Source organism: Nicotiana tabacum, chromosome 11 (assembly GCF_000715075.1).
Source record: "Nicotiana tabacum cultivar K326 chromosome 11, ASM71507v2, whole genome shotgun sequence".
Classification (NCBI taxonomy): domain Eukaryota; kingdom Viridiplantae; phylum Streptophyta; class Magnoliopsida; order Solanales; family Solanaceae; genus Nicotiana; species Nicotiana tabacum.
In genome coordinates, this window is record NC_134090.1 from 7,167,646 (window position 1) to 7,239,734 (window position 72,089).

Below are 72,089 nucleotides of genomic sequence, written 5' to 3' on the forward strand. Positions count from 1 at the left end.
TTGTGGCATGTTTTTAAGCCACAATTCATGCATTATGGCTGTGAAACTTTATTTCAGGACTTGGGGTTGTCGACACCATTACCAAGCCGCTGAAAATTTACTGTGATAATTCTGCAGCAGTATTCTTCTCCAAGAACGATAAGTACTCCAAAGGTGCCAAACATATAAAATTAAAGTACTTTACCGTCAAGGAGGAAGTTCAGAAACAAAGAGTGTCACTTGAGCATATTAGAACTGATCTCATGATTGCAGATCCGTTGACGAAAGGTTTACAGCCGAAGATATTTAAAGAACATGTACATAGAATGGGTCTTGGCTGTATTTATGATTGATGTATTTATGATGTTTTGACACTCTGAGCTCATTTATATGTTTATGATATACATTAATGATCTCCTGTTTCTCATAATGGTGTACACATTATTGTTTGAGATATTACTGGATAAGTCTGAATGAGATATTATTGTGGACCATAATATTTTATAGCTTATGGACCTGATACGATGAGTTGCTAATGTTGTAGTATATGGAAGGGAGTATTTAGATGAATTATATATAACCGCCATAACTCACATTTAGTAGTTTATCGTATTATGGTATTTATGATGGACATTATAGAAGAGATTTGTTTATGCGCAACTAATGTTCCTATATTAAATATTAATATTATGTGATTATTGGGCCAAGTGGGAGAATGTAAGTTATTTTTCCTATGCATATGTGGCCCAATAGGTTAAGGCCCATAATTAATATTTAATTAATTATTAAATCTCATCCGTCCGATTGGTTACTTGATGGACGAACCAGATTAAGTGAGAACCTCTATAAATTGGTCCTCTCCCCACCCATTAGGGTTACCATATTTTTTTTTATTTTCTTTCTTCTATCACTAAAGTCGGCGGTAACGTAAAGCTAGGGCAAGGGGCGAGAAACCTATTTCAATCAACGCTTCCGCTTCACGATAATGGATTCCGCTTCAGGTATGTTTTCTATAACGATTATATGTAAGATTATCATGTTCAAGATCTTGGTATGAATTAAAGTTTATGATTACAATTTACACATGCCGATATCAGTCACGTCTATAATTAATTGGTATAAGTATATATGTTTTTTTCAATCATTAGAAAATAACATAAATTACGTACATTAAAACCTATATAATCTATACTATATTAAAAGCACGAAGGCCCTTAGCGAAATGTCGTTCGCCTTTTTTACCCTTAAAAAATCGACTTTACACTAGATAAAATTGTAGTTTAAGTTGTCTTCCTAATATTTAGGAATAAACATTCAATTACCATTTATGCTAATTTTCCTAAAGTTAGAACTTTAAAATCAACTAGAATTAATTTGTTAATCTTTCCTTATTAGATTGTATTACAATTTTATTTGCAATAGGAAGACGTGATTTTAATACAATAAAGACTTTTGTTTCAAAAGGAAAAATAATACTTTCTTTTTACCACGTCTAATCTCCATATCATTTGTAGGATTTTAAATTGAAACGTTAAAAAAAAAAGATTAATCAAGTACACTACTAAATTGATTAATTTCTAGAATACATAATAACTTACATATCGTTCTATCTATCTATATTAAATGCAGGAAGGCCCTTAATGAAATATTGTTCGCCTTTTTTTACCATTTAAAATTAAACTTCACATTAGACAAAATCGTAATTTAGTTATTATCGTAATATAAAGTACTTTGAAATCAACTAATTTGGTTATAAAATATTTCTTGTGTTAAATTATGTAGGAAGTCCTAATATTTAGGACTTTAATATAAATATTAAAGAAAGTTCGGTGCACTATATGTGCAGGGTCCAGGTAAGGCCCAGACCACAAAGATCTATTATCATTTACTTATATTGTTTGGGAGAAATAGCAATATTACATTGTCTTAACATAAATATTGTTTGGGGAGAAATAACAGTATTACATTGTCCTTTGCTTATATTTGTTTACGACAATTTTTATATGAAATATATTTGAACTTATAATTCTAAGGGAAGGACACTATATATTCTTACTATTAAATTAAGATGTATGTACTTAATTAACTATTTTTCTAATAATTAAATATAATTTTTAAATATTATGCGAAAAATCGATGAAGAGAAAAAGATGTTATTCGAGTAAGAAGGAGTTTTAAAAAGTATCTCTATTTTCTATATCATTGTAAAGGCACGAATCCCGAATGCAAAAATAAATAAATTATTTTTTTATTTTTTATTCAATAACTCAAATATATTATTTAATAATATTTACGTAATTTTTTAAAATTATATACTCATTGATATAGCTACACGCGCAAAGCGCGTACCCTAAGACTAGTATATGACTTAATTACAGATGCAGCTTTATAATTTTAAATAACACTTGTAAACCCCTTATACAATGTGAATATTAGTATGTGCAATATTTTCATTACGTAACAATAGTGTGCTAAGTTCTCGCGATACACGGAGTCTGGGAAAGGGTCTATCGTACGTAACAAGGAAGATGGAATTAATGTCAGGTCTTTTATTATCATATTTAAATTTGACCGGCCTAGTAAAAGAATTTTTTTTCCTTTGCAATTTGACAAGTATATTACATTAATATCACTTTTGGCCTAATACCATGTTATTGCTTAGTAATCTATATTAACATTACTTGACTAACCATCGTCCTTGTATAATTAACTTTTCTATTTGCATAGCTGTAGTATGAAAGGGAAATATACCATCCGATAGTCAGTGGCGGATGTAGCACTATAGTCGCTGGTTTAATTGAACCTATAACTTTCGAGGTGAAGCGTAAATCTATGTGTAAAAATTTATTTAAATTATAATAAATAGTAGATATGAACTTATAACTTTAAAAATATAATAAATACAATGCAGAAAACCTTTAATATTAAACCCGTAAAATTTAAATTCTGGATCCCATCTTCCAAAAATTAGGGGTGGGCGTTCAGGCAGTTTAGATTGGATATGCAAATTTCGGTTTGGATTTTTGATTTTCTGATTGAAGAAATGACAATCCAAATCCAATCCAAATAAGCTCGGATGGAATTGGATTTTTAAAGTTCGGTTTCGGATTAATCGGTTTGGATATTTTGAATTCTCGGTTTTGAGCTTATAAGTTGAGATGTTTCTTCTTTTTACGAAGATGATTATCCAAATAAAATACCCATGTTAAATTGCCTGAAAAGTTCCTCATTTTCACCGCAATCAACCAAATAAAGTATTCACATAATGAAATTATTATCAAGAAAATGCAACAGAGATATTAGTATGACCGCTAAGAAGTAGCAATAGTAAAATCATATCCAAATAGAAAGTATTCTGACAGTAACTTAGTAATTAATATTGAATATATGAGATAATATCTAACTGATAGGGTATTGAACTTATTATTATTGGCATGTAAATAATTGACTAAATATAAAATACAATTTTTGGATTTTCGGATATCCAAATATCCGAAGTACCAAATCCAATCCGAAATCCAAAATCCAAAATTTTTAAAAATTTAATCCAAAATCCAACTCATAATCCAAAAATTCAAAAAAAGTTGGGTTTTGGTTTGGATTTCGAGTTTGCCCAAACTATGCCCACTCCTGCCAATAATACTTGTCTTTAGGTAGCCAAAGTCCACAGTGTCACATGCAGATGCCCATGAAAGGAAAGAAGAAAACAAACATAAAAAGCAAACCTGTAAAATAATTCTTAGTTAGGCAATTAAAAAGAGATATATGCCTTTAGTACAAGTGGTTATACTTTCATTTATAATTTCTTTATATGAAATTGACCAAATCTTAGATAGGCAATTAAAAACATCTTATATGGGTCCTCTAACATAATCACGAATATAAACTACTGTGCCCATTATGTGAATATAAACTAATGAGTTGTTAATTTGGACAATTAAAGTTGGAGGATATAGTTGTTTATGTTATGAAATAAAACGTTAAATTATCTACTGAATACGCGTTGTCGTCGATGATTGGTGTGGTTTAATATGTATTTGACCTTAAATTGGTTCATGTTAAATAATTGACTAGAAATTGCAGGATTTAATGACATATGGACTTTGGTGCCTTTTTAATACACTGTCATAAATGATAAAACCTAGAGTAGTTGGAACTTATTAACATAATTTATAGCCTAGTTATAAAGATTTTTTTGCCTTTTGTTTTTGGTTGAAATGAGTTCTTTAAATTGAAACTTTGAGTACATAGTTAAGAGTTTGCTTTAATTAATTCAATTCAAACCATAGCTATTAATATAAGACATGTGTCACCCATTCAAATGAGAACTTGGGAAAATGGAGATGTATTCCGGGCCATTTGGATATGGTGAATTTACATGGTTGAGCTTCAACACCATCTTATTCATTGGGTAAATTTCACAAATGGCCATATAATTATGAGTTATTTTCACTAAAGTCATATAATTATGTTTTCTCACACAAAAGTCATATAACTATGATTTCTTTTCACAAAAGTCATACAACTTTGTTTTCTCACACAAAAATCATAAAACTTTCAGTAACTCACATAAAAATCATAGATGTCGGAAAACAAAATTTTCGGTACTATTTTCTTATTTTTAGTTTTTATTTTCTATCTAATAAATAATTCCCCAATTAAAATAGGAGATATATGGGTATATTTTTATCCCTCCCAAAAATAATAACCGATAAAATATTTTTTATATATGTATGTATTATATACATATAACATACACTTTCTATATATATATATATATATATATATATATATTGGCTGGCAAATGCAATTAGTTTCGACCGGTCGGTTAATTCTATATTGTTTCCTTAAAATAGGAATGACCCAACCCAACTTGACCCAATAGCCATATACGCCAATTAAAATAATACGAAGGGTAATTCTTCCCTCATAAAAACTTAGTTTGGAATGCATGAGATTATGACAAAAGAATTAAAAAATAAAACATATAATTAGAGAACACTTGAAATAAAAATGCTATCAATTTGAATAAAAATCTTGAAAAAAGAAGAAGCTAAAAGTATCATATTTTGAAAATTTTACTATTCACTTTTAGTATTATTCTAATTTATATATATGGGTACTGGGTTGGGTGGGCCAGATCAGGTAGGGTCATCCCTATTTTAATTGGATTATTATTTATTAAATTGAAAATAAAAATAAAAATCACAAAATAAGAAAATACTAATAAAAAATTATTTTTTCTGATCTATATGATTTTTGTGTGAGTTAGTAAAAGTTTATAATTTTTGTGTGAGAAACATAGTTAGTATATGACTTTGGTGAAAAAAATTAGAGTTATATGACGATTTGTGAAATTTACCCGTTATTCATTTGACAATCTTAAACATAACTTGATTTAACATTCTTTTTATTTTAGGACAAATTCTGGAACTAAATTTTATCCTTTTAATAATGACCCTGTACAAATACAACAAAATTACACCTAATGGCCTTGAAAATAGATGATCTTGATTTTTTAACCCTCACTTGCCCAATGGACAGACCTTTAAGGTCAAAAATTAAAAGTATCGCCCATAGGACAAGCAACGGGCAAAACTTGTTAAACTCAAAGTTCTACCCATGAGGCAAGTGGGATAAAAAAAAGAATAGTAGCACCAAAGTGTCATATTTGTGCAAATTACCCTTCTTGAATTTCACTAGGTCCAGAAAAAAATGGCAAAGATCACTTCTAGCCAACGGCTGAAACTATTTATATCCGTAGCTAGATGCAAAATTATATAAAATATATATATTTTTTGTATTTATATTCGGCTATTATTTTGAAAATGGTTGTACTGTGTCATCTAAAAAAAAGGAAACTATCAGCTATGTCCGTTTATAAGTAGCTCATTACAAAAATTTGTCAATTCATAAAATATTACTAATATTAGCCAAATATTACCAATATTAATCAATTACCTATTTGTAGCCAAAAAAATGGCAAAAATTTTGGTTTCTTTTGAGTGGATGTTATTAGAATTTGGGTATAGCTTAAGGAGCTTGAATCTCAGTTTTCGGATGATTTGGTGGAGTTTGAGGTGGTTTGGATTGAAAATTCGAAGTGGTTGAAGAACATGAAAAAAATAATATGTGTATCGCACTGTGTATCATTTGTGTATCACATATGTATCAAACATATATTTGTATATTTGTATCAAATGTATATCACACACACACATACGTGATACAAAGATTTTTTTTTAACTTGATTTTAACTACAAATTTTGATATCAAATCAGTCCAAATCACCTCCACTCATCCTCAAATTTTGTATATTGACTTATCTATATGTTTTCAATCAACTTCAACCATACCCATTGAAAAAAAAAGTTATTTTTTGCTTAGATTTTTGGAATCTTGTATATATATATATATATATATATATATATTTGTATTGCATCACCTTATTTACTACCTCATTCATGAAATTTTGTTTTCGTCTTGTATCTAATGTTGCTAATCACACTTAAAAATATGGAAGGAGATTTTTGCGAGTGATTCTTGGAGAGAAAAAACCTTATTTATTTGAATTATCAATTTTTATGTGTTTGGCTAGTTTTGGTAAGTCTATGATTAATGAAGGTTGGTAAGTTGAGACATTTTTATAAGATTCCAAAAAAAAAATGAAAATTTTACCTCCTATAGCAAAGCATACACCCTATTTATTATAAACCAAAATTATTTTAAAATATTATTTTCTATAACTGCCTTTTATATTTTATAGCAAAATAAGTATTTATGGTATATACTACCATTGAGGCATGAAATACGCTATTTATGTTTTTCCTCTCTCTTAGACAGCTGGACATACCTATTTTTAAGGTGAATGTCCTTACTGTATCATGAATACATGGTGCGAATACATGTGAATACATGTGCGTATAGCTGGACTACTGTGGTTTTAGGCGCTTTTTATTGTTGTATTCGTGAATATAGCAGCGCGAATACATGTGAATACATGCCCGTACAGCTGGACTGCCCTGATTTTAGGCGTTTTTTTCCTGCTGTATTCATGAATACATGGCACGAATAAATATGAACACATGCACGTACAATTGGACTACCCTGATTTTTAGGCATTTTTTGTTGTTGTATTCATGAATACAACGAATACACTATTGTAACAACTGAATAGTAGCTATGAGAAGTAATTATCTATATGATATCTATAAAAAGTTAGTAATCACTAAACAATAATGATTTATGAAAATTCTTCAAAAATTTTTTGGAATTTTTACCTCCTATAGGCTATAGCAAAGGTTAACACCTTATTTATTTCAAATAAATACCATTTAAAAATTATATTTTATAGATACCTTTTAATGTTTATAACAAAATATTTAATTTTGGTTACCTCGTATCCCTAAGCCACTAAATACACTATTCAGTTACACTATTTTCTTTCTCTCTCTACTTTGATATATGTCATTCTCTTCCCCCATTCCCTGAAAACATGATGCTCAATCTCAAAATTCCTCGCACCCACATCACTTACGTTCTCTCCGATCCCAATTTCTCGAATCCCATCGGACATTGCTTTGGCTCTTCTTCACCATTGTAATTGATTCACTTTTCATAATGCCTCCTCATTTAACTATTTTGAAGTTTACAATCGGACAAGTCTGGCCTCTTGCCAGATTACTCTTGGTCAAGATTATGCTGCCAATCAAGGTCCAGCTTCAAGTGCGAATCCCAATTACCAATGAATTGGAATGACAGACGAATGCCTTGATCTTCATATTGACGAATAAACTGAAGTGAAGCCATGTCATTTAGAAAGTTATAATTCTTTGGAAATCATAAAGCTTGATAGTATATGATGTATGTTGTACGTAAGAAGAGCAATATTCAACGAATGACTTTTTACATCTCTTTAATAAAGTCCTTATTCTGCCACCATTTCTCGACGACAGATTCGCCGGAAATTAGGGTTTGTTCTTGAACAAAGACGACGGAGTTTGGGGCTGAGCAACATGAATTTTCTGTTAATATATTTCAATGTATCTCGCTGTATTTTCATGTATTTCATTGTATTTATTGTCTTTTTTTCGTTGTATTTCAATGTATCTCGTTGTATTCCATGTATTTTATTGTATTCACTGTCTCGTTGTATTCCATGAATGTATTCATATATTTTTCTAATTAATACGTATAATTTATGTGTTTAGATGTATTATATAATTTCTCTGAAGATTGCTATGTTTTTGGGGTGTTTTTCGGTTAATTTTTTTTATAACTGAAAATACAAAATTTGTGTGTTATAATTAAGTTTGTTGAGTTATATTAAGAGTCTATTATGTTAATTGATTCACTTTCCATTTAAAAACAGTATAATCCCCTGTTTCACGTCGTGAATACAGTCGAATACAATAATCTGTCCAGCTATAATTCCATGTTTCATGCCATGAATATAGTCAAATACACTCGAATATAACAACTGATTAAATTTGTTGAGTTATATTAGGAGTCTATTATGTTAATTACCACTAAAAGATATTGTTTTATGAAATTCACTAGGTTTCTGATTTGGGCTCTCTACTTCATGGGCCAAATCCTGAAACCATCCATACGTAGATTGGGCTTAGGATGGCAACGGCTAGTTAACAAGAGATCCGAAACCAACGGCGTTAAGCGACAAACGGTAATTCCGATCGTCAATCTTCCCCGTCAACGAAATTCAAATCTATAAAAAAAACACTTTCCGTTTCACAACGGCTACTATCTGACATTCCTCATCTTTAACAACACAAAAAAGCCGATCAATTCAATTTCTTCAACCTCCAACTTAAACCCAATTTCTCTTTTTCTGTTGAATGGAATACAACCCAAAATCTCACTTTCAGGTATTTACCTAATTTCTTCATTCTTTTTAATTTCTTGATTAGTGCAACAAAAAGCTTTGATCTTGTTCTGTTTAAGTTCTTGCTGATTTTTTAATTTGTGGGTATTCATAAATTCACTGGATTTTAGCTTTTTTTTTTTTTTTTGGTTTCTTTCTCTTGATTCTGTAAATAGGTGGTTGATTAGACAAAAATTACAGCTTTTGATTTTTGTGGAAGTGGCTGAATAAGATAGTAATATTGTATAAATGTATGTATAATGTTGGAAATGAGGTTAAAGGTTTTATTTTTTATTTTTTAACTTTGTCTGTAATTGTATAACCTGGAACTTTCTGAACTTCCAGAATGTGATTAATTTTAGTTTAGAAGGGAAGCCTTGGCGTAACGGGTAAAGTTGCTGCCATGTGACCAGGAGTTCACAGATTCGAGCCGTGGAAACAACCTCTTGAAGAAATGCAGGATAAGACTGTGTATAATAAACACTTATGGTCTGATACTTCTCCGGACCCCACACATAGTGGGAGTTTAGTGCACCGGCCTGCCCTTTTTATTAAACTATGTCATGGTTGTGCTAATTGTTGCTATTTAGCTGTCATGTTTTTCAAAAATAATTGCTTCAAAATACTTGCCATTTTAGAAAATTAAGAGAGAACTACAAGGACAACAACCCAGTAAATTCCATAGAAAAATCAAGAGAGAACTAATTATTAATATTTTCACCTTTATCCGTACTCTAATGAATGTGAGGAGAGACTAATGTGGTGAAAGCAAAAGTAGTACTTAACAAATTGAGATATAAATAATGGTAAGTTAGTTAAATTGTCCTTTTAATTAATATTTTTTTAAAGGGTGCGTAAAAGGCAAACATGACAAGTAAAAGGGAACATAAGGAGTAAACTTCTACTTCGGGGCGGAGCTAGAGTGCCGGAAGCGGGTGCGGTCAAACCCAGTAGCTTTAGTTCGAACCATATATTTGTCTTAAAAAATTCTTTGAATATATATAAATTATTAATTGAAAACCCTGTAACTTAAAATGATTCGAATCTTAAACTCATAAACTTGAAATTCTAGCTCCGTCTCTGCTTCTACTTGTGTAGATTATTTAGTGCAAATCCATGGATGGGGAAATAAGTAAAGACTGCCAGATCATGATTATAGAGTGAAGATGTACACAATTTTATTCATTTCATTGTAGAAAGATTAAATGAAATGTTATTCCACAGAAAAAGCCTAAATCTTGGACTTTTGTTGAAAAAGAGTGTGAACAAGGAACACCTAGTTATAGGCAGTTTATTAGGATGTTATTTTTATTATAAGAGCACAGCACTAAACTGGAAACTGGACATTTGGGAAGGTTCAAAGGAGCTGAATTTTCATATCTTTCTGTCTAGCCTAAATTCATGTATTTGCTGTGCCTTTCGTGGAAGTAAGAGGTTTGGGATCAACACTTAGCTGGTGCCCCTATAGTTTTTGCTTTTGGAAATTCTAGCTTAACTCAAAAGCTGCAGTGTAAATGCAAAACCTTTTGCCAACAGCTTCAGTTTGTTTGTTTCAGATTTTACCTTTTTGTAGGTTGAGATTATAGTATGTGCAATTAATGTATGCAATAAACTTATGGTAGTTTGTATTCTATTATTGGTAAATCTCTGTTACTACATGTTGAATATTCTGTTTGTTTTCGTATTATCTTGTTGTTGTTACGGTTTATTGCTACTGCTTTCTTTTCTTCTTTCCTTGAGCCGGGGGTCTATCAGAAACAACCTCTCTAAACTCAAGATAGGGGTAAGGTCTGCGTACACTACCTCCCCAGACCCCACTTGTGGGATTATACTGGGTTTTTTGTTGTTTTCTTGTTTTTGTTGTGTTGTTAGTTCTGATTTTATGATAGTTTTTGTATGTCCTAGCTTATGCATGCAATAAACTTGTGATAGTTTATTTGTTTCAGTTCTGATCATTTTTGAGATTGATATTATAGTTTGTCCAGTTTATGCATGCAACTTATGATTGTTTGTTTGTATCAGTTCTGATCCTTTTTGAGATTGATATTATAGTTATTCCAGTTTATGAATGCAATAAACTTATGAATTAGATCATGTTTTGATGCTGGAATTATCTCTTATTTGCAACCAGGTGATTTAGTAGATCTAGTTGTGGAGTGAGGAAATGGAAACAGTACACGAAGCACTAGAGGAGGCCAAACTTGAAATTGAAAAGCTCAGGGAAAACTACCAAAGTAAAGTTGAGTTCTGCGACAACTTGAAACGAGCCCACAACGAGCTGGTAACCAAGAATCAGGAGGCAAATTTGAAAGTAGAGAAGCTCACTCATGAATTGACTGGGAAAGAAGATGAACTTGCTGTCACGAAACAACTGTACGAAGCAATTGAGACGAAATTAAAAGATAAGGAGACTGCTGTCAAGCATCTAAGCTCTACAAATGATAAGCTTTGTGCTGACTATGCTGAGATGCTTCGGAAATGTGAAGAGGAGAATAAAGGGTTGGCATTGGCTTTAGATGGTGCCAATGCAACCAATACGGATTTGGAGCATCAGATTCATTCTCTCAAACAAGAGATTGAGGGGCTAAGGGAAGTTGCATCGGCTTCACAGAAGAAAAAGTCGTCGGAAGCTGAGAAGAGAGCCAAAGACTCCAAAGAGCCGAGAAACAATAACGACATGCTACTGGATATGGAGGAGGAAAACAGGAAGCTCGCGGATCAACTAAAATGGAGGAAGGAACAGTTCATGAATCTGGAGGAGGCTCATGGCAAGCTCAGGCAACAACTTCAAAAATGTGAAGAAGAGAATAAAGGGCTGGCATTGGCTTTAGATGGTGCTAACTCAAATAATATGGATCAGGAGCAACAGATTCGTTCTCTCAAAAAAGAAGTTGAAGGGCTAAGGGAATTTGCATCGGCTTCACAGAAAAAGTCCTCGGAAGCTGAGAAGAGAGCCAAAGGATGCAAAGAGCCGAGACGCAATGATGATATGCTACTTGATATGGAGGAGGAAAACAGGAAGCTCACCGATCAACTAAAATGGAAGAAGGAACAGTTCAGTCATCTGGAGGAGGCTCACGGCAAGCTCAGGCAACAACTTCGATTATATGAAGAAGATAATAGAGGGCTGGCATTGGCTTTAGATGGTGCAAATGCAACTAATTTGGATCAAGAGCAACAAATTCGTTCTCTCAAACAAGAGATTGAGGGGCTAAGGGATCTTTTATCATCTTCACAGAAGAAGTCGTCTGAAGCTGAGAACAGAGCGAACACATCCAAAGAGCTGAGACACCATGGTAATGTGCTACTTGAGATGGAGGAGGAAAACAAGAAGCTCACCGATCAACTTAAATGGAAGAAAGAACAGTTCAGTCATTTGGAGGAGGCTCATGGAAAACTCAGGCAACAACATCGAGAGGAGGAGAAAGAATGGGTAAAGGAGAGATGCACATTGCTAGATGAGATTTCTAAGCTGCAGTTGAATTTAGATTCTCAGCTTAGAATATCGAAAGATCTTGAAAGCCGGTTGTGGATGTGCAATCAGGCTTTAGCTCATGAAGAAAGCAGGAGAAAGCTACTGGAAGTTCAACTTGCCGAGTCTAAAACATCCTTTGACAGTGTCTGTGCAGAGTATGAGGAATCAAAGTCTACAATTGAGAGCTTGACAAGTCAGAGGGACAAAGAAATCGCGAATCTAAGAGACATATTGGGCACAAGGGATACACTTCACAAGGAAATGGAGTACCAATTCAGGAGGCTAGAGCAAGAAAATCATGAACTGATGATATCCCTTAAAGAATTCCAGGAAGCGAAAATTCAAGAAGCTGGAGCTTCTTCTTCTTCCTTGTCAAAACTCCGAAACAAGCTCAAAGGCGTGGAGCAGGTGCACAAGGACTGTTTGAGTAATCTCAAAACCAAAGAAGCTGAATGGGCTTCTAAATTGGAGCAACTTACGTGGGAGCTCGATTGCTGCAATTCTTCATTACAGAGCAAAGACACATTAATAACTGAACTTCAAGAGGAGTTGGAGACATGTGAATCACTGACACTGCAGTTAACACTACAGAATGAGGAGACTTCGATGATGCTGTTAGTGTTAAAATCTCAGTTTTTGGAGCTCCATCAAAGAGTTGCTGGTGATTATGCTTCAATGGAACTGGAAAAGAGAGAAGGAGTTGAGAATATCTCTACTCTAATCACGCAGTTGAATACAAAGAATGAAGCTCTTGTTAGAGTTCAGAAAGATCTTGAAAAGGAGCGTGAAAAGGTAGCACTGCTATCAGAAAAGGTCGAGTCGTTGAACTCTGAAGAACAACAACAGCAGCTTCCTTTACAAAGAGAGGTTAATACACTGAAGAAAATGCTGAAAGAAGCATCTGCTTCTCAACATCATCTAAAGGAGCAGGTATTGCATACAAAGAGTGACTTGAAACAAGTTCGCGATGCCTTGGATAGAGCAAATGAAGAACTAGCTGAAAGTTTCAGTGAAGGAAATGAACTGGAATTTGAATTGCAGGTGTGGAAATCTGTTGCTGAAAAGTTGAAAGTCAACCTGGAAGAAAACCAGGTTATGAGGAGACAAGTAGAAGCCTCCCTCCTTGCCCAAGCCGATGTTGAATTTGACCTCAAACTAGAGACAGAAAACCTTGAACTCAAGCTAGCAGAAAAAGATAGAAGAGTGAATGAACTCCAGCTGCAGCTCTTTGACTTGAACGAGGAACTCACGAGAAGGGAACAAAAAACACTGCTTAATGTTGAGGACAAGACGATCTCTCAGGATCTTCAGAAGGAGGTGGAGTATTTGGAGCAAGAGTGGGTGAGAAAAGAGCTTGAAGGTGCCATTTTAGCACAAGTGGAAGCAGAAACAAAGCATAAGAACGAGAAAGAGAGCCTCTACCAGCTTGTTGAAGAGAAAGACCGCAGAATATATGATCTTCAGAAGGAGGTGGAGTATTTGGAGCAAGAGTGGGTGAGAAAAGAGCTTGAAGGTGCCATTTTAGCAAAAGTGGAAGCAGAAACAAAGCATAAGAACGAGAAAGAGAGCCTCTACCAGCTTGTTGAAGAGAAAGACCGCAGAATATATGATCTTCAGAAGGAGGTGGAGTATTTGGAGCAAGAGTGGGTGAGAAAAGAGCTTGAAGGTGCCATTTTAGCAAAAGTGGAAGCAGAAACAAAGCATAAGAATGAGAAGGAGAGCCTCCACCAGCTTGTTGAAGAGAAAGACCACAGAATATATGATCTCCAGCAGCTTGTTAACTCACTGGAAATTGAGTTTGAAAGTTCAACTAGCTCATTTTCAGTCAGACTCTCAGAGATGCAAGCAGAGGTTGATATGTTTCATAAAACTTGGGAGAAGATGAGAACAGCTGAGATTCTGAAGGAGATCGAAATACAGATGGGGAACTTGGTGATTGCTGAGTTGGAAAATGATTTGTCCGATTCTGTTGGAGAAAGGACAGAACTTGAACCTAAGCTAGAAGCGAAAAGATCAGAGATAGATATGTTGCAGCTTAGACTTGAAAAACAAATAAGAAGTTCAGATATTGTGATCAAGAAACTTCATGGAGAAAAGGCGAAGCTTCTTGACGATGTCAATAAATTGTCATCAGACAAGGACAAGTTGCTTGATACTTTCATGGGATTATCAGAAAGAATCGACCTTATATCTAAGGAAGATATGCAGTTAAGTGTGAGTTTGGAAAGGATGGTACAAAACTGTGACAACAGCAGTATGTTGGAAACAGACTTGAAATGGGATAATGAATTTGATCCTGTTAAAGAGAATAAAAATAGACGACAACCTTCCACTCCAACCAAGAGATTAGAAGCTATTATTGATGATAGATCGCCGTTGAGATCTCTCAACAATTAGCTTGTGTAATTCAGAATAGGGAAGAGAAGTTATTTTTGTATAGCTTCTTGACAAATGTAGTTTTTAGTGATCCTTGTTATTTACTTATTTAAGAAACCAAGGAAAACTGTCATTTACCTCTGCATTTTGACTTCTAATCGTCCATTCTCTTTATCTTTCAGCACCAACCAAGCATAAAAAAGAAAAAAATTACCTCATCAAATATCATTTTCAAAAAGTAAGTATAATAATAAAATGAAGAACCAAGATGTGACTTCTTTTCTCTATGAGCAAATATTTGGTACTCTCAGTCATTATCCGCATTCCACATTCTGATAGGAACTGCTACTCAAATATTGAAGAACATTAAAATTCTTAGGATTATCAGTTTAAAATTACCAAAGTAGGAGTTGTAAACATAAGTAACCATGATCAAGAAGAATACCAATTCTCAAAGTATGACGTACGTCCTGCCAATCTAGTAAAAGTTTCTTGGGTTGATTGTGCAAATTTCACATCAACAAGTTGTAAAAATATTCTCATTTTATGCTTTTACATTGTGCATTCCTAGCACGAGTAGAGTGGTTATTTTGAAAATTGTATGTCAGCAACAAACAACATCAAATTTCAACAAATTAGTAGGATCGCCCTGATTTCTAAAGAGCAAAACTGCCTAGTGATTCATGGATTGTCAGGTTAGTAAACGAGTGAAAAATATCTTATATAAGTAAAAAATAATCTATTTTATCATTGCGGCACTAAAAATAATTCCATTTTATTTAACAGATCAAATTGTCATCCTATAATTTCGTTTTTTTTTTTGGTCAAGAAGTGTCATCCTATAATTGACCTTGGTGTTTTCTCAGCACCTCAACCTCAAATTCCCCTAATTGGTACCCAGTACCCACCATTGGAATAATGGAATATTATTTCCAATGTGCCACGTGGCCTCAATTAAATGTATTTTTTCTTTGTGGGACCTACTTTTGTAAAAACCATATATCGCTCCATCAACTTTTCTGTTTCATAGCTTTTTTTTTCCAAATAACAATACTCTGCTATTTTCTTGTTCTTGCAACCCCTTATAATACGACGCTGTTTTGCCGCGTCCAAATTCTATTTTTAGGTTTTTCCCCATCTCTATTCCACCAATTAAGAGTCTGAATTTCGCAAGGTTAGTATCATCATCTTCAAAGTTGATAATTTATTTATTTATTTATTTTGCTTTTGAAAGTTGGGGTTTCTGCTCAAATTTGCTTCAAATGACATTAGGCTAGAAATTTGAAGAGACCCAGTTAAAAAGATTTGATTTTTCATTCAAATTCAACTTTTTTCTTTTCTTTTATTTATTTTTCCTTTTCAAAGTTGGCTTTTTTGCTCAACTTTGGCATAAAAAATTCAATCCTGCTATAACTTTTTAGTTTATTGGAAATGCCATTAGGCTAGAAATTTGAATTCTGTGAGAAAAGAAAACTACCCAGTTAAAAAGATTTGATTTTTCGTTCAAATTCAACTTTTGTTTTATTTAATCTTTATTCCTTTTGAAAGTTGGTTTTTTGCTCAATTTTACTTCAAAAAATCAATCTGGCTATAACTTTTCAATTTTTACTAGAAACTCCTTTAGGTTAGAATTTTCTATCCTGTTAAAGAGAAAAAAACCAGTTAGAAAGATTTGATTTTTCATTAAAATTCAACTTCCAAAGGCACATTAGTGATTCAATTTCAATTCTGTGTTCATAAAAACCCGAAAAACCGAACCAAAACGAAAACCAAACCAAACCGACCAAAAAAAACCGGTACTTTTTGGTTTGGTTTGGTTTTGGTTTTGAATTTTAAAAATCGATCAAATTTGGTTTGATTTTGGTCTTAATTAAAAAATAACCGAAAAAACCGAACCAAACCGACTATAGGAGTAGCTATTTTAAATTTATTATTACACCTATTTATATGTATATTTTTATACAAAGTTTCAAAAATTTTAAGGTGAATGTTAATCGTTTGCACTTTTAGGATAGTTCTTACCTTTATATTCTAGTTTGATTGGTAGTTTTCTTTTGTTAAGTGTAAGAATCCATTTCATGTTAAAAAAATATAATTTTAATTGAGTCCTTAAATTATTCATCACTATTTGATTCGATTATCATCAATATATTTTAGTAAATAACAGATTTCTCAAAGGGCAATTGATTTGATAGTGTTACGTTGAAAATGTGGTAGCCGGAATATGTGTTTGGTAGTGTATGTCTTATGTTTAAGAAAAAACCGACAAATAACAGAAAAAACCGACAAAACCCGACATAAACCGAATCGAGAAAAAAACGACTTAATTGGTTTGGTTTGGTTCTAATATTTGAAAAACTGACTTACTTGGTTTGGTTTCTGGAAAAACCGATCGAAACCGAACCACGAACACCCCTACTGATGATGTTTTCAATTCTGGGTTTTGCAGATTTTTCCAAGAGAAGTAGAGGTTGTGGGGGAATCATCAATTTTGATATACTTATTTTGCTGTTAGAAAGACTCTTGATGAATGTGGAGTAACCTATTTATCTTATATGCTGCCATTGATAGTTAATTGTCTGCTTAGGTTTGTCCAATAATGGCTGCTGCTGGTTCTTTGCAATTGTCTCATTATTTAGGGACTTGCAAGAACCATGAGCGCCTTAAGAAATATTCACCTGTACAGGTACCTTCCCGACTTGCTTATGTTTTTTTTTCCCGCATCACTAATTCTTTTTACCATATCATTTGAATTAGTCGGACTTACTTCCTTATAGAATACAATAGGAAGGAGCAGTTGGCGTTCTTGCTGCACGAGTTTGTCATCTTTATCATCGGTAAGGACTTTTGATTGCACATGGATGACTTCTTTGGATAACAGAAAGATTGGTGTAAATTGTGTTTAACTTCCTTCTCCCTCTCTCTTCCCTTGCCCGTACTGTTCTTACTGAGGATTGCGTTGGAAACACTGCCTTATTTATCTCATTTTATAGAAACTCTTTGTCGCTTTGCCTTCATTATCCTGGTTAAAAGAAAGAAAGGAAAACTCCAAGAGAAAAACGAGGTGGCAATCTTGTAAACATGTAAAAGAATTAGTTCTATGGGTATTATTTCGTTGGATAGTGTAATCTATGCAAATAATGTGCTTATGCTTTTTCCTTGTTGATATCTTCTCTGTTATTCTGTCGTGGTAACATGCTTGAATAAAGAGGATCAGGGGTTCTGAAATTTAATCTAAACTCGCTAAGTTTTCTGTTTTATTACATCTTCAGCGGCAGGACTCTTGGAGTATCCATCACGTAAGAGGATTGCAAGTGAAGAAACATGTGCTCCCATATAGAAGCCATTCGTTCAAGTGTAATTCTTTCCTAAAACCAGAGCAAGCTTTTGACATTTCTTCTGTAAAGAATGCTGCTATTATACTGAAAAGGTAATCCTCGTTTGTATTCAATCATGCAAGATTATGCATATATCATTTTCTATATGTACCTGCATAAATACAGATTTGTGTTAAGATGAAAAAATGAAATTTAAGATTAGATGAGGATAGTTTGAAGAACGTTGAATTAGAAGGAGGATTGCTATATGCTATATTAAGTTAAAGAAGCACGTACATCATGTGGCGGAACCCTTTACTTTTTCTGGATATAATCATATTGAAGTTGAGTTTTGGTGTGTTATAATGGTTTTCAAACTATTGTAAATAGGATGAGGTCCGCCTGCTGATTTTGAGGAGAAAGCAATAGTGTCTTTATGCACAATTTCAACTCATATGAGCATGTGCTTTAGTAGCAGCAGCCAGATTTCACCCTGTTTACTTGTTTAACATAGCTTATATTGTTTCCTCTTAAAATCTTAATTAAGAAGCTTATTGTTGATACATGCAGGTCATACAATAGCTTACAAGGCAGCCCACTTATGCTTAAGTTGCTTCCAGCAATTGGAATCCTTGCTTTTGCAATTTGGGGTCTTGCGCCGCTACTGCGTCAAAGTAGAAACATACTCCTCCATGTATGAGTATGTTTTAGTTCTGTTTCTTTCTATGTATCCCTCTTTGGCTTTTTCGGTTTGACAATATTGTCTGATTACGCTGCAGAAGAGCGATAACAGCTGGGGAAAGAGTGGTACATATCATGTAACGACCTTTTATCTTCAACCTTTGCTGTTGTGGACTGGGGCAATGCTTGTCTGCAGGTTAGGTCATTCAATGCAAGCATGTATCTTTCCCTCCCGTTGACTGATATACTTCTTGATGGCAAGCTGATGCATGAAATATATTTCTTACAGAGCATTGGAACCCATGGTGCTACCCACAGAAGCTAGTCAAATTGTTAAACAACGACTTCTGAATTTTATAAAATCTTTGTCTACTGTGCTAGCCTTTGCATATTGTTTGTCCAGGTAAGTGTGGTTTCTGAAGATCTTAAAAGAATCCCTTTGTAGCCAATCATCTATCTATTACTAATATTTATGAATTATGGGTGAACAATGGGAATCGAACAAGCATAGTGTTGATAAAGCTCCAAAATGGCATTTTCTTTGACCCAAATTTTTTCTCTTCTAATCACTCAGAAAAAATCGGAAGATATTATCATTTGATAGAAGTACGTCTTGTTCATTAACATATCGGAAATATTCCGCCATAGTTAGGGCAGTCAAACCTATGCTCGAAAATCAAAATATTTTGAACTTATGGTTCCAAGTGTATCTTGTCTTTAATACGACTTATTTTTAAATAAAACTTCTTCAACCTACTAATCTTGTACAAAATTTGATGATGAGATATGAAAACATAAAATTAAAAAAATTAGAGCAGAAGACATTTTGTGAGACTTTATAAAGAAATCATGAGTGTACTAAAATCTGTGAGGTAATGCTAAGGTTTCTAGTGATTTTTGTGTTAATGTTGTCTACTTGGACTGTCATATTGCAATTGGTTAAACAGTTGTCCATATGTTGGCTTGTGTCTTGTGCTTCCATTTTCTACTCCCTTCTAGTTAGATGACTGCATTAACTTGCAGCGAGATCAAGTGAAGAAAGTTTTGGAATATACATTATATAGATATACAGTATATCGGAAACGATAAGATGTGTGTTTAAAAAGAGGGATACTTTGCTAAATTGTGACTCAAGACTAGCATGAGATAAAGTAGCAGTATTCTGTATTTGTTTAATATCTTAGATATGGAGAGCTAGGACAGAAACTGGAACAGATTAGAGAGCAAAAAGCCTCTTACATTGCTGTAGGAGCATTTCTTAAGCTTTCTTGTACTATTTTGTTACTAAACTGGATGTTAGTTATTTTACAATAATCACGAATTTGATAATACCATTTTGGTAAAGCTGTAATGCTGCTTAATAAGTGCCTTAATATCCAAACTTCGCTCCAATTAAATTCTCTATTTAATACATGTAACTGTATTGACTATACTACAGCACTTGGGATCAGCGGATCACCTGCTTTAATGTCTTTTTTCTGTATGAGATTGGAAATATGTTAGCACGCAGAGGTCATTTGGTTCGAAGACAAGTTATACGGGGATTGTAATGCAGGGATTAGTTATGTAGGGATTAATAATACGTGGATTGCTTCTTGTTGGGTGTTGGGTTTATTGCACTAAATTGGATATACAAGCTATCATTTAAAATATTTGTTTATTTTTTAAATTAAAAAGCAATAAGTTTACAATTATACCCTTGGATGCTTGACCTTCATTGGCTTGTAGGAAAAAGACAAGGGTAGTTTCGTCCTTTTGGTGCTTTATCCATATATAAGGTATACATGGATAAGTTATTCCATGTTGTTGGTGGTATATGGTGCATTAAGTTATGCATGATTCAAATTACAAACCAAACAATGGAGAAACTTATACCAAATTATATACCATGATTATTTTCCTTATACATCACCCTTCAGTGTTCTCTGTTCTCCTGCAGTTAAAATTTATTTATACCAGTGTAATTTTTTGCTTCACTAATAGCTGTTTGTTGTATCTTCTTAAGAGTAAGCCTTGAATGATTGAATGCAGTGTTATTCAACAAGCACAGAAGTTATTCATGGAGACAAGTGATGCAAATGATACTAGAAATGTAAGCACCTATTGGATTTGTTAGTGTCATTTAATATTTTGTTTACTTTTGATGAAAGTAATTATTGTTAGTCTCAATTGGTATACATTGTACATATAAGGGTCTCTTGCTTCTTGGCAGATGGGCTTCCAATTTGCTGGTAGAGCTGTGTATACTGCAGTCTGGGTCGCAGCTGCGTCATTGTTCATGGAGTTGCTAGGTTTCTCTACACAGAAATGGTTAACTGCGGGAGGACTTGGTACTGTCTTGCTGACACTTGCTGGACGTGAGGTCTGTTTCTCGGTTTATCTTGCTGTAACCAATATTCAAGCTCATCTTCGTCTAGGCATGGAAAATGCAGTTTATAGTTTATAGCTCTTGTTCGACTTTGATCAAGATGGTGATGCAATAACTCTTCTGATTTTGTTGTTATCAGATATTCACGAATTTTCTTTCAAGCATCATGATCCATGCCACACGTCCATTTGTCCTTAATGAATGGATTCAAACCAAGATTGAAGGCTATGAAGTTTCTGGCACAGTTGAGGTATGAACTTGCTCTTGAGGGACAACCCTGCTTTTAATGTTTGAGATCAGAAGAATGAATGAGCTTTTTCCTCTAGCATTCTCTATTAACTTTACCACGATTCATACAAATTTCTATATCTGTTTTTCGCAGCATGTGGGCTGGTGGTCCCCCACAATCATAAGAGGCGAGGATCGAGAAGCTGTTCACATTCCAAACCACAAGTTTACGGTTAATGTTGTCAGAAATCTGACTCAGAAAACTCATTGGCGTATTAAAACTCACCTAGCCATCAGTCATTTGGATGTCAGTAAGATAAATGTGAGCATTACTTTATCCTCGTCTCCAACATAATACAGAAAAATAAGTTACACTATTGATGTTTGATTTCAATGCTATCATGACTTTTTTTTTCCTGTAGAATATTGTAGCTGACATGCGCAAAGTTTTGGCGAAGAATCCCCAAGTTGAGCAACAGAGGTTGCACAGAAGAGTATTCCTGGAGAACGTCAACCCTGAAAATCAAGCCCTGTTGGTTAGTGTCAATATTTGAGCATTAATATGTTGTGACTTTTGGATGGATTGTCGTTAATTCGTTATCAGTGCAAATGCTGCTTTAACTACATGTTTTTCTGACCAGTTTGTTTTGGAAATTATCTTGGGTGCTAAATTCTTATCTCTCGGATGTAAGAGTACCCGCCTCAGGTCTGCTTCCAAATTTACTTGATTTAGAGTAAATTTGGTTTTCCATAAACCGTGGCTGCTGCTTTGGTTCTTTTCCGATACAAGGGACTAGAATTGTATCTTGATTGAAGTTGGTAGACTGTTTTGGCGAAGAAGTAGGGCTGTTTATCCTTCCAAACTAAACGATTCTATTGCAGCTGCCAAATAGGATACTTAGAAAGTAAGCAAAATGTGTAAACTCAAGGCACACTAATTTATGCCAACTTACTGAAGACATGCTTTATCGGTATCAGTGAGACCATTCTATAAGTGCACCATACCTCAAGACCAGTTTACCTTTAGTGTGTGAATATTATCAAATTGATGGCCTTTCCATTTGCTAAAAGCAAAAAACCATTTATAGCATTGAGACCTTAAGATCATGGTCCAGTTGAAACTAGTCACCCTGCTTGCCTGCTTTCTATCAGCTATCACTTGGAGTTATGGCTGACCCATCCATTTAGCGTACGGCACCAATTGTTGTTTGCTGTGTGCGTGTGTGTTTACATCGGTTAGGTAAGTGAGAGACTCAGAACACTCAAGGACAGGGCATTTATGCTGTTCGAGATGTTCTCTGTCTCGGTCTGTCTCTCTCTCACGAAATGTTGCTTGACATTCTTGAAATGTTATTCAGTTGGTGGTTCTTTTTCACTCTTAAATATCTGCTTCATTTTTTGCTGCAGATCTTGATATCCTGCTTTGTCAAGACGTCACACTTCGAAGAATACTTGTGTGTCAAGGTGAGGGAAGATCCTGCTACAACTTACTTTTTTTAAGGAATCCTCTATGCAAGAATTTCTATAATCCAGAGTATTTTGTAAAACTGTAAATGATCCATCCTCAGTTTGAAGCCACTGCTTTCTGTAACTTTAGTATTTAAACAGTAAACTGATCCATCCGCAACCCTCCCATGCCCCGCTCCCAAAAAAAACAAGTAATTGATGAGATGAAAGTTGGCACCTACTTGTTAAATGGTCATTTAATTTCAGGAAAGATGCTTCTTTATTGCCAGTCGGTTTTGTTTGGAAATTTGCTCATTTAGATTTGACTTTTCTTTTTTCTTGGATGATTTTAGGAAGCTATTTTGTTAGATCTTCTCAGAGTCATTCGACATCACCGAGCTCGGCTTGCCACTCCCATCCGTACGGTTCAGAAAATATATAGTGATGCTGACTTGGAAAACATACCATATGATTCTGCATTCAACCGTGGAGCAGCATCAACTCGTCCATTGCTACTGATTGAGCCATCTTATAAGATCAACGGGGAAGATCGCACTAAAGGTCGACCAATTCGTGTGAATGGTGAAGAAGACACCAAGGAAAAGGCTACCACGAAATCGGCACCTGATAGCAAGGTTGAGACGAAGAGCGGACCTGCATCTGATTCTAAAGTCAAAGAAACAGTTCCAGCTAACTCTCATGGTAAAGATGTGCCAATTTCTGAATTGAAACTTGATCCCAAAGTTGACAAAGTGGCACATACTGAAACCAAAGATGACATTAAAACACCGTCTGATCCAAAATCGAGTAAGGTGACAGTGAAAGCCACCTCAAAACCTATCTCCAAAGCTGATTCAAAGTCTGCAGAAGCACCAACTATTGATTCCAAAGATCTCTCAGAGAACAGCTATAGCAACAAGCAAGATAAGAGAAATACAGTTGATAATTCTGCAGTTTCTCCATCATCAGATGTAAGAGAGAAAACAGTCGGTGTCTCATCTACTTCACAATCTAAACGAGAGGATGAAAGGACAGCAGCTCCACAACCATCTGTATCATCAAAACCTGCATTGGAAGAGAACATTGTTCTTGGTGTTGCTCTGGAGGGTTCGAAGAGAACTCTTCCAATTGAAGAAGAGATGTCGCCGCCACCAAATCCAACGGAGTCCAAGGAATTGGCTACTAGCCGTAGTAGTAGTAGTAATGCTTCTACCGTTGCAGAGAAAGATAAACAAGATGGTCAGCGTTCAAATCGCCCTAATTCTGCAGCTCCCGATCAGTCAGGCAAAAGGCCCTCTACTGGCAATTGACCCTGCCTATGTTTTCACTAACCGTGTGAAACTAATTCTTAGTCATCACTACCAGATTTGATGTTTAAGGTACATTGAGATAGTTGTCTTGATGTCCATGTTGGTGAAGTATTTAGCCGATCACTCCAGTATAAAAATGGAGAAATTATAGGGCTTAATCATGTTAGTTTAGTGGTTGTGGATGTATGTATTATATTTATTAGTATGTTTCCAATTTGACCGCAGTAGCAAAATATTTGGTTATTGACCAGCTCGAGCAACTTCTATAGGAGCTGTCATTTCTCATTTATGTTGGTTAGCAGCACAGGAGTTGTCATTTCTCATTTATGTTGGTTAGCAGCACATAGGTGTATGGTCTGCGTACACACTACTTTTCCGAAACCTCACTTGTCTAAACTCACTGTTTTTTTTTTTTTGTTGTTGCTGGTTAACGAAATACACATTCCTGCATTCCTGTGATGTATCTCTAACCAAAAATCCTTCAACATTGGTATGCATAATTTTTGTGCACAATCTGTGTTTCACACCTAACCAAGAGTTTTTAATATGGATATTTATTGTCCAGGATTTGAGTATCAACTCTGTGAGGCGTGGATTTGATTTAGTCTGGATAGTAAGTTTTAGATGCCGAATCCCCCTGTTATGCGCAGGGTACGGCGAAGGACCGAACCACAAGAGTCTATTATACGCAGCCTTACTTTACATTTCTGCAAGAGGCTATTTCCACAGCTCGAACCCGTGTCACATGGCTGCAACTTTACCGGATCATTTGGAAAAATAGAACCTCTTCTTGCATTTACTCAGAGAATTTATTTACACACCTCTGAAAAGAAACAATTGCAGTGTTCTGTCAAGACTAGCCCTCAAAATGGAAACTTAAGCAGGACATTAAATCAATCAAAGAAAAATACAATACACTGGCTGCATTTGATAATTATCAACCTCTACATACCAAAATGAAACACCATTTTAAATAGTCTACAGAACTGACATACATGGTAAAATATGTTTAGACTAGAATACTACTATCTGTATATGCACTCTTCATAGGAGTAATACATATATTGTACACATATTCCACCCCTACAGTAAAACTCACGTGGTAACACATAAATACTCCTATAAGTAAACAGAGGGGTGGCAACTTATTTAACTACATTATATAGGCATAATAAACAATAATTTGAGGTCCAAACAATACAGATCTATATGGTAATCTCAAAACCATTAAAATCTCAGTAGCAGGATATGTATAAAGGGATTGCTTTGGTTTGCGAAGTCTAATTTGCCCTTGTCTGTTCTTGTGGCCTTCAACTACTGATTCTTGAAACTCAGGCCAAGTCAGTGTCTTATTCAGGAATAGCTGGCCTAATAATGCCATGTTTGGCCTTATTGTCTTCATATTGTTGTATGTTCTGTGTCCCACCTGTCATTTCAATGTGTATTCATTAGCTGTGGACCACATGGGATACAAAAATACATAAAGAAAACATAAAATTTTGTGAATAGAAACAAAATTTGGGTTTGATTGGGAGAGAATACAACCTATATGCCATGTTTGACTGGACACGAGGTATAAGGGGAAAAGGGACTTTTTGCACATACCAAAAGTACCCTAAGAAATTGTGGTTTTATAGGTTCTCTGATTGTAGGAGTAGATCCGTAACAGTAAAATGAGAAGTTTAAAGTTAACTTGTTTCCAAAAAACAGAATAGACTAAAAAGAAGAGAGAATGATATCAAATGTAACACAGGGAGTAGTAATTTCTGGTTTACCAAATAGATTCTTCATCAGCAGCTACTTCTAGTATGGTAGTCTGTTGCCTTAGATTGCTAGTATTCCATGATGTTTTCCTATTTTCTCCCGCTTCGGTCTCTAGCACCTTGTTGTTGTTACTTCTTATTGTTGCTACCGCTTCTTTCCATTTAATTTTTTGGCTTTGAGATTGTTATTATTATATTTCTGGCCCATTTGTTGATACTACTTGTTTCTACTGTTTCTTTTATCTTTTTTGAGCTGAGGGTCTACCAGAAACAACATCTCTACCTTCCCAAGGTAGGGCTAAGGCCTGCGTACACACAACCCTCCCCCCACTTATGGCATTCCACTAGGTTGTTTTTGTTTTTGTTATCAGCTACTTCTAATCAAACATGTTAATATTTGGGACACTAACTTAAAGGTAATCTAGAGCTTTAAAAGATGAAGTTTGTTAACTAAAGAACCACCTTTTTAGTGGCACAGTATATTCACCTATCCCTTACATTTTATGAAATAGATTCCTGAAGTGCAGTACAGCAGCGAAACTGAAACTAGAAGATGAAAAGTTTAAGTGCTTACCATCGCGTTGTGCATATTTCCAGGGGAGGCAGAGACAAATATATCACTGTGCATGCCAACATAATAATCAACTGCAGCCAATAAGGAAGCCTTTCCTTTGATAAGAGCTCTTTCCTCAGAAGATGCAAGGCTCTTTTTGTCTTCCATCAGGGGAAACAAATTTCTCAAGGCCGAAATACGGCGCTCCCCGCCATAAACCTAGAAAAAACATGAACAAAGAAAAGCTTCAGAACACAAAAGATATTGGCTTTTCTTCAAGTATTTTAGCACCTTAACGAAAGGCAGTATATTCTATAAATGCTTTCAGTGTTCACCTTATGGGAGGCAAGATATAGGCGAGTGCTGTTGTCGAATCCCAAAGCTGCCAGCAGCAATCCAACTTCTTCGGGGGTCAATGGGCACCGTCCTTGACTCCTTAACTCTTCATCAGTAAACTGAGAGTTGATGACCCTTCCTCCCCAAATTACTTGCCGGTATTTAGCTAGAGCCAAATTTTCAGCCTTGCCACCACCAAAATCACAAGCTGAATGAGCTGCCATATCCTGGAGAGATTACAAGTCAAATTTTAAATACCACATTTTAAGTAGAGATAAAATTGCCCAAGTACAAAATACAGAAAAAGAGAGTACCGAGAGAAAAAATTCATCAATAAATAAGTAGAGTATATATTGCCATTAACAGGCATAAAGGGAAAACCAATCTTTCAGGAAACTGGAAGTACTGATATTAAATCGGGAGATATTGCAGCATAGCTAGAAGTGCAATATTCCACTAGAATTCAGATAACAGTACAACGGAAGGCACTTTACCTTGTCGAAGCGAAGGTGGAGAACAGCAAACTTGCCTGCTCCTTGTTTGGGCTTAAGATCGGTAACTTCTCTGAGGTAGTTGTTACTAACCATGTTGCCTTCACTAGGAGGATTCCTGAGGCGATTGATAAGGGCATCCCCGAGATGTCTGACATGAGGAACAAAGGCCAATGCTTGAAAGTTGACTTTACATCGTAGGTGTTGGAGGTATTTGGGCATGTTGTCGAACGTCAGGCGATGAGAAAATGGCGCTATAGCAGCAATTCCGTAACTGATATATATAAAAATAATATACTAAGAATTAATATAGGCCACATGACTACCATACAACTAGACGAAAATAGAAATCGATCCTGTAACTAACCTTTGTAGGACAGGTGAAACATTCTCTAAGTACCAATTTGCTGAAGCATGAACCGGAGCAGTCTTGATTCTTGTAGGTCGAATAGCTGTGCCATAATATTCTCGTGTGCTCCAAGAGAATTCATCAGGCAACTCTTTGACTATAGATACATCGTCTTTCAATACATTGATGAAGTGATCCACATCAAAGATATCCATGAATGAGCTGTAGGAAAGAGGAAGATAAGTTTGTATATACTTAAAAGTTGAAACTAAACCAATATTAGCAATATAAAAAAATACCTTGAATCTTGCCAAACAGGATTTACTTCCAACTGAGGGATCACAAGTGTGGCATTCAGAATTTTGGCAACGACAACTGCATCGCAAATCTTTTCCAAGAAATATAGATGTCAGTAATGAAGGGTCAAATTCGATAACAGATGGAGTAAATCATTAAAGGAACTATCAACAAAGGAAATACGATACGCACCCCCATTCTCTGTTGATTTAGTCCTCCATCAAGGAACACTTGAACGTATCCCTCAGACTTTTCAGGTACTGCTGCAGAGTGCAAGGAACAGTAATTAGATATTAGAAAATTAGATAGCAAGATTAAGTTGATGCTCAACTGAGAGATTGCTGAGCAAGAGCCACAAAACTAGATGTAATAAAAGACGGGATCCATAGATACTCACTGGAGGCACCATCAGATTCGGTACAAGGTTTCCATCCTTGGTGCGCCAAAGGCGTCCAAAGCTCTGACTGTTCTTCATTGGACTAAAGACAGAAGAAGAAACCAAGCAAGACACAAAAACTCATTGACAGGAGAACAGAAGTTAATTTAAGAGGAACAAGTGAAATGTGATAAATAAGGTCTTACGCACAGTTTGGCGTAGTAAAGCACTCTTAGCAAGACGTGAGTGCCTGAATTTTGGAGCATTCAAATCCTGCACATGCAAATAAGCTTATACAATCAAATTTCTCTCTAGAGTTTAAGTTAAACTAGATACATTGATCAGTCCAACTTCTTTCGTATTTGCTTAGATATTTATGTTCTCTTAGTTAGCCATGTTAGGTTCTATTCAGAAAAGTTTGCAGACCCAAGTTAGTTACCCCTTTAATCCTTTTATGTCGTGCATAAATTTAAGACCTCAGTCAAGGAAGCAACGGCAGAAACCACGGTATAGCATTTAATCAAGCTTTTTATTATCAAACTACTAACTGAGATTGAAGCCAAAACCATGGATAGAAATAGTTATTATATTGTTCAGTTCATCAGATTACAGGAAGAAATAATGATTATTTCCTTTTCTTTGGGCTAGGATATGCATCTCTACGCGATGTATTTCCCAGAAAATTATGCTTTCTTCTTTTTGAAAGAGAAATATAATCATCTTCCACCAAACAGAATTTATTATTATTATTATAGTTTTGGGAAATAGCAACATCTTCTACTGTGTTGATCTACCAAACAAATAAATTTTATCCGAAAAATCAGATCTTTTCATTGACTAAAGAATTCTTCTATACAGACTGTACAGTCAACAGAATCAAGCTTCCCATTCCTGAAAACCATGCAAGTGGCATGAAGATAGGCTTATACTGAAACAAACCATTAAACAAATGACACTTAACAATTCCAAGTCAACAGATCCAGCTCAATGACTCACCAAACCCTTCCTTAAACACAAATTAGTCAAATACTGCTAGATTTAGAGATTATACCAAAACAATAGTTTTTTTGCCAGTTACTGCTTCACCTTGTGAAAGATCTTGATATCAAAAGATACTACAAAATCAGCAAAATCCACCTAACAAAATTCAACTTTCTATCCACACTGCTAGTAAACAAAACCCAAATTTCCATATTCAGAAAATTTCCCCAATTGCCATATCCACCAAAAATTCAAGATTTCATCCTTTCTTCCCTCAGGTAGAAAAGTCCACTCCTTTAAACCTACATTATAAACTGTATGCCAAACTCTAAGATCTAAATCTTTTAAAACCCTACCCCCCACCCCTCTTTAATTGATTTAAACATTACATGACAATATTCATCAGAATTTCAAATACCTTATTCTACAACCACTTTCACTTCAAGATTACATTTTTACTGTTGTTTTTTCATCAAATTTTCTATACCTTTTTCTACAACCACTTTCACTTCAAGATTACATTTTTACTGCTATTTCCTTCACCCTCTTTCTCCATCTACTATTTGTAGTCAAATCTCAAAAGACCAACAAGAAAAAAGGTACACTAAAGCAACAACAAAGCTAAATAACTAAGTGGGTAATTCATAAGAAAAGAGATACAAAATCTAAAGAAAAGATTAAAAACACAAAAATTACATTTTTCTACGACCAGTTTCACATCAAGATTACATTTTTACTGCTTTTTCCATCACCCTTTTCTCCATCTACCATTTTTAAGCACATTAAAGAAACAACAAAGCTAAATAACTATGTGACTAACTACAAAAAAAAAAAAAAAAAAAAAAAGAGAGAGAGATACAAAATCTAAAGAAAAGATTAAAAACATAAACGAAAATTACCTTGAGAATGGTGGGGGAAGCATGGCTGAAAAGACTAGCAAAGAAAATAGGCAAAAGAAGCACAAAAACACCAGCTATAGCACCTCCTCTCATTCTCGTGTTTCTGCTTCTGTTGTGGCTCAACCCCTGATGAATTATAAAGCAAAATAAAGAAAAGGGGTTGGCTTAAAATGCTCAAAAGAACTTAGAAGAAAGGAATGCAAGGAAAAAAGAAGTCTTTTTTCAAGAAAGAGAGAAAGAAGAGGAGAAATAAAAGAATCAGTAGGAGGAAGAGTAAAGAGGGGCCATTATTATTATGAGCCTCAGTAAAAGCATCTCACATGGGGACACCAATCTCCATATGTTATTAATCAACAACACATATCAAAGTGCTGGAAAAAAATATAAGCCAATTCGGTGTACTAAACTTCCGTTATATATAGGTCCGAAAAAAATCGGATTATAAAGGTCAATCAAACTCGTAACCTCTTGACCCTACGAAATGATAAGATCACAAAGGTATATTATATGCAGCCGGCTATAATAACTTTACCGGTTACGTCAGCTCCTTCCGTCAAAGTAAAAGGAAAGGAAATATAATAAGACCAAAGAAGCATACAGCACCCTACAGCTGCCACTGAAGTGATTTTAATTTACTGCTACAATAGTATTAATAATTCTTGATTGTGAGGAGTAAATGCTGGGGGTGGGGGTGTCTTCGTCAAAAATGCAGAGACCCAATACAGGAAACAACGGATAGATTCATTTCATATCAGAGGGAGAAAATAAAGAAAGAAAGTAATAAAAAGGTAGGAGAGCACCGCTATGTACGTGGCAAGAAATGAGGTGGGGTATGAGTCTTTTTCTTGATTTAGCTTTATCGTGAATGTCACAGATAGACACTACTTTAAAACTTTATTAGTAAAATATTTGTGCTTTTAATGTGACTACTAATAATGCTGGCAATGGCAAATTGGCAATTAGGTGCTGAGCCACCGACACTTTGCTTTGCTACAGTTTTCTAATTTTTAGAGGAGGTTGCGTGGTGGGGTTTGTGTCACGACTCACGGAGTACTAAGTTTTTTTTAGTGGTGAATAGGTTGAGGGAAGGCTTTTGAGCCCCTTACCTTTTTTTGGTTTTCCATTCGTTTTGGATGTGAAAATAGCATAGTACGGATAATCAAAAAATAACGAACGTTTTATAAGTTATTGATAAATTAGTTACTGTTTTACTAAAATACGGAAAATTCCAACATAATATATTGGATTATGAAACTTTTGCATATAAATTTTCAGCACAAAAATATTTGAACTCCAACACACGAAAAGTCCAACATAATAGATATTACGGGGCTGATTTTTGTGCGCCAAAACCAGCCTGTGCGGAAGCCAGGCCTCACGCCCAACTTCAGCCTTCTCACAATACTTAGCCAAAATTATAGCAACTTTGGATTTAAAATATTTTTAGGCAGTTTCAACGTAGTAAGTTTAGGAATGATTTGGGCAACGAATTTAAGTGAAGTCAACAGAAAATAAACAAGAACACAAGGCACAATATATAGGAAAAAATTTTCCCAACTTTGTATTTAACTCGAGCATACAAAGAAACTCAACTCGAAGTATAATGCCGTGTACAAGAAGATCACTCTTGACCCTCAAATTTTCTCGCAAGACTACTCTTAGTCTTAGGTGTTTTCACTCTTGAAAACAGACTTATGAACTCTTTCATAACTCAAACATGCACTCTTACATGCTTTTCTCTCTTTTCCACAAGCATAAGGGTGTTGAATATTTATAATACATGTGACAGCCCTTTGCCTTTACACTTGTCACACTTAGGCTTGGACATTTATCCCACACAACTCACTATTTTAGCCTAGTATAGTTGACATCCCCAACTACTAGGATCATGTAGATCATGCTAATATAGTGAAAACATGGCCACAAAAAGGTGCTATCATAACCTGCCAGATTTGAGTAATAAGCCAATCACCGTCAAGTGCACAGCATGTGCCTTGTAACTGCCTTTGACTTTGTCAACGCTGGAACTTGCTGCCCATCTTGAATCAAGCGCCAATGCCTTGTTCTCAGGTGCATTGCAGCCGCATTTTGCCCTTTGTCGTGCCCCAATATCATAACAAGTCTGCCTTGCGCATGTCATTTGCACTTAGCTTGTTTTTGCCCACTTCGCTTTTGCCTTGCCTTTGCATCACTACCCCATGACTTGATGCTTTTGCCATGATCAAGTGTTACCCTCAACTCGTATCTCATTATCAAGCCCTTGCCCAGCTGCCTTGCCTCCCTCAAAGCCTTGGCCACCACTTGCCCGTTTCCCATTTTGCCTTGGTTCTAGCTCGTGCACCTTAGCTTGGCAACACTCATGATGCCCCATGACAACACTCTCGTTGTCAAGTCAAGCCCAAAGTGGCAGAGTACTAACAATAGGCTGGATTATGGAGTTCCTATGTATAACTTCTAGCATAGTATGTTGGAACTCCAGCACATTATACTGAAATCTCATATGTAAAAAATTTGAACACCGGCATATTATGTAGGAATATTTTTGAATTTTAACGGTGTTTTTGTTCAGATTTTTTCTTTACATAAAAAGTGCTAAATTTCAATTACTTTTAAAACTGTGGCTATTTTTCAGTTACCAATTGTAAATCTAGTTATTTCTATTTTTTCCCCGGTAAGGAATGTATGTTAGGATCCGATCAAATTTAGAGTCGCATCAAGAAATTTTGCATTGAAGAATTACCCAAAATCGAATCTAAAACATTTCATTAAAAATGAAGGAATAATTATTACTTTATCATAATCCTTGTTAGTTAGCCCTTATTTTGATTGTTCTTGTGTTAGCGATAGAGGATCAGTTTTAGACCCTAGACACAATATCAAGCCCAACATAGTGTAGCTAGTTGTAACTCAATATAGTTAGCTGTAAATCAGATATGTAATTGTATTTTTATTTTTCTATTTTATTATTTTATTTTCGGAGGATATAAAAGTGGAGACTTTGTACATTTCAGAAAACTGATCAAATAATAAAATATATGTGTCCAGAATTTTCTGTCTCTTGCTCTCTCTTCTCTCTTTCGAATCACGATTTCCATTCTAGAAATCATTCATTTTGCTTGCGGATCATTCAATTTGACATGGTATCAGAGCAAATCATGGATATCTACATCGTCCTCTCCACAATCATGGTGATTTTTTTTTGTGGTCGTTTCATTTCATCTTTCGGCGATCTTTTCATCTCTAGTGATTGGCGTTTCCATTCATTCTCCGTTCAAAGCTGAATTTTGAGCTTGTTCATGATTTTGTGCACTCAAAAACGTGATTTTGTGGCGGCAATTTTCTGAATTCACTACTGGTTCGTCGGAATTGGAGGTAGGGTTTTATTTCATATCTCGTCTTCGCATAGTGGTGATACTTCTCTTTCTCTCAAATTTTCCTATTTTGAGTACTATATTAGTGTAGTTTTGCGTCCTCGTTACTTGTTGTGCTGGATTTACCTTCACATTGCTACTCACAGTATTAGTGTGTGATTGCGTGAAGTAAGTATGACTGGTTCATCGTCTTCTTCCTCGGCTATTGCCATAAATCAATCTCATCTGCTTTACCTATATCCCTATGACACCCCAGGGGTTATGCTAGTTATTCTTCTATTCCTTCTGACTTTATTCTAGATCTATCCCCTTCACCTTCTATTCCTTCTCCTATTTGTATCCCTCCCCCCTCTACTTCAGTTTCTGATACTAGAAAGTTAATTAAGATTTCACATCCCCTTTCCTATCTTCAATATTATGTTTGTGACTCTGCGCCCCTTTCATTTACCTCTAACTCCAAGGATCTAATCCCTACATCTTGCATATTTGAGACTCAACATTACCAGCACATTATTTCTAATCCTGCATGGCAAAAAGCTATGTTAAAGGAATTTCAAGTTGTGGATGCAAATCAGATTTAGGACATTGTTTCTCTTCCAGCTGGGAAGAAAGTTATCTATTGTAAGTGAGTTTACATAGTCAAATAGAAATTTGATGGCAGTATTGAAAGGTACAAGGCTCGATTTCTTATTCGTGATGACACTCCAAAAACTGGGATTGGCTACAATGAGACCTTCTCCCCTGTCATTAAATTTACTACTATTAAGTGTCTGCTTGCCTTTGCTGCCAAGCACACCTAGACCATTCGACAATTAGATGTCAACAATGCTTTTCTCCTGGTGATTTGTCCGAGGAGGTGTATATGAAGATTCCACGTGGCATGTTAATCTCTTGTCATTCTAATTCTGGTTCTCCATTGGTATGCAAGCTGAAAAAGTCTTTATATGGGCTCAAGCAAGCCTCCCGATAATGGCTAGCAAAGTTGTCCATTGCCCTTTTTATCCAGAGGTTTCAAGTCCAGTATGAATGATTGCTCACTCTTTATTAAATCGTTAACCCATTTCATTGTCATCTTTGCGGTATATGTGGATGACATCTTATTAGTTGGGGATGATATCTCCGAAATGGAGTTTTTAAGTCTTTTCTTGATAATTAGTTTAAGATAAAAGATCTTGATCAGGTGCATTATTTTTTGGGGGCTAGAGGTGTCCTCAAGGGTTTCTTATTAACCAACATAAATTCACCAAGGAGTTGATTGCTGAATTTTATTGTTCCTCCGTTTTTCCTGTTGTGTCTCCACTGGAATTGAATATCAAACTCACATCTGATTCGAGTGATTTATTATCAGATCCTTCACCTTATAGAAGGTTGGTAGGGAAGCTCAATTTCTTGCAACATATAAGACGTGATATATCTTTCTCCGTTCAACGCTTGAGTCAATTTTTTCATGCTCCGAAGTTCGCTCACATGAAAGCTGCCCTTCATGTTCTGAGGTATCTAGTTGCTGATCCTGCCAAGAGTTTACTTGTCAATAGTTCTTCAAATTACTCCTTGAATGTCTTCTTTGATTCTGACTAGGCAACATGCCCTTCTTTTTACAAGTTTGTTAATGATTTTTATCTCTTTGGGAGGTAGTCCGATTTGCTGGAAGCCTAAGAAACAACAAACAATCTCTTTATCCTCCGCTGAAGCAGAGTATAGGGCCTTGCGCACTACTATTGCTGAGGTCACTTGGCTGGTGCACTTGCTTGATGATCCAGGCTTACTCATATCTTCACCAGTGCCTGTATATTGTGACAATCAAGCAACCTTGAGCATTGCTCGAAATCCAATCTTGTCATGCATGAAAGAACCAAACACATAGAATTTGATTGCCACTTTGTTCATGAAAAACTAGTTGTTGGTCTAATCTCTCTTCACTACATTTCTACATCTTTACAACTGGCTGATCTTTTCACTAAGGCCTTACCCGATATTCAACCTCTTTTTCTCCTTCGCAAGCTGGGAGTTCTCTCACCCACCTGCTTGAGGGGGGTGTTAGCGATAGAGGATTAGATTTAGAGCCAGACACAATATCAAGTGAAGGCCCAACATAGTGTAGTTAATTGTAGCCCAATGTAGTTAGCTGTAAATCAGATATGTAATTGTATTTTTATTTTTTCATTTTATTATTTTATTTCCAGAAAATATAAAAGGGGAGACTTCGTACATTTCAAAAACTGATCAGATAATAAAATACATGTTTCTAGAATTTTATCTCTCATGCTCTCTCTTCTCTCTTTCGAATCACGATTTCCATTCTAGAAATCGTTCATTTTGCGTGTGGGTCATTCAATTTGACATCTTGCTCCTTCTATTTTTTGAGCCATTTTCTTCGATAAATGGAATAGTGCATTGTATTTAATATATTTTTGTTGTTTAGTGATATATGGTTCAAAATTTAATAAAATATAGATTTTATTTATTTAAATATTTCAAATTTTTATTTGTATTATTATTATTATTATTATTATTTAAATTCGTGACATCAGCTTAACTCACATCTCATGTTTTGAATTATTACATCTAAGTAAAGCCCCGAAAGCTAAAGGGAATATTATTTTGCTTTGGAGAGGAAACAAAGCCAAAAAGAGAGAGTAAATTTCACATTGTATTTTTAATCTTTGAATTTAAAGATTGACGTTAGCTCCACCTATTAAATAAATGTATCTTGATCTCAAAGCTACATACACAATTTAAGAAGAAAAAAATAAACAGAAAATGACCTTCAATTCTCCTAAGTTGTAATTGATGATATACAGAGTGGTTCCAGCACATCAATATCAATGGAAAACGAAACATTCCAAAGTGTCAAAATTGAAGAGGAAATTCTTTTCAGAGTTGACCAGAGCTAGCTTTTAGGTTAAGTCGAATCCAATAGTTACGAAATTTATTGAATATATATAAATTATTAATTTTAAAAATTAGTAACTTAAAAGACAAGAATCTCGAAAAAATATTATGCCAACGATCATAAAATGCATTAAATGGAATCCTTAATGCAAATCATTACATGCTGCTTTAAGTAGGGTGTTATTGTAATTGACTTTAAGATAGGGAACAAATAATGTTTGGTTTTCTGCTACGTTATGGACATGAACTTACAGTTACAAGTTCAAAAGTTAAGGACACGAGCAGAAGGGTATTTATGTTCGGGCATTTAAAATTTATTAAAGCAGTGGTTAAAGACTAAAGACATTTTAAACATTGGCTTAAAAGTAAATACATGTATTATTAGTGGCTAACCATGCACTTTCCCCAAAATATGTGGCATTTATAAATTCGTCTTTCACTTAAATATGTTTAACTAATACTTCCTCCGTTTCAATTTAGATGAGGTAGTTTGTATCGGCACAGAGTTTAAGGAAAAAACAAAGACTTTTGAAACTTGTGGTTTTAAAAGCTTAAGGATAAAAGCTTTGCGGGAACATGACATTTGTATGATTATAAAAGTTTCTCATTAAGGGTAAAATGAACAGTTTAAAGTTGAATTATTTCCAAATTTAGAAGTGTGTTATTTATTTTGGAACAGACTAAAAAGGTAAGTATCTCATCTAATTTGAAACGGATACATCCATTTTGTGAGTAGTGCTTCTTTTAGAGTAACATTGTGAGCGAATAAGGTTTTTTCATTGGTTTTGAAATTACAGGAATACTTTATCTTATTCGAACGGTGAAGGAAATATTGTTATCCAAGCTCGAATAATTAAGGAAATTAAGTGAATATTCAACGACTTTCCAATTTGATTGACAAGTACGGAAACATGGAACAAGGTATGTGAATGAAATGTTCTTCTTTTACATAAAAAGAAATTAATAAAAACTAATTTTACGAGATAATTATCAGGCCCTAATGTCGTATTTCATTCATTTTAATTATACCGCACTCTTTTCATTAAATAAAGATTATATATTCAATTTTTATAAAGGGTTGCCTATAATATTTCTCGAATTACCTAATAGTACAAAAAAAAAATTATATTGTCGTATATATAAATTTTGTCATCTATTATTAATGATTTTACCAATTCTTGTCTAATTAAAGCTTTTGTTAAAATAAAATGACGACAAAAAATACAAACCTTACACAATGATACGGAAAATAAGACAAGCCCAACGTCTACATACGACATTTTGATTCTTCTTTTAGCTAATAATTTATTTGTTTTACTCTATTGTTTAAGGATCATATGATTAAATAAGGGGAGAATTATATGATTGAATAATAGGAAGATGAAAAAATGAAGAATCTTTAGCAAATTGTTAATAGACATTCACCTTATCATCTATATTTAATTTATAATTTTCTTTGTACGGCATGTTAACTTTTTGCTAATTTTTAATGGACTTTATTTTAACTAAGAGGAAAAAAACGAAAAAGAATTCCAAAAGGAATTGGACAAATAATAATATTAAACGAGTTTTGCCTGCGGCGACTCCTCATAATATCAATAATTTAGTCCAACCACTAAAATGGGTCCCTCAACTAAAAGAGGCAAAAAGAGGGGGGAAAAATAAAAAATTGTGCGCCAATATTAAGTAGGCGTTTGGACATAAAATAGTAATTTTTGAAAAAAATTGTATTTGAAATTGAGTTGAAAATGATATTTAAAATTATATTTGAACAATGCATTTTACTTGAATAAATATTGCAATTTTGTTAGTGGGGGACAAAAAAATTTGAGTTTTTTTTTTGAAAAACTTATTTTCGAATTTTTTTCAAAAACTTCCAAAATTTTATGAAAAAACATGTTCTTGAAAGAAACAAATCGAAAAAAGGAAAAAATTATTTATGGACAAACGGGTCCTAAGAACATTAAGTTGTTTCTTAAGCAAACACCTAATAATGAGAGGGAAAAAAAAAACTAGAGTACATATTTTTGTAGCTATAAGAAATTAGAATATAAAGTACTGCAAATATTATTCCATTGATTGAGAGAATATTTTTTCAGCATTTTTATAGTTATTTAAATGTGATTGAATAAAAAATGTACATTCCTTACGTCTTGAGGACTCTCTGGCCCTTCAATTCAGACTTGCACATGCATGGAATTCATTTTTAATACTTTGCTTCTCTCCTCCTGAGTTTGTATGGATAAATTGAATTTTACACTTTCCCAAAAGGGATGAAATAATTTAGGAAAGAGTCAAATTTATCCCTCTATTTTAAAATAGAATCGAGTTTACCTTATGTAAGAAATGTAATATTAGGAAAAGAAAAGAACACTTGCGAAATTTTAGGGAGAAAGATAGAGACAGGGGCGGATCCAGGATTGGAAGTTTATGGGTTCCTATTGTAATATCAAATTAATATACAATAATAACTGGGTTCACGCTTATATATTTATTGATATTTAATAAATTTTTTAATAAAAATACAGGGTTTATGCAAAAGTTACTGGGTTCCCGAAAATACAATGAATATACCCTACATCCGCCACTGAATAGAGATGGTGAAAATGGTGGCGGTCATGGTGATGTTGATGGCGGCACTAGTGGTGAAGGGGTAGGAGGTATTAGTGGTGAAAGAAGAAGTGAAAGGAAGGGGTAAAATGGGTTGGGACTGTGAGGTAGCATGCCACGTGATCAAAATGTCAGTGCAGGGATGATAATTTAAGTCCAAATCCATTCAACCCTCCCACTTGCCCAAGGTTGGGTCGCCGCTCATTGACCCACTCATTTTTGAACTCGGCTCATATTGACTTAGTTCATTTTGATCCGCCGAAAATGCCAATGGTATATGAGATAGGGCGTCCATTTTGGACAACCCGAAAAAGAGTTATATTTGAACCAATTATATAATAGCGAGAGTATCTTTAGACATAACGTATAATAGGGGATAAACTTAAATTTTTTTCTCATAGTAAAAGATAAATTTTTCCATTTCCCGAATCATTTACGCACATCAATTATGTAAGTTAAAATAATAAGACAGATAAACAGATAATTAGTACTTGCTTTAGTATTATTTTATGTGATCGATTCGATTTGATTAGACATGGAGTTCAGAACAAATATAATGTATTATTACAAACTATTAGTAGTGGTGAAGAAATTAAAATATAAGAGTAATAGTGGAATTTAAGGTCAGTTTGAAAGAATAAATATCACAACATTTGTTTGGTTTTACAAATATGTAAATTAAAGTTGAATAAAATAATTATAGAATTAGTAAAATGGTAACAAACATTCTAAAATGTTTAAAAATATAAAAAGATCATGTTTTGGAAGGAAAGTTTGACTGACAGTATAGGTATAACTCAACCTTAATTTTGGCTAAGGTACGATGATTCAAAATATTAACAAATTAAGATGCTAAGACGCTAAAAATTTCAATATCTCCTATTATAAAATAAAAAATTACAATCTTATATATACATTATAATTTTCCGACCGAGTGAGTTAAAATTACATCCCTAATTCCGCCCGAGTAGGAGTCAAATATGTGACCTAGAATCTCTGGAATGACAAATAAATATTACTATTTTTGTCGGTCTACTTTAATTGATTTTTTTGACTGTTTTTACACCTATTAAGGAAATCAACTTTTAGTGTTAATTAGTAATGAAATTGATAATATTAACATTAATTTATTTATTAGAAATATAACAAACCCGTCTAGACTCTTTACTTCTAAGGCAACTTTGAAAAAAAAGTTAATTCCTTTTTGTTATTTTAAAAAATCAAATATTGTAGACCACAAAAAAAGATCAAAAAACCAATTAAAATGGTCCGGGGAAGTACTAAGTATTTGTCCAAAATGTAAATAAGTAGTCCTTTAGTTCACTTTTACTTTTTCACTATACTAAAAATACATTTTCACTTTTACTTTTTCACTATACTAAAAATACATTTTTACTTTTATTTGTCCATTATACTAATTAAGAGAAAGACAATCTTTTTTTTCCTTCATGTTTTACCCTTGTCATTAATTGTTCATTTTCAAAATTATTTTTCAAGACTTGTTGAAATGCTATTATTATGAGGGGTTATATGGTAAATTATATACTACAATTGTTATGTTTTAAGGGGCGTAAAAAGTTGGAAGTGAACAAATAAAAGTAAACGGAGAGAGTACACGAGAGAACATGCACAAGTTACAAACTCCATTAATTAAACTCATACGTATAAGTGATGATAGTTGATAACTTTAATAAGTATGCGGCCACTTTTACGTAGACTACAAGGTATCACAACTCGTTATTTGATAAAATACATTAATATTAATCATCCTCGAATTAAGTAAAACTAATCCTTTAGTTTTAATAACGAGCTTCAAGCAATCTCAGTCTAAAAATTTGCACTTGCTTACGAAGTGAGTTAACTATTTAACTTCACTAAAAACTCAATCCATATCACTTGTATTAAAAACAATATCAACACAAATTAACTCGCAATCATTTACGTATACAGTCACACCTTTCTATAACAGTCCCTATATAACAATCATTCACTATAAAAACCAAGTTTTCTTTAGAACTGATTTATTAAGTTATATTTAACCTTTCTATAACAGCTTTTTACTTATAACAGTAACTGTATTTGTCAAAATCTGACCGTCGTGACCAAGTTGACCGACGCCCCGCCTAAGTAACCAGACAGCGAAAGTTAATATAGCCCACTCTATATCTCCTTCATGACATCCGACGAGTCGGTAAAAACGGCGTCTAAAAGTACGACTAAGACACATTGGAGGCAAAAGGACGTCGAGCCGCGCAAAGGGCAATGGTGCCATGACTATATATAGTCATGGAAAGCTTTCAACAAGGGGGGCATGCTTCTCCTATCTCCTTCTAAAGCTGAAAAGCTCTCTTCTAGTTTTCTTGATTGAAAAGAGTGAATCTCTAGGAAACATATAAAGTGGTCTCCTCATCGATTGATGGGAGACACAATGTTGAATCTCAATAAGATCATTTATATTTCCTTCATCCTAAGTATGATCCACACTGCTAGCTCTTTGATCTGAAATTTATTATGTCTGACTAAGATTCACCCCTTCATCTTCGATTGATTTGTTCAAAAAGATTTCAATATCTTTTGAGTCAAACAATTTGGTGCCATCTGTGAGGATTTCTTAGTGAAATTTCCTAGTCTCTCCCAGATCAAAGACAAGAAATACAATCACTCACCAAAAGGAGCGCGAAGAGAAGATCCAACCCACACGAGACAAAGGAGCAGCGCAACAAGGGAAGGAGAGCCGAGCGAAATTATCAAGCTTAGAAACCTTTGCCCCATCTACCATCGATACGCCAAACAAGGCGAACGACATTACCAATCAGTTCTCTCCCATCGGACGATCGGACGGGGGCAGTAAAAGTTTCATTCTAACTTGCCTCCTAATCTATGCTCAAGTAAGAACACAACGGCCGTGCAGGCAAACGAATAAAGAAATATCACAATTAAAGAACGAAAAACCACTGCAAAACAACTGTGATACCTCCCACAAACGATACCTCCGAGCTAGACAAGCGCCAGACAAGGGAACTAGAATCCGTGCGCAAAGCGAACCTAAGAAAAATAGCAACGTTCCACATTCTCCAACATTGCACCCTCCGTTGCAAGCACTGCCAAACGGACTGGTACTCTCTCGTAAGATATCTAGCTCTCCAAAAACTGGGACTGACAACGGGTTACTATTTCGATAAGTTTGAAATAACACCCTTTAAGGCCAGCGACCTTCGCCAAAAAGAAGAGTTCGACCTCAATCGAACGACGACGGGTTACCATTTCGATAAGTTCGAAATAACACACTTTAAGGTTAGGGGCCTTCGCCAAAAAGAAGAGCTCGACCTCGATCGAACGGTGATGGGATACAATTTCGATAAGTTCAAAATAACACCCTTTAAGGCCAGGGGCCTTCACAAAAAAAGAAGAGTTCGACCTCGATCGAATGACGACGGGTTACCATTTCGACAAGTTCGAAATAACACCCTTTAAGGCCAGGGGCCTTCGCCATAAAGAAGAGTTCGACCTTGATCGAATGACGATGGGTTACTATTTCGATAAGCTCGAAATAATACCCATTAAGGCCAGGGGCCATCGCCAAAAAGAGAAAAGTTCGGCCTCGATCGAATGACGATGGGTTACCATTTCAACAAGTTCGAAATAACACCCTTTAAGACCAGGGGCCTTCGCCAAAAAGAAGAGTTCGACCTCGATAAAACGACGGCGGGTTACTATTTCGATAAGTTCCAAATAACACCCTTTAAGGCCACGGGCCTTCGCCAAAAAGAGAAAAGTCTGACCTCGATCGAACGACGACGAGTTACTATTTCGATAAGTTCGAAATAACACTCTTTAAGGCCAGGGGCCTTCATCAAATAGAAGAGTTCGACCTCGATCGAACGACGATGAGTTACTATTTCGATAAGTTCAAAATAACACCCTTTAAGGATAGGGGCCTTCGCCAAATAGACAAAAGTCTGACCTCGATCGAACGACGACAGTTTACTATATCAATAAAGTCGAAATAACACCCTTTAAGGCTAGGGGACTTTGCCAAAAAGAGAAAAGTTTGACCTTGATCGAACGACGACGGGTTAGTATTTCGATAAGTTCAAAATAACACCCTTTAAGGCCAGGGGCCTTCACCAAAAAGAAGAGTTCGACCTCGATCGAACGATAACGGGTTACAATTTCGATAAGTTCGAAATAACACCCTTTAAGGCAAGGGGCCTTCGCCAAAAAGAGAAAAGTCCGACCTCGATCGAACGACGAAGGGTTACTATTTCAATAAGTTCAAAATAACACCATGTAAGTCCAGGGGCCTTCGCCAAAAAGAAGAGTTCGACCTCGATCGAATGACGACGGGTTACTATTTCGATAAGTTCGAAATAACACCCTTTAAGGCCAGGGGCCTTTCCCAAAACGTTCGACCTCGATTGAGCGACGACGGGTTATTATTTTGATAAGCTCGAAATAACACCCTTTAAGGCCAATGGCCTTTGCCAAAAAGAGAAGGGTTTGACCTCGATCGAATGATGACAGGTTACTATTTCGATAAGTTCGAAATAACACCCTTTAAGGCCAGGGGCCTTCGCCAAAAAGAATAGTTCGACCTCGATCGAACGACGCTGGGTTACTATTTCGATAAGTTCAAAATAACACCCTTTAAGGCGAAAGGACTTTGCCAATAAGAGAAAAGTTCGTCCTCGATCGAACGACGACAAGTTACTATTTCGATAAGTTCGAAATAACACCCTTTAAGGTCAGGTAACTTCGCCAAAAAGAAAAGTTCGACCTCCATCGAATGACGACATGTTACTATTTCGATAAGTTCGAAATAACACCCTTTAAAGCTAGGGGACTTCGCCAAAAAGAAGAGTTCGACCTCGATCGAACGGCGACAGGTTACTATTTCGATAAGTTCGAAATAACACCCTTTAAGGCTAGGGGCCTTCGCCAAAAAGAGAAAAGTTCGACCTCGATCGAACGACGACGGGTTACCATTTCGATAAGTTCGAAATAACACCCTTTAAGGTTAGGGGCCTTCGCCAAAAAGAAGAGCTCGACCTCGATCGAACGGTGATGGGATACAATTTCGATAAGTTCAAAATAATACCCTTTAAGGCCAGGGGCCTTCACAAAAAAGAGAAGAGTTCGACCTCGATCGAATGACGACGGGTTACCATTTCGACAAGTTCGAAATAACACCCTTTAAGGCCAGGGGCCTTCGCCATAAAGAAGAGTTCGACCTTGATCGAATGACGATGGGTTACTATTTCGATAAGCTCGAAATAATACCCATTAAGGCCAGGGGCCATCGCCAAAAAGAGAAAAGTTCGGCCTCGATCGAATGATGATGGGTTACCATTTCAACAAGTTCGAAATAACACCCTTTAAGGCCAGGGGCCTTCGCAAAAAAAGAAGAGTTCGACCTCGATCTAATAATGACAGTTACTATTTTGATAAGTTCGAAATAACACCCTTTAAGGCCAGGGGCCTTCGCCAAAAAGAGCAGAGTTCGACCTCGATCGAACGACGATGGGTTACTATTTCGATAAGTTCGAAATAACACCCTTTAAGGCCAGGGCCCTTCGCCAAAAAGAAGAGTTCGACCTCGATCGAACGACGACGTGTTACTATTTTGATAAGTTCGAAATAACACCCTTTAAGGCCAGGGGTCTTCGCCAAAAAGAGAAAAGCCCGACCTCGATCGAACAACGACGGGTTACTATTTCGATAAGTTCGAAATAAGACCCTTTAAGGACAGGGGCCTTCACCCAAAAGAAGAGTTCAACCTCGATCGAACAACGACGGGTTACTATTTCGATAAGTTCAAAATAACACCCTTTAAGGCTAGTGGCCTTCGCCAAAAAGAGAAATGTCAGACCTCGATCGAACGACGATGGGTTACTATTTCAATAAGTTCGAAATAACATCCTTTAAGGCCAAGGGCTTTCGCCAACAAAAAGAAAAGTTCGACCTCGATCGAACGACGATGGGTTACTATTTCAATAAGTTCGAAATAACATCCTTTAAGGCCAGGGGCCATCGCCAAAAAGAAGAGTTCAACCTCGATCGAACGATGACGGGTTACTATTTCGATAAGTTCGAAATAACACCCTTTAAGGCCAGGGGCCTTCGCCAAAAAAAGAGAAGTCCGACCTCGATCGAACGACGACGGGATACTATTTCAATAAGTTTGAAATAACACCCTTTAAGGCAAGGGGCCTTCGCCAAAATGTAGAGTTCGAACTCGATCGTACGATGATAGGTTACTATTTCGATAAGTTCGAAATAACATCCTTTAAGGCCAAGGGCTTTCGCCAACAAAAAGAAAAGTTCGACCTCGATCGAACGACGACGGGTTACTATTTCGATAAGTTCGAAATAACACCCTTTAAGGCCAGGGGCCTTCGCCAAAAAGAACAGTTTGACCTCGATCGAACGATGACGGGTTACTATTTCGATAAGTTCGGGGCCTTCGCAAAAAAAAGAGAAGTTTGACCTCGATCGAACGACGATGGGTTACAATTTCAATAAGTTTGAAATAACACCCTTTAAGGCAAGGGGCCTTCGCCAAAAAGTAGAGTTCGAACTCGATCGAACGACGATAGGTTACTATTTCGATAAGATCGAAATAACACCCTTTAAGGCCAGAGGCCTTTGCCAAAAAGAAGAGTTCTACCTCGATCGAGCGACGAGGGTTACTATTTTAATAAGTTCGAAATAATAACCTTTAAGGCCAGGGACCTTCACCAAAAAGAGAAGAGTTTGACCTCGATCGAATGACATCGGGTTACTATTTCGATAAGTTCGAAATAACACCCTTTAAGGCCAGGGTCCTTCGCCAAAAAGAATAGTTCGACCTCGATCGAACAACGACGGGTTAGTATTTCGATAAGTTCAAAATAACACCCTTTAAGGCCAAGGGCCTTCACAAAAAAGAGAAAAGTCCGACCTCGATGGAACGACGATGGGTTACTATTTCGATAAGTTCGAAATAACACCCTTTAAAGCCAGGGGCCTTTTCTAAAAAGAAAAGTTCGACCTTGATCGAACGACGATAGGTTACTATTTTGATAAGTTCGAAATAACACTCTTTAAGGCCAGGGGCCTTCTCTAAAAAGAAGAGTTCGACCTCGATCGAACGACGGCGGGTTACTATTTTGATAAGTTTGTAATAACACCCTTTGAGGCCAGGGGCCTTCACCAAAAAGAAGAGTTCGACATCGATCGAATGACGACAGTTTACTATTTTGATAAGTTCGGAAGAACACCCTTTAAGGCCAAGGGCCTTCGCAAAAAAAAAAGAGTTCAACCTCGATCGAACGATGACGAGTTACTATTTTGATAAGTTCGAAATAACACCCTTTAAGGCCAAGGGCCTCCGCCAAAAAGAAAAGATTTCGACCTCAATCGAATAATGACGTGACACTCTCTCGATTAGGTCGTAACACTTCTGAGGCCAAAAGCCATCAGAAAGAAAAACTGGGACTCGCCATATAGGCGTCTATCTCGCACCAAAAAGCCAAAAACAGTTGAAATAAAGTTGAAGTACAAGGCAAATAATGAAGAAAAGACTCCTTTATACAAAGTCATTGTGCGGACTATCGCCGCTTATACATGGCCTAAGCCAACAATAAAAAGGGGGGGGAAGAAGAAGAATGAAAAGAAAGGGGGGGAAGAAACGACAACAACAGACGACGAACAAATATAAAAAAACAAGCAAATGAAAATAAGAACAGGCAAAGGCAACATTCTTCATTCGGCGTCATCACCGCCATTACCATCACCATCATCGTCTCCAAGAATCCCTCCATCACTATCATCTGCACCCCCATTAGCTTCAGGCATCGCCACATCTTACCCACAATTGGTGCGAGCCTCCCACGCTTGCACTAGCGCCTCCTCATAGGCAGCCTCAGTCACGGTACCCACCTTCCACAAACTCTTATATATATCCCATGGGGCCTCGGCATAAACCCAAAGCTCGTGCATATGGCGAGGAATGGCGGTGGAGGAAGACTCAACCTGAGCCAATAGTCGCCCATTTTCTGCCTCCAGTGCTGCGACCCGATCTCCCAGAACCGATGCCTCTTGGTTAATCTCGCTGATGTGCTCTTCAAGCCTTGCCTTCATGAGGGTAGCTGTCGCTCTCTCCGACTCTTGTTCGGATTGAAGGACGCGGATGGCATTCTCCAGGGCTGCCGCCCTCGCCGAAGCCTCGAACCAAGCACTCTCGATGCTCTCCAAACTAGCAACCTTGCTCTCCAGCGCGGTCAATTTCCCCATCCATTCCACGCTCATCGCCTCGACCTTGATCAAGTTTTGATCCATCTCTAACTGAATCGACCTCAATCTCTCGTGCAGATGCTCACATTCTGCAGTGACTTCCCTGCCCAACTCGAGCTCCTCATCCTTAATTCGAAGTTGCTCCTCGAGCACACTCTTGCTGTGGATGGCTTGCATCAATTCTGGTCCCGTTTCTCCAACTCCTCGCCAAGAGCCCGATTACTGTGTTGCATCAATTTTGGTCCCGTTTCTCCAACGGCCGACCTGTGTTGTTCGCCCGACTAGAAGAATCATTGTTGGGGGCATAGTCTCAAACTCAATTTTTTGTCTCTTCGATGGCCCCTTCTCTTCCCTAGTAGATGGTGATTCACTCGTCGGGCGAACAACACAGGTCGGGACCTCTTCTTGAGAGGTGGCCCTCGTAGGAGTAACCAAGGCCGCAGACTCAACTGAATCAGCCCTCGATGAAGGTCGAGCGATGGGTACCACGGCAGGATGAGCAGATGAGTCCGGCTGATGAAAAGCTAACGGAGGGGACCTTGCTCTCCGTACTCTCCCTGACATGGACAAACAACACATAAGAAGCCAAACAAAAAGAGAGGAAGAATAGCAAACAGAAACGTTTGCTTCCGAACCTGTCATGAAAAGTTGACCATGTGCGAATCCCCACTGTATGGGGAAGGAGGGCACCCACCCAGTCGTGAATACATTCGACAGGCGGATAGGGAAATCTCTCAGATGCAAAGACATGATAAAGTCTAGTACCATAACAGGAAATGGTCGGGCATCTCACCGTCTGAAGATACAAAAAGTTATGTACAAAGTCCCACTTCTTAGGGAATCCCGTTGGGTCCGCCACAATGTGCTCAGTCCGTATGTAAAAATAATTCTCATAGAAACGATGGTTGGTCCTGTCGTCCATCCTCACCACTAGACTCCTCGAACCTCGAGGATGCATGTGAATCATCGTACCGCGGATAAGTTGAGGGGCGAAGATGCTGAGCATATGGTCCAAAGTGACTTCACGACCAGCGAGTTCCACGTACTTAAGCAGCATAAGGAATAACTTGTACACATACGGTGAAAGTTGGGCGTGGAATACCTCTTAAAAACGGCAAAAATTCACCACCAACAAAGGAAGAGGAAGTGTGTACCCTACAATGAAGGGGTAGGCGTAGAATACACAGTTCTCGGGGTAGTCGAAATGAACTGTCTTTCCCCACTGCCGGCCGCATATCAACGTAATTGGGGATTCCCCACCTTTCTTTTAGCTCTGCAATATCCCTTTCTCTTATAATGGAGAGAATAGGTTCCGGTTCGACCCCGACGGGAGTACTGAAGTTAGTCGGCTCTCTCCCAGGGTGAGGCAGGATCTCAATCAGTGATGGGACCTCCTCATCTTCCACCACGCCTGCCCCTCCGGTAGCCTGAGCATCACTTTCCGGTACCGGATTAGTGGCAGAGAGATTGTCGCAAGAAGAATCACCAGCCATTTTATCAGAAAACACGCCAAAGAAATAACAGAAAGAAGAGATGAAAGTTTTCACTGAACAAGGGGGCACGCAGAAATTTGAGGTATTAGAAAGAAAATATATTTGCAGGATTCTCCCAAGTGAAAGATAAAGAAGTGTGTCAATCGAATGACAAGCTCCCTCTATTTATAAGAGACATAAATCCCCCGAGCACGAAACCCAAGAGTTGCCAATCGAATCTGATAGGGCATGAAATGTTTCAGTTCCCTAGGAACGTGTGTAATAATGGCAATGACCACGAAACAACGCTTCGATACCAAATGACGTTTCGGTTCCGAAACCGTCACAATTATCCATGGGAATCGACAGAACGCCGCCACTCCGCCAAAAACCCATAAAATATAACTAAGGAACAAAGAGCCGTAAGTTAGATTTCTCTCGAATTCATAACAATCATGATCCGTCTGTCGATCCCGACAGAGGACGACCCCGACAGACGGAGGGACTAACTGTGTTGGTCAAAATCTGACCGTTACGAGCAAGTTGACCGACGTCCCGCCTAAGTAACCGAGCAACGAAAGTTAATATAGCCCACTCTATATCTCCACCTTGACATCCAACGAGTCGGTAAGAGCGGCATCTAAAAGTGCGACTAAGACACTTTGGAGGCAAAAGGACGTCGAGCCGAGCAAAGGGAAAGGGTGCCATGACTATATATAGTCAGGGAAAGCTTTCAACAAGGGGGGTTGCTTCTCCTATATCCTTCTAAAGCTAAAAAGCTTTCTTCTAGTTTTCTTGATTGAAAAAGTGAATCTCTAGGAAAACATGTAAAGCGGTCTCCTCATCGATTGATGGAGACACAATGTTGAATCTCAATAAGATCATTTATATTTCCTTCATCCTAATTATGATCCACACTCCTAGCTCTTTGATCTGGAATTTATTATGTCTAACTAAGATTTACCCCTTCATCTTCGATTGATTTGTTCAAAAAGATTTCAATATCTTTTGAGTCAAACAGTAACGATCATATTTATAGTAGAACGCTCTTTTGTAAAATTATCCATCTATAACATCTATATAGAACCTTTAAGATTACTAATAACAATTCTAAAGATATGCGCACAATCTTTTCCATTGAACAAAGTTCTATCTTGCTTAAGACACAAGATGAAGATTTGCACATGATATATTTTTTATTGGATACCTAATAGTTTATATTTTTGTACGTTATTTGACGAATTTATTAATAATATATTAACTTTCTTCGATATATACCTAATGAAATGCATATATTCTGAGATTTTAAATCTGAAATTTTTCTTATCTTTTATATGTAACATTAAAAAAAATTAATTTTTGGATAAGTTTTATCTAAAACAGCCAAAAAATATTTAAACATCAAATGCTATTATAAGTGTATAATAGTCATTCGCTATAAAAGCCAAAAAATTTCAAAAAAAATGATGCGGTTATAGAGAGGCTTGACTATACTTATATCACATTCAATATTAATATTATGTTATTAATGTAAAAACGTAAATTCTCTACGTCCAACATTTAATAAAAACAAGATGATCAGTTTGTGTAGTCACAAATCAACTCTAGAATATCCTATTGCATATGAGTGAAACCGAGCCCTTTGGACGCCTCGATTCTCGATGAAGTAAACGGGGCAGAAATATAAATGTGAGGAGTCTTAATCGAGGTAAGGAGCCCCTCGAGTCGAGGTCCAGGCAATTTATGCCGGTGTTGGTACCTGCGGCAGCGCCTCTGGAGCCCCCCTCCCTCGAAGTGAGGAGGTTCTGAATGACTTCCCTCTCACTTCGTTCGAGCTGAATTTCATCCACCCTCTCACTTCGTTCGAGCTGAATTACATCCACCCTCTCGTTTCGTTGAATTTTTATAGAATCAAATTCAAAAATTATTTTTATTTTGATTATTTCTTAGATTATGTTGAATTGTATCGTATCCATTTTCAATTTTAAAGCGAACAGTTACCTTATCAAACTAGAACACTTTTTCTTTTTACTTAACACCTTCCCTAGGAGGAATCGTAGTCACGCCCCGGGACCGATTCAAATTCTTGAACTTCGGAAAAAGTTATCAGATAATCGAGCACAATCAACAAAGGGCCGTGATATCCGAGCCCAGCCGGGTGTCACAACGTTAATCTCACACGTATCGGCAAAGGATTAGTAATTAGTAAAACAGGAGATTTTTATCTTTTATGAAATTGTACCTAGGGCGAAACTCCCCTACTATATTAAGGGGAGTCTCACTATTTATTAGGATCATTCTAACACACACATCAAGGCAATATACTCTCATTTTCTCTGTTATTTAAAGTTCTCACTTTTGTTCATCAGTGCTTCGTTATTGTGAGTCTGAGATCGAAGGCAGACATTTCATTAAGGCTGTTATTGAGCCCTAAATCATTCCCCTTACCTGGTTTGACAGTTTATTACGTCCTTTATCTATTTAATCTAATGCAATTTATCATTTATATTGAGATCTTTAAAAGCATATATAAATACAATTCTTATCCATTTAAGAGGGTAAACAGTTTGGCGCCCACTGTGGGGCTAAGAATAATAGTGGCAATTTGATATAAATTTCCATAACACACTCTGCTTTACTCTTGTTCTTTGAGATCTTAATTTCAGGAAAACTTAAAGGTGTCAAACCCTCAATCTGCTCACTTAAACATTGATGTGGAATCTGGTCACTACTGCAAGAACAACAATATAGTGCCCAACAACGAGGTTCACCCTGTTGACCCCAACGGGGCCCCGATTGCAGACCCAATCGACGCCAACTCCCATGTGGCCATCAATGCTAACTTGTCCACCGACCCGAAAAACAATGTTCGCTGGGGAGCCAGGGATACGCATGGCGGTGAAGGCGATGGGATCAACTTGCGGGTGATCTTCGAAATGTTATAGGCCCAGCATGAAGCGATAACCCAGTTGCAAAGCCAAATCCACGCCCTCAGCAGAGTTGAGCCCGAACCATCTCGGGAAAATACTCGCTGAAATGAACCAGTCATAGAAAGGCCGAGTGAAGCTGACCCGAGACCAATCCCGATATAATAAAGATGCTCGGGGAGTTGATGAAACGGGTGGAATCAAGAGAAAAGAAAATCGAAACTAAGGACAAAAAATGGAGACATATAACTAAGCATGTTTAACGGGCCGGGTTGACCCATTTCTGGATCGTCCCGGACCGGTTGTAACCCAGACCGGCCCAGACTGGTAGTTACGGGGTCCAGTGGGCTAGGTTAGGGGGTTAGGGAGGTTGGTTCGTTTAAAAAAAATTCAATTAACCAAACTGGTCAAACTCGGTCAACGAAAAATACTGTTGAACCGGTTAACCGACCTTGTCCGGACCGGTCACACAGCTATAAGTATGATTATTTTTTAAAGTAATATGACATGGCAACAGTCAACTTCAATTTCGCTGTTGCCCAACGGGTGGATTGCAAAAATAGCCCTTTTTGGGTAATTCTTTTAAGAAATAACACTTTTAATAATTACTAATTTAGCCCTTTGAAAAACTATAAATACACTCCTCCTCTTCTTCATTTCTTCACTCATCTCTCATTTCTCAAACTCATATTCTCAATTATCATTCTCTCATTCTTCACCTAAAGTGCAATCAACTATTTGGCTCTCATTTTTTTGAAATTTAATTTATTGTATTATTTATTATTTGAAGTTTGAACAATTGAACTTCAAACTTTGAATAATTGACGTTTCTTTGTGGTAACATTGGAGTTGCGAACTCATCAAATATTTAATTATTGCCGAAGTCGGTGCACTCCCTCCAGCTCTTTCTCTTATTTACTATTTTATTTGCATATTTAATTTTTGCTAGTAGTTAAATTTTCACAATATGTTTAATGCTGCAAAAAGAGTTTATAATAAGGTTGCTAATAGGGGTAATCGGGAAAATAAAAAAATAGGTACTACTTCAACATCTGATAGTAATTTAAATGACTCTACACATATTTCTAAAATATTACCTGATAATAATATAGATTATGAATAATTACAGGAAGATTTCGGTATAGAAGATAATGAATTAGAAATTGAAGATGAGACACCAGTTACACCTACTAGTGTTGGAGTTGGTAGCAGGGGTGGTAGTCATGGTGCTAGTAGTAGACCACATGTGGCCCCGACTACTAATCAGAGAAAAAGAAGTAAGGTTTGGAAATTTTTTGACGAAATAGAGAATACTGATAGAGTTAGATACAGACTTTGTAAAGATGATTTTAAACATAAGACTGGAGGACAATTAGGGGGACTGGAACACTTAGTAGACATATGAGAATTGAACATCCTATAGAATGAGGCTCTGATTTAGATGAAAATCAAGGAACTCTAAACCCTAGTACTAGAGGACTTATGAAATATGATAAAATGAAGGATCGTGAGGAGTTAGCAAAAATGATTGATTTCGGTTCTCTACCTTTTTCTTTTGCTTCTTCATCATATCTTATTATGCATATTCAAAGGATTTATAATCCTTTATTTAAAGGTATCCCTAGAAGTACTTGTAGATATGATATCTTTAGACTTCATAGATAATATCAAATATACATACGTTATTTGTTTGACCACCTTCCTTGTAGAGTTTCTCTAACTTCTGATATTGGCCATGCTGTTAATGGAAATAATTATTTGACAATTACATGTCATTGGATAGATGATAATTATTGTATGCAAAAACGTATTATCGCTTTTAAATATGATGAAGATCAGAGTCATACTGCTATGTTTATGTTACGACCCAAAATCCCTCCGAATGAGTCGTGATGACACCTAGTCTCTAAACTAGGTAAGCCAAACATTAACTGAGATAACATTTATATTTGCTAACTTTAATTTAAATAACTCTTAACAAATTACAACTCTCAAAACTGGTGGTACAAGTCATAAGCCTTTCTAAGAGTAGTTATACAAAATAAATACATCACTGTTCCGACAAAAGGAACAAATGTAAATAAGTACGAATGAAGGTGACTCTGAGGCCTGCGAACGTTGCAGCAGGTTAACCTTGATTCTCTACTGCAATGACCCGCACAGCTGCTACCGATCAAATACCTGAATCTGTACACAAAAAATGTACAGAAGTGTAGTATGAGCACACCACGGCGGTGCCCAGTAAGTATCAAGACTAACCTCGGTAGAGTAGTGATGAGGAACAATCCAGACACTTACTGATCAAACTAATTGAACAGGATATGATAATAAACTATCAACCTAAAGATGACAAAGTAATATCAACAACAGGGAAAGAACAAACTACAATCAGTAGAAACAATAAAGGGAAACACGGATGGAAACGAAAGATAACCAAATAAATTAACGCCAACATAGCTAGAACACAGACAAGTAAAAATGTACTCAAACAAGAAAGGCGATATCAGCTCAATAAATCATATCATTTCTTATGCACAATTCCAGCCATCTCAAACTCGATGTCTCATATCATAACCTCAATTACCAAACTTTTAGCACACCCGACACCTTGTGCCCACATATTTCTATCTCTTTTTGCACAACAACGTTTTCATGTTACTCAGTACATAGGGTCCATAACCAATGCAATTAATATATTCAAGGAGTCTCATTTACATAACCTAAAGTAGAGTACAGCTTCTAAGCCAATTAGGAACTCAACAAGAAAATATGAAGTTATTTTTAGAAATTATTTGAATAAAGAAAGTACCATTTTCAATTAAAATACAACATCGAATGAATTATTACATTTAACAAGGGATTTTATAAATTAACTTAGTAGAAATTCCTTTTTGAGTAAAATACGACCTTAGACGATTTAAAGGGATTTAATTGAGTAACTAATTGAATTAAAAATAAAACTATTATTAAAATTTGAAGTATTTAAATATATATATATAAATACGGCGAAGTATTGAAAATACTATGGGGTTCCATCACAAAGGATCACAACAATAAAGGAATCTAAACAATTAAAACACTTGAATTGATACCCACAAATAAATGCAATAAACAGAAAGTGCACGACATCACCCTTCGTGCTTTATCACTCTTCCTCACCATATGCATAATAGAAATGTGCACGACATCATCCTTCGTGCTTTAACTCTCTCATAATCATGGCACGACATCACCCTTCGTGCTTTTACACACACAATATCGGCACGATATCACCCTTCGTGCATTAACACTCACAATATCGGCACATCATCACCCTTCGTGAATTAACACTCACTCACAATATCATGCACGACATCACCCTTTGTGCATTACACTCTTCCTCACCAAAATAATAGAAACAATAACATCCCGGCAAGAGAATCAACAATGAAAACACTAACATCCCGGCAAGGGAATAAACAATAGAAACAATAACATCTCGGCAAGAGAATCAACAATAGAAATAATAACATCCCGGCAAGAGAATCAACAATAGAAACAATAACCTCCCGGCAAGGGAATCAACAATAACCAATCTTGTTTCAATAGTTAGCTTCGCAATATAGATCTCAACTTGAGTCAATACTCAACAATGGTCAATTACCGAGAAAATATCATAAGTCTTGTTCAACATGAATAATCGTCAATTTAAGCATGAATAGTACATAATAAGGATCACGAAAAAACCAAGAAGCACAATAACCTTAACAAAACAACAAGACATAATAAGCATGTGATAACTACACTGGTAACCACAACAATTGGACATGTAACGTATTTGTACGAAGTCATATTGGAACTCACAATCAAGAAGTATCAAAACAATAAGGAAGGCAATCACTTCAATTAAGGCAAATAAGGGTCAAATAACAAGTAAGAACTAGAGGAAAACTAACAACGTCATATGGAGCATATAAAGGTAAGTTAAGCAATTAGGAAACTCAATCATAACGGAATACTTTCCACATAATGAACATAAGGACCTAAGATCCCTAAAGGCAAATTATCCACAAATAAGTCCAAGCACACACTCGTCACCTCGCGTTCACGGACTACAATTAGTATACAAGACTCAAATCCTAAGGAGAAGTCTCCCACACAAGGTGAGGCAAGATACTTACCTCAAAAACGACAAGTCGATACTCTAAAATGCATTCCTCGGGTGAAAAGACCTCCGGATGGTTCAAATCTAACCAAATTAACTTCAAAGCACAAATAAAATACATAAGAAACTATTCCAGATCATAAAGTCTCAATCTTTAACAAAATCCAAAAATCGGTCAAGTCGACCCTCGGGCCCGCGCCTCGGAACCCAACAAATTTTATAAAAATCAAATACCCATTCCAATATGAGTTCAACCATACGAAATTTATTAAATTCCGATACCATTTGGCCCCTCAAATCATGATTTTTTATTTTAGGAATTTTCTTCAAAAACCCACATTTTCCTCAACCCAAATCACAAATTAAATGATACAAATGAAGATAAAATCATGGAATATAATCAATTCTAGGTGAAGAACACTTACCCAATCGTTTTGCTTGAAAACCCCACAAAGAATCGTCCAAAACCGAGCTCTAGAACTCCAAAAATGGTGAAAATGGCAAACTCTCGGAATAGAGTACGATTTATTCTGCCCATGTCATAAAGCATTGCGAACGTGGAAGGATGCACGCATTCACAAAGAAGAAAATGAAGGCTGCTAGGATGACCCTACGCGAACGTGAAGAATAAGAAGCGGAACTTACGCGAACGCGAAAAGTAAACAACCAGTAGTTCCCATCTCCCATTTTCTACTATGCGAATGCGATGGGACAGACGCAAATGCGAAGAAGGATTTTGAGGTAGCCAGAAACAACACATCGTGAACGCGAAAGGTTGTTTGCGATCGCAGAGAAGAAATACCAAAAGCAGAAAACAACAGTCCAATCAATGGGAAAATGACCTGTAGCCCACCCGGAACACACCCGAGGCCCCCGGGACCCCGTCTAAACATACAAACAAGTCATATAACCTAACACAGACTCGCTCGAGGTCTCAAATCATATCATACAATGCCAAAACAACGAATCACACCATGAATCGAACTTAGGAACTTTCAAACCTTCCAACTTCCAAAACTCGTGCCAAAACCTATCAAATCAACCCGGAATGACGCCAAATTTTGCAGACAAGTCCAAAATCACATAACAGAGTTGTTCCAACTCTTGGAATCACTTTATGACCCCGATATCATAACAGTCAACTATGGGTCAAATTTCTCCATTTTCCAAACTTCAACTTTTCCAACTTCCGTCGAAATGCCTCAAATTACCCTACGGACCTCCAAATCTGAATTCGGACGTGTGCCTAAGTCCAAAATCACCATACAAAGCTGTTGAGATCACCCAAAGCCCATTCTGGGGCCGTTTACTCAAAAGTCCAATTCTGGTCAAATTCTCATCGTTTAAGCTTCCAAAACTAGTTTCCTTCTTCCAATTTGACTCTGAATCATCCGTTAACTGAATTTAACCATGAAGGTGAGTTGATACACATATTATGAAGCTACTCGTGGCTTTAAACTCCCGAACCGGATGTAATTGCTCAAAACGACCAGTCAGGTCGTTACAGTTTATAAGTACTACTATTTGCGAAGTTGTTGAATTTTATAATCTTAAGAAAAAAGTATTGTGTATGTCTTTTGATAATGCTTCTAACAATAGTACCTCAATTTCAATATTAAGACTATATTAGCAACCACCACTTGACGAAAATTTTCATGTTAGGTGTGCATGTCATGTTTATAATTTAATTGTTAAAAGTAGCCTTGATTTATTTTCAACTGAGATTACTCATGTTAGAAGAGCAGTTGATGTTATTCAAGGAAATAATAGACAACCTAGAATTAGGGAATTTAAGAATAAGTATACCGAGCATAACTTTAACACCAGATTCATGCCATACGAAATTGTTAATAGATGAAATTATACATACTTATTTTTAAAATGTTGTTACAAATATAGATTGCCAATAACTGAAGTTGCTAATACGTATTGTACTTATCCAAACCGTATGTTAACAACTACTACTTGGGAGGCCATCAATGATGTTGTTAAATTTTTACATAAATTTTATACAGCTACTGTTGAATTTTCTGGAGCATATTACCCTAATGTTACTATGACTTTAGTATATATAGCTGAAATTTCTTTTCTACTCTCTGAATTTAAGAAGAAAGAAAAATATAAGGATGTTGTTGAAAAAATGCAAGCAAAATTCAAAAAATATTTCTTTCTAATTCCTCCGATTTACTTAATTGGTGTTGTTTTAAATCATTCTATTAAGATATCTGATTGTCACCAATTAATCAATGCTTTATATACTTATATAGAGATTGGACCAACTGAAACCCCAGATATATATTGTTGTATGAACAAGCTAAATGATTATTTATAACAATTATATAATTATTATGCAAATATAGTTGATGATGATGCTCTTAATGTAGGCAATGTTAATCCCACTATGCATTGTACCATTTCTACTACTATAGATGATAATGAAGGCCTTGATGGTTTTAATATTTGTTCTATATTTCCTACCACTAAAAGCAGTTACAGGAACATTGTTGAACTTCAATTCTACTTGCAAAAGCAAAAAGAGCCTCGCACAAAGGAATTTTCACCGTTGGGATGGTGACATTAGAATGAAAAGTAATTTTCTGTTCTTTTCGCTATGGCTCGAGACGTGCTGAATGTGCCAATTCCAACTGTTGCATAAGAGAGTGAATTTAGTCAAGCAAGACAACAACTTCGATACACCCGTCACTCATCCTATAAAAATTGAAGTCTAAATGTAAACTTCAATCTGTAAGTTTGAAATAAAAAAAGCAGTTGCAAATTATAAGTGAATTTTTTTCCCATCTTCATTGTATTCTATTATTTTAAATTCTTAATGAAATATTAAAAATTTCAAATATAAAGATTTTAAAGCCTTTGCATCTTTTTATTCAAACACTCTTTTTACAAGATTATTTTTTTATTTTATATTTTTACTTTATGTTAATATAAATTATGATAGTTATACAAAATATAAAAAATAAAAAAATAACACTAACCCGGACCGCCCGTCCCCTTGGACCCGTAACCATTCTGTTCATTTTTTACCTGCATGGACCCGGACCCGTTAAGCCCGGTTTGAAAAGATCGATAACCGGCCTGGATTGGAAACCGGCCCACCCGTTAAACACCGATACCTATAACTCCAAGGTTGATCAAATCCTAGGAGAACCACCGATACTGAAAGGCCTGGATACCAAGAAGTTTGTCCAAAAGTCTTTCCCTTCGAGCGCCTGAAGATGATCCCGAAGAAGTTTCGTATGCCCGAAATTTCGAAATATAATGGAACTATTGATCCAAATGAACATGTAACCTCCTACACGTGCGCATCAAAGGGAACAACTTGAAGGATGATGAGATCGAATCCATTCTGTTGAAAATGCTCGGAGAGATCTTGTCAAATGGAGCTATGATATGGTATCATAACTTACCCCTTAATTCTATTAACTCATTTGTTATGCTTGCATATGCCTTTGTAAAAGCGCATGACGGGGACATCAAGGTCGAGACCAGGAAGTCAGACCTTTTCAAGTTAAAGCAAAGAGCTAACAAGATGCTCATGGAATTTGTGTCGAGGTTTCAGATGAAATGGATGTATCTGCCTCCGGTCGCGGACGATTGGGCTGTTCAGGCATTCACTCAAGGACTCAATCCCCAAAGCTTATTGGCTTTATAGCAGTTGAAACAAAACTTGGTAGAATACCCGGCGGTAACTTGGGGCGACGTCCATAACAGGTACCAATAAAAAATCAGAGTCGAAGATGATCAGCTCGGGACCACTTTCGGGTCCATGTATCCTGTCAGAACTAGTGATAGGTCCCAAAGAACCATTAATCCTGAACCAAGATTGAACAGAGATCGATATCAACCTTATAACGGAGATTGAAAGAGTAGTGGGTCCGAACACAATCCTGCAAGGAATGAAAAAATGAACGATCGAGGCCACAATGGCCGGGGACTCATGATCAAGAATGGTTTCGACAGGCCACTTGGGGCCAAGGAGACACCAAGGTTATCGGAGTATAACTGCAGTGTTGACACCGCCGATATCGTATCTGCCATCGGATGCATCAAATACACCAAGTGGACTCGACCATTACAGTCTGATCCTGCCCAAAGAGACCCCAACCTAATGTGTAAATATCATGGCACTCACGGCAATAGAACCGAATACTACCGACAATTGAAGAAGAAGTAGCCCAGTTATTCAACAACATGCACCTCCGAGAATTTCTAAGTGATCGGACCAAAAATCACTTCAAGAATAGGGACACCAACAAATAGATCGAGCAAGAGGAACCTCAACATGTAATTAACTTGATCATTGGTGGAGTTGACGTCCCCCATGGACAAATGTTGAAGCACACTAAAGTGTCCATTACAAGCGAAAAACAAACTCGAGATTATGTATCGGAGGGAACTGTATCTTTCAACGATGAGGACGCTGAAGGCATCGTGCAACCACACAATGATGCACTGGTAATATCTGTACTCATAAATAAATTGCGAGTTAAATGTGTGTTAATTGATCAAGGTAGCCCAGCCAATATCATCAGATCGAAGGTCGTGGAACATCTAGGTCTACAAGACCAAATATTGCCTGTAATCCGGGTATTAAACGGATTCAACATGGCATGTGAGACCACTAAATGGGAGATAACCCTGCCAGTAAACACCACAGAACCATTCAGGAAATGAAGTTCTACATGATTGAAGGAGATATGAGATACAATGTTTTATTCGGGAGACCATGGATCACAACATGAGGGCAGTACCTTTGACACTACATCAGGCAGTGAAATTTCCCACATAGGGAGGGATCAAAATAATTTATGGGGAGCAACCGGCCGCAAAAGAAATGTCCGCAGTCGATGAGGTGGTCCCGATATTTGCACTCTCCACATCAAAGAACTCGAGTTCTGTCGCCAAGAGAGAAACCAAACAGCAATCACCGACACCGGCCCCAACTGAACCAGAAAAGTAGAAGATAGGTGAGGATGCTGATTATGGAGTCCCTAGATCTTTCATATCCCCTGACAATTTCGATGCCACCAAGTCAACAGTCGAGGAGCTGGAGCAAGTCAGATTGACCGAGCACCTTCACGATCGGAATGTATACCTGGGCATGGGGCTAACTCCCAAGCTCAGGGAGAAACTCATCAATTTCCTTATAGCTAACAAAGATTGTTTAGCTTGGTCCCACTTTGACATGACAGGGATCCCGTCGGAAATAACTACTCACAAGTTGAGCTTGGATCCGAATCTTCACCCAGTTAAATAAAAGAGGAGGCCTCAGTTCGAAGTCAAGCATGCATTCATCAAAGACGAGGTATCCAAACTACTTAAAATAGGTTCCATTCGGGATGTTATATACCCGTATTGGTTAGTAAACGTAGTGGTACTGCCTAAAAAGGGAAATAAGTTAAAAATGTGTGTACATTACAAAGACTTGAACAAAGCGTGCCCTAAAGACTCATTTTCTTTGCCTAACATTGATTGCATGATGGACGCGATGGCCATCTATGAGATACTCAGCTTTCTCGATGCCTATTCTGGGTACAACCAGATCCGGATAGACCCCGACGAACAAAAAGACTTCCTTCATCACTAAATACTGCACCTATTATTATAATGTAATGCCATTCGGACTAAAAAATGTTGGTGTCACTTACCAATGCATAGTAAATCAGATGTTCAAAGAACAAATAGGAAAATCAATAGAAGTTTACATTGATGACATATTAGTTAAGTCTCTAAGAGTAGAGGACCATTTGAAACATTTGCAGGAAACCTTCGACATACTAAAGGAATAAAATATGAAGATGAACCCGGAAAAATGCACATTCGGAGTCGGGTCTGGGAAGTTCCTTGGATTCATGGTGTCCAACCGGGGAATCGAGATCAATCCGGACAAGATCAAGGCCATAGAATACATCACCGTGGTGGACAATGTTAAGGTCGTTCAAAGGCTAGCCGAGTGCAAAGCCGCCTTGGGTCGTTTCATTTCAAGGTCCTCCAATAAGATCCACCAGTTCTTCTCGTCATTGAAGAAGAAGAATAACTTATCGTGGACCCCGGAGTGCTAGCAAGCTTTGGAAGAACTCAAACAGTACATTTCGAGTCCGTCTTTGCTTCATACTCCGAAGGTAGACGAGCAGTTGTACTGTACTTGGCGGTATCCGAGATAGCGATAAGTGGAGTCTTAGTCTGAGAAGAAGAACATATGCAATTTCTTATATATTATGTTAGCAGGACTCTAGGAAGGCCGAAACAAGGTACCCATACCTGGAAAGATTGGCGCTCGCTTTGCTAAGCGCCTCTAGGAAGTTAAGGCCATATTTTCAATATCATACTATATGTGTCGCAACTACTTACCCATTGAGGAATATAATGGACAAACCCGAGCTCTCGGGACAATTAGCCAAAGGGGTCATGGAAATTAGCGGGTACGATATTGAATATCGACACCAAACTTCCATCAAGTCTCAAATTTGGGCAGACTTCGTGGTTGACTTCACACCGGCCTTAATACAAGAGGTCAAAAAAGAATTGTTGTTAACCTCGAGGACCTCCTCGGGGATCTAGACCCTATTTACGGACATCGCGTTGAACGCAAAGGGGTCCGAACTCGGCATCGTGTTGAAGTCGCCCTTGGGTAACATAGTTAGTCAATCTATTAGAACTGTGAAATTGACTAACAATGAGGCCGAGTATGAGGCCATGTTTGCAGGCCTCAAATTAGCTAAAAACCTGGGGGCCAAAGTAATCAAAGCTAAATGCAATTCCCTCCTTGTGGTGAATCAAGTCAATGGGACATTCAAAGTAAAGGAGGAACGAATACGAAGTCACTTGGATAAACTACAAGTAACGCTGCACCGATTCAAGGAATGGACCCTACAACATGTGACCCGAGATCAAAATAGCAAAGCTGATGCTCTGGCTAACTTGGGGTCGTCGGTTGTTGACGATGAATTCAGCTTGGGGACGGTCGTACAACTCATGAAATCAGTAGTGGAAGAAGGACACACCGAGATAAACTCGACAATCTTAACCTGGGATTGGAGAAATAATTATATAGATTACCTGAAGACTAGGAAGCTGCCATTGGATCCTAACGTGTCGAGGGCTCTGCGCACGAAGGCGGCCGGGTTTAGCTTGTCCAAAGATAATATCCTATTCAGAATAACGTTCGATGTCCCACTCTCCATATGTTTAGGACCTGTAGAAACCGAATATATTTTGAGGGAGGTTCACGAAGACATCTGCAGGAACCATTTGGGGGAAGAATCCTTGGTTCGTAAGATAATCAAGGCGGGCTACTACTGGATCGACATGGAAAAAGATGCAAAGGAGCTCGTGCAAAAATGCGACGACTGTCAGAGGTATACGCCAATGATCCATCAACCTGGGGAGCTACTACATTCGGTCTTGTCACCTTGGCCATTCATGAAATGGGGAATGGACATTGTCGGTCCCCTGCCATGGGCACCCGGTAAGGTTCAATTTATACTAGTTATGACTGACAATTTTTCTGAATGGGTTGCAACTCATGTATTAGAAAAATTCAGGGAAAAAGAAGTTATTGATTTTATCTGGGACCACATAATATGTAGGTTTGGAATGCCGGCCGAGATCATATGTGACAACGGGAAGCAGTTCATTGGCAGCAAGGTAAGAAAATTTTTCGAAGACCATAATATCAAAAGGATCTTATCAATGTCACACCTCCTTTTTACCTACACTCCGGAAGGGAGGGTATATAAGGAGTTTTTCCAATTAAAGGACAATCGAAACGGGATTATTTATTTAAAATTCAAAGTCGCCACTTGGGATAATTTATGGTGTTTCAAGTCACTGGTTCAAATTCCGAATCGAGAAAAAGATTGACTCTGTATTCAGTCCGCGAACCAGAAATCCAGGTAAGGAGTTATGTTAACCCGGAAGAAGGTGTTAGGCATTCCCGAGTTCCGTGGTTCTAGCACGGTCGCTCAACTGTTATAATTGGCCTATTATCTGATTTTAATACATGTTTTAGCCTATGGTTCAATTTTAACTTATCAATCGCTTTTAATTAATTTTAGGAAGATTCAACGTCATCTAAAACACGTCTTGAACCGCGTCACATAAATGCACCCACGATCCATGACACATTTTATCTAACATTATTGATATTTGGATTTGGGTCACATAAATGCACACCCGAGTTTAGGAAGGTAAGCATCACAACTACGTCATGAGAACCGTTCCCGTAGCCATGACAATTACTCAATTAACGCGCCTAAAGCAAACTACGATTATTCATAAGAATTTTCTAAAGTTAATTTGAGATTATTGTGAGGCCAAAGAGTTATACACTCTTCTAACTCAACCCCACTCATGGCCTACTTTATTCCTTGCCAAAAAGAAACAATTCTAATTTTTCATCTACTCGATTAAAAGCATTTATTCACGAATCCAAGACTACATCACAATCGAAATAAAAACTAATTAAAATAATTTAAAGGAAAACTAGGACATGCTACTCAAACAACGGGGAATCACAAATCAACCAACACGCGCACCAAGCTATTATAACACAAGAAAAATGAGAATGAAAAATTGAGAAATGGACCTTTTATTGATGAATAGAGCTGAAATTTGCAAATCAATCGGGCTAAGTAAGGCAACAATCCTTGGACCGAAACACCGAAATTAACAAACCAGAACCTCGAATCGGAATCAACCTCGGCTCAAATAAAACTCCATCTCAAATTAACTTTGGCACCTCTCAAAATTCATATTCATAAAAGAAGCAAAATTTTTGTGGGGCATAATCAGAAGAGTAGGCAACGTGGGTTAATTCATTTCATAAAACAAAATGAAATTCATCGCGATTTGTTTGGCCAACCACTGCCAGCAAACCGCCTCTATCTCCGATGCCTACCCCCTTTCTAATTGCTGAATTTTGGTCATTCCTCCCTAGCTATCTTCTGTTTCATTTTTCAATTTTGTTCAAGAAACAAGAGGCTCATTTATTCCTCCCCCATTTACCATATGAGTAGAGCTAATTTTATAAATGGAGATCAACGACTTAACGAATTTTCCAAGTTGCGGCTCGTTTCTCTTTAGAGATTAGGTCCTGATGTTCTCTCTTACGTTCCACCTCAAATGGAGTTTCTGACGCCGCCGTTAAAGAAGAAATTGCAACAGAGCTAGGACGACTGATTTCTCTTTTTTGTGTAGGAATTTTTTAGCTAGGTCTAGGTTTTGGAATTGAAAACTTGGGTAGGGTTTCTATAATTGGGTATTTTATATGGAGGTGGGAAGGGATGATGACCATTGGATTAGAAGGAAAATAGATGGTTATGATTAAATCTTTCACTTAAATGGGCTAATGGGTTGGGAAGAATGGGCTAAGGGTAATTGGGTTGGACCATGTCTTTTTTGTGTTCCAATTTTGGGCTAAGAAGACTCCCAAAATTATTATTCAAAACCATAGCTAAATTCCTTTAATATAAGATAATTATACTACATGACGCAAAAATAAATTCTAATTAATTAAACTAAACTATATTAAAACATGAAACTATTATATATTTTTTATAGTTTTCAAGATTATATAAAGATAAAAATAAGGTACTATTTTTGTATTATTATTTTTACTTTATGAAAGGTACATAAAGTAAAATATTTTTGTATTTTTCATTTTCTTGTAATAAAATAAAGTAAAAGAGTCAAATTAATTGAAATAGCTATATTAGGTCTAAATTAAATATTTACATGCTAAAATATAAAAAATCTTGGGGAGGGTCAAAAATCACATGTCTACAGCTGCCCCTCTTTGACTGGAAACACGAAGAGTTTTCAGATAAAGAACGACTAGACAGATTTTTTGATCCGACCCTTATTAAGGAGACCAAATCTAAGAGAAAAGGGGAATATGACCGAGCCCTGGTATCTGAACTGCCTACATATCCTTGGCTATAAAGGAATCAGGCCACGTGTACTTCAGAAGTGAATGAAGTGATGGAGTACCGAGGTTGAGAGCCGAGTGAGGTGCCGTCGAGGTTCCGTTCCGCCGAGGTTCCGGTCCGCGGTCCTGATGTTACATTAAAAATCAAAACATGAAAAAGACTAGCTAAGCCTATCAATTACGAGTTACAAGATTCCTATTTATGAGTCTTTTGAAGCTTGATCTTGAGTCTTGAATGGTTCTTCATGCAGACTTTGGATTTGAACCTTGATGCTTGCTAGTTGCAGGTGCTAACTCGTTCTTCTTCAGCTTTTCGGATCAAAACCGGGCATGCAGTGCTTGTGACCTCGGCCATGTCTTGAGCAGCTCACATCTTTCATTAACTTCTGCATTTGGATTCACTTCTTGTCTTTCTTTTTTTTTTCTTTTTTTTTTGGATTGTGATTAACTTTTGTTGATCATCTCGGACTGCTGACTCGCATTTTTGACGCGAGCTTCTTTTGTTGTTGACCTGAATTGAATTCTCTTATTTTCCAGGCGGGCGCCTGATTGGTGAACTTGAACCGTCTTCTCTTGTTACTTGACACTGTTTTCCTTTGCACCTTGAACCATTTTCCCCTGAAACTTGAACTGTCTTCCTTCGAAACTGCTTTCCCTTGAAACTCGAGTTGTCTTCCTTCAACACTGCTTTCCCTAGAAACTCGAGTTGTCTTCCTTCAACACTGCTTTCCCTAGAAACTTGAGTTGTCTTCCCTTGTTCTTCAGGTGGGCGCCTGATTACAATAAAACAGACAAAACAAAAGAAATTTTTTTTCTGCCCCAGTTTGCACTAGGAAGATTTGTGAGTTGTTAGCAAAATTGTAAATCACTCGTACTATTGATGCAATGATGAGAGTAAACTAAAAATAGACTAGGAAAACTATAAACTAAGCTTGATTAAAGTAAAAACTGACCCTATTCTCCAGGTGAGGCCCCCTGATTTCAGGAAAACTAAACATTGATAATCTTAAGAAAACTAAAAAATGGCCCCCCTTTTTTTTCAAATTCAGACTTCCCCCTTCTTCTTTTTTTTTTTTAAATTATTATCCTAGGAGAAAATTCGTCACACTAAGTTTTCTATCTTAGGAGAAATATTCATCAGACTAAGACGTCAATCCTAGGAGAAAATTCATCAGACTAGGTCCTTTTTCTCTTTTTTTTTGGTATCTTAGGAGAAAAATTCATCCGACTAAGATTTCGATCCTAAGAGAAAGTTCATCAGACTAGATCTTCTATCTTAGGAGAAAAATTCATCAGACTAAGATTTTGATCCTAGGAGAAAATTCATCAGACTAGGTTTTCTATCCTAGGAGAAAGTTCATCAGACTAGGTTCCCTTTTTTTGTTATCTTAGGATAAAGATTCATCAGACTAAGTTTTCGATCCTAAGAGAAAGTTCATCAGATTAGATCTTCTATCTTAGGAGAAAAATTCATCAGACTAAGATTTTGATCCTAGGAGAAAATTCATCAGACTAGGTTTTCTATCCTAGGAGAAAATTCATCAGACTAGGTTCTATCTTTGGAGAAAAATTCATCAGACTAAGATTTCGATCCTAGGAGAAAGTTCATCACACTAGGTTCCCTTTTTTTGTTATCTTAGGAGAAAGATTCATCAGACTAAGATTTATATCCTAGGAGAAAATTCATCAGACTAGGTTTTCTATCTTATGAGAAAGATTCATCAGACTAAGATTTATATTGGGAGGAAAATCCATCAGACTAGGACTTTTTATCCTAGGAGGAAAAATGTGAAGATCAATGGCAAGATTTTATGCACAATAGCAAGGCAAATAAAGGCAAAGATTTGAGAAACTTCCCTTTGTCGGCTCTTCTCGTCTTTTCTTTTTCTTCTTTTTTTTTTCATTTTTTTCTCTTTTTGAATCACTTTCCTTGCACTGCTTTGTTCCTGTTTCATACAAAGAAAAATTTATCAGTTTTGAAAATGGTGGTCGGTTTGTGGCCTTGAGTCTTGAGCAGCTTGGCTTTTGCTCGATCATCTTGAGTCAGTCTCAAGAAACTTTTGTTCTGCACCAACTCTGACTGTTTTACACCCGACACCATTTGTATTTCTGGCTCAATCAGCATTATCCCAACTGAAGATCTTTTCTTAGATGAGCAATTTGTCTGTAAGAGAGAATCACAAGTTATCTTTGTTTGCGCCAAACAGGCTGACAAGAGTCTTTTGGGGGAGCCTTTGTATGAATCCTCAAGGCATGTTGACATTAACAACTAAGTTTGCTTGCCAAATTTACTTTGTACAACTGAAATGCTGGTAGCAGATTTTGAAATCTTTTCTTGCTTGTTTTGACAAGGACTGACTCAGAGTGAAGGACACAAATGATGTAAAGAAATAATATTAACAAGAAATGTCCCTGTCAGAAGGACAGAAGGAAGAGTTCTTTTTTCTTTTTCTTTTTCAATAACTAGCCTTAATGATCATGACATGCATTTTGGAATTAACGGTCGATCTATCAAACTAATCCAATCTTCCCTTTTACCATTCTTATGATCTTTGAAGTCTGGATTGTTTGTGCCAATTCTTCGCATCAGCTTCACGACTCATTTTCGACAAGTAGTGCCCGAGGGGTTTTCACCAACAAGTCTCTCTCATTTATTCATCTCTGCTTACCGTCGCCTTACAATGTCCGTGAGGATTTTCACTAGTAAGACTCTCTCATTTCTTTTATTTTTCTTTTTCTTTCCCTCTTTTTTGTAAGCAACTCAACGATATTTTACGTTGTGCAACAATTGTTGCACATTGCATGCATCTCTTGGCATTCTTAAAGGCATATTGGGAGGTCTTTATTTGAAAGGTTTTTGGATAGGATTGGAAAGAAAGTTCGGCATGAAGGCTCAAAATAAACTCAAAATGAGGGGTTGTAGGCTTACAACTCTTGGAATCGACTCTTTTAAAAGTGAAATAAGATCTCTGGCCCGGTTTCAGATGCTGGGGATTTTTGGATTTTTCTATTTTTTCTATTTTTTTTCTTTTTCTTCTAAATTCTTATTTGGTTGGACCGAACTATGAGGCTGCCTACGTATCCTTATTTTTTAAGGAATCAGGTCGAACGTAGTTCAAATATCTGACCTAAACTATTTTTCATCTTTCTTTCTGTTTCTCTCTTTTTTTTCTCTTTTTTCCTTTTCTTTTTTTTTTCTTTTTTTTGTTTGGCCTAACTTCTATTTTTGATGGCATGGACCTTTGATAATTCTTTTTTTTTTCTTTCTGAACTTTCTAAGAATTGCCCCAGTTTGTACTCTTGGGACATGGATTTTTTCTTTTCTTTTTTTTGACTCTAAACTTGATTCCAAAGAGGGTAGTCAAAGAAAAATAACACAGGCTCAAAAGGGGTAGTAAAGGATATAAAGTATTTGGGTAGCAGAAAAAGGACATCCCAACCTCAAGAACGTCAAACATGGTATCTTTTCGCGATCACAACATTGACGAACATGTCTGTCTTCTTGGTGTGCCGTGGTCACAAGACATTTTTTTCATCCCTTAGTGACAAACTTTCCAACAAATATCAATTGATTAAACATCCTCAAGCCCGATCTTCACAATGATTTGAAGGTGAATTTTACTCGACCTTAGTTCCAAAGTATTCCAAATCTTTATTCATCCTCAAAAGTATTTTTTTTAGTTATCGAATTCCAGATTAAATCAGTTCCTAAGATCTAGCCAAAATTTTCGCATGCATGTCATGTCATTAGAACTAGCGAGAAAAGAACTAGGAACAGAATGACACAAAAGGACAAACTGTATTTTATTGAGTAAAGGATGAAAGCGTTTTACAACTAAACAAGCAACCTAAAATACGAGTTACAACCCTAAAATAACCCGAATAATGAAAATAGCAACAGAATAGACAGACAAGACTCACACAAACAGAATGAAGGGATAGAAGGGTTTGACTCAATAAAGCAAATAAAATCTGGATCACAACCCTGAAATAACCCAGATAATAGAAAAAACATCAAAACAAGCTACCAAGATTCCTTCCTAGTGCGGAGGGAATGACTTTTCAATTGCTAGGCTTGGCATTTATCCACAAATTTGCTCATCAGAATCAGCAGAGCCTTTTCCAATTTCAACATCATTAACTTCAGTTAGCAAGTTCCCAAGAGGATTCTCATACTCCGTGTCACCAGGCATCATCCCCACAAAGTGTGCATCATGATGTGCAGGTAAAGGATTCTGCACGATATTCTGGATGTCACTGCCTTGGATCACAATCAGGTTTTCCTGGATCATCCTTTCTATTTCTCTTTTCAAATCCCGACAACATCCAACATTGTGCCCCTGGGCATTGGAATGGTATTCACACCTTTTAGATGGGTCAAAGCTCCTTGCACGTGGGTCCACACGATTTGGAGGAATGGGTGCAATCATGTCATGATTCTTTAACTTCTCAAATAAGCTTGCATAGGACTCTCCTATTGGTGTAAAATTATCTTTCAACGTTTGTTCCCTTTTATACCCCTGGCAGGGATGTGGATTATAGGGAACTTGAAAATTTTGTGGAGGCTGGTAGAGATTTTGTGATGCTCGTGCTCTCCTTCTAGGGTGTTTTGGTGGTTAGATGACATACTGAGGTGAAGCAACAGGGTATTGTGAGTTCTGAGGTGGATAGTAGTGCTTAGGGGAGTCATGGGAAACCTGATGAGGTTGCGCATACCTTTGAGGTGCTCTTCTGTGACCTCTTCTCGATCCTTTTGTCATCATGATTTCTTCATCTTTCTCGTTTGTGTCACTAAAATTATCATATTCAACTTGGACAGCCTGAGTTGCGGCTTTAAGAACTGCTTGGCTTATAATTTTGCCTATCTTAAGACCATTCTCTACCATTTCTCCCATTTTGATTGCTTCCGAGAAGGATTTGCCAACTGAGGATATCATGTTTTGAAAGTAATCTGGCTCTTGTGCTTGAAGGAAGATAGTGATTAGCTCGTGGTCATCCATGGGTGGCTTAACTCGAGCTGCTTGCTCTCTCCATTTAATGGCATATTCCCTGAAACTTTCACTTGGTTTCTTCTTCAGATTTGAAAGGGAAATGTGGTCTGAGGCAATGTCGATGTTGTATCAGAACTGATTGACAAAAGCATATGTCATGTTATTCCAGACGTACCAGCGAGATGTGTCTTGATCCAAAAACCATTCGGATGCTACTCCCGTAAGGCTTTCCCCAAAATAAGCCATCAACAATTCTTCATTTCTTCTCACACCTCTCAGTTGATTGCAATACCTTTTCAGGTGGGCTATGGGATCTCCATGTCCATAATTTTCAAATTTGGGAGTCTTAAAACCAGGCGGCAAGTGGACATCGGGGAACATACATAGATCTTTAAAGGCAACACTCGTTTGACCTGCCAACCCTTGCATGTTTTTCAACTATTGTTCTAAGCTTTTCACTCTTTGGGTCATTTCTTCCTGTACCATCTTTCGGGCAGGCTTCTCAATGCTTGCAGGAAGATCAAACGAGTACGAGTGGTACTCAGGAGAGTGGTACTGCTCTTGTTGTGTAGCAAATTGTGACTCATGACGAGGTTGTCCTTGACCACTGGCCCATGCTTGACACATTTCGGTCATTTGCTGTTTCAGTATTCTATTTTTCTCAAACACATTAGACTCTTATTGAACCCTCTGACCCTGAGTCTCTTGAGCACTTGTAATAGCTTCGATGTCATTTATCATTTTTCCTTGGATCTTGTGTTGGACGCTTACCACAAACCGACCATCTCAAATATTCTTCACAATTCAAAACAAAAGACATGTTAGAATGGACTCAGTCGGTCCTTATTATTATTAGTATTTTGTCATTTCTTCATTTTTTTATTTCTTTTTAACGGTGATCGAACCTGATGTGGGTTGCCCACGTATCATATGGGAACATGAATCAGATCTTGCGTAGTTCGGGAAGATCATGAATAAAGTAAATAAACTAACTTTTTTTTTGAATTTTTTATTTTATTTTTTTGAAAGAAAGACTTATAAAGAAGAAGGGAAATATTTTAAATTTTGATTTTTCTTCAGCATTTTTGCAAAGAAAGACTTATAAAGAAGAAAGATATTTTTTTTGAATTTTGTTTTCTGGAATTTCGAAAGAAAAACTTCTAAAGAAGAAAGAAAATATTTTTGGAATTTTATTTTGAATTTATGAAAGACATTCTACAAAAGAAAAGAGAAAATATTTTTTTTGAATTTTCAAATAAATATTTTTGGATTTTGAGAGAGATTAAAAGAAAATATTTTTGTATTTTTTTTTTTGAATTGGGGTCTAAACGAAAGACTTTCTAAAGAAGGAAGTAA

General features: G+C 36.5%; 3 protein-coding genes across 8 annotated transcripts; 2 read left to right on the forward strand and 1 right to left on the reverse strand.

Annotated features, from left to right (window-relative positions):
* The first annotated feature begins 8,710 nt into the window (after nucleotides 1–8,710).
* Nucleotides 8,711–14,856, forward strand: LOC107785586 (uncharacterized protein At4g38062-like). The gene is made up of 2 exons (XM_075224727.1): nucleotides 8,711–8,864; nucleotides 10,992–14,856. The coding sequence occupies exon 2, from the start codon at nucleotides 11,025–11,027 to the stop codon at nucleotides 14,730–14,732; it is 3,708 nt and encodes a 1,235-aa protein (XP_075080828.1). The 5' UTR covers nucleotides 8,711–8,864; nucleotides 10,992–11,024; the 3' UTR covers nucleotides 14,733–14,856.
* Nucleotides 14,857–15,736: 880 nt separating this feature from the next.
* LOC107785589 (mechanosensitive ion channel protein 2, chloroplastic) lies at nucleotides 15,737–24,311 on the forward strand. The gene is made up of 14 exons (XM_016606930.2): nucleotides 15,737–15,885; nucleotides 17,161–17,397; nucleotides 17,489–17,548; nucleotides 17,984–18,141; nucleotides 18,599–18,722; nucleotides 18,808–18,905; nucleotides 18,999–19,112; nucleotides 20,741–20,801; nucleotides 20,922–21,071; nucleotides 21,217–21,327; nucleotides 21,460–21,627; nucleotides 21,728–21,841; nucleotides 22,713–22,769; nucleotides 23,105–24,311. Exons 2-14 carry the CDS (start codon nucleotides 17,311–17,313, stop codon nucleotides 24,059–24,061), a joined length of 2,259 nt encoding a protein of 752 aa, XP_016462416.1. The 5' UTR covers nucleotides 15,737–15,885; nucleotides 17,161–17,310; the 3' UTR covers nucleotides 24,062–24,311.
* Nucleotides 24,312–24,987: 676 nt separating this feature from the next.
* On the reverse strand, nucleotides 24,988–30,964 carry LOC107785587 (O-fucosyltransferase 39). 6 transcript variants are annotated; one of them, XM_016606927.2, is made up of 11 exons: nucleotides 30,639–30,964; nucleotides 30,107–30,232; nucleotides 28,437–28,499; nucleotides 28,248–28,329; nucleotides 28,043–28,113; nucleotides 27,853–27,941; nucleotides 27,572–27,775; nucleotides 27,208–27,478; nucleotides 26,713–26,940; nucleotides 26,399–26,596; nucleotides 24,988–25,487 (listed from the first exon to the last, which is right to left on the reverse strand). In XM_016606927.2, the coding sequence occupies exons 2-11, from the start codon at nucleotides 30,197–30,199 to the stop codon at nucleotides 25,215–25,217; spliced, it is 1,572 nt and encodes a 523-aa protein (XP_016462413.2). In that variant the 5' UTR covers nucleotides 30,200–30,232; nucleotides 30,639–30,964; the 3' UTR covers nucleotides 24,988–25,214. The 6 variants fall into 6 exon arrangements, with proteins under 6 accessions (XP_016462413.2, XP_075080830.1, XP_016462414.2 ...); XM_075224729.1 differs by having other exon boundaries at nucleotides 28,043–28,110; nucleotides 30,639–30,963; XM_016606928.2 differs by having other exon boundaries at nucleotides 30,427–30,651.
* Between the last annotated feature and the right edge of the window lie 41,125 nt (nucleotides 30,965–72,089).

Bases quoted from the DNA above. Each gene is read 5' to 3' on its own strand.
- LOC107785586 (XM_075224727.1), top strand. From the start codon at position 11,025: ATGGAAACAGTACACGAAGCACTAGAGGAGGCCAAACTTGAAATTGAA.
- LOC107785589 (XM_016606930.2), top strand. From the start codon at position 17,311: ATGGCTGCTGCTGGTTCTTTGCAATTGTCTCATTATTTAGGGACTTGC. The intron at 17,398-17,488 runs GTACCTTCCCGA...ACTTCCTTATAG, and splicing joins AGAAATATTCACCTGTACAG to AATACAATAGGAAGGAGCAG. The intron at 21,628-21,727 runs GTGAGCATTACT...TTTTTCCTGTAG, and splicing joins TGGATGTCAGTAAGATAAAT to AATATTGTAGCTGACATGCG.
- LOC107785587 (XM_016606927.2), bottom strand. From the start codon at position 30,199: ATGAGAGGAGGTGCTATAGCTGGTGTTTTTGTGCTTCTTTTGCCTATT. The intron at 28,500-30,106 runs GTAATTTTCGTT...TTGCATGTGCAG, and splicing joins CTTCCCCCACCATTCTCAAG to GATTTGAATGCTCCAAAATT. The intron at 27,776-27,852 runs GTATTTTTTTAT...TCTTTCCTACAG, and splicing joins CCTGTTTGGCAAGATTCAAG to CTCATTCATGGATATCTTTG.